At 43.5% G+C, this 57,888-nt stretch overlaps 4 protein-coding genes and 1 long non-coding RNA gene across 6 annotated transcripts in view; 2 read left to right on the top strand and 3 right to left on the bottom strand.

Annotated features, from left to right (window-relative positions):
- Positions 1 to 2,300: 2,300 nt before the first annotated feature.
- Positions 2,301 to 18,966, bottom strand: snx27a (sorting nexin 27a). The gene is made up of 13 exons (XM_083646486.1): positions 18,644 to 18,966; positions 14,370 to 14,601; positions 14,020 to 14,212; positions 12,534 to 12,598; positions 11,531 to 11,635; positions 11,088 to 11,166; positions 9,602 to 9,765; positions 8,375 to 8,464; positions 7,920 to 8,069; positions 7,076 to 7,204; positions 5,304 to 5,363; positions 5,127 to 5,175; positions 2,301 to 2,975 (listed from the first exon to the last, which is right to left on the bottom strand). The coding sequence occupies exons 1-13, from the start codon at positions 18,955 to 18,957 to the stop codon at positions 2,905 to 2,907; spliced, it is 1,701 nt and encodes a 566-aa protein (XP_083502612.1). The 5' UTR covers positions 18,958 to 18,966; the 3' UTR covers positions 2,301 to 2,904.
- Positions 18,967 to 20,775: 1,809 nt separating this feature from the next.
- On the bottom strand, positions 20,776 to 25,471 carry LOC310785440 (ictacalcin-like). Its single transcript, XM_083646510.1, has 3 exons — positions 25,421 to 25,471; positions 21,299 to 21,444; positions 20,776 to 21,051 (listed from the first exon to the last, which is right to left on the bottom strand). Exons 2-3 carry the CDS (start codon positions 21,434 to 21,436, stop codon positions 20,905 to 20,907), a joined length of 285 nt encoding a protein of 94 aa, XP_083502636.1. The 5' UTR covers positions 21,437 to 21,444; positions 25,421 to 25,471; the 3' UTR covers positions 20,776 to 20,904.
- Positions 25,472 to 36,512: 11,041 nt separating this feature from the next.
- Positions 36,513 to 39,527, bottom strand: s100a10a (S100 calcium binding protein A10a). 2 transcript variants are annotated; one of them, XM_083646509.1, is made up of 3 exons: positions 39,445 to 39,527; positions 37,449 to 37,611; positions 36,513 to 36,765 (listed from the first exon to the last, which is right to left on the bottom strand). In XM_083646509.1, the coding sequence occupies exons 2-3, from the start codon at positions 37,587 to 37,589 to the stop codon at positions 36,604 to 36,606; spliced, it is 303 nt and encodes a 100-aa protein (XP_083502635.1). In that variant the 5' UTR covers positions 37,590 to 37,611; positions 39,445 to 39,527; the 3' UTR covers positions 36,513 to 36,603. The 2 variants fall into 2 exon arrangements, with proteins under 2 accessions (XP_083502635.1, XP_083502634.1); XM_083646508.1 differs by having other exon boundaries at positions 37,449 to 37,614; positions 39,445 to 39,511.
- An 11,100-nt stretch (positions 39,528 to 50,627) lies between these two features.
- On the top strand, positions 50,628 to 52,474 carry LOC310785448. The gene is made up of 3 exons (XR_014553172.1): positions 50,628 to 50,682; positions 51,062 to 51,220; positions 52,252 to 52,474. It is a non-coding gene; the product is annotated as an uncharacterized lncRNA (long non-coding RNA).
- A 5,104-nt stretch (positions 52,475 to 57,578) lies between these two features.
- LOC310785437 (protein S100-A8-like) overlaps positions 57,579 to 57,888 on the top strand; it is a 1,265-nt gene continuing 955 nt past the window's right edge. Inside the window, exon 1 of the mRNA XM_083646505.1 lies at positions 57,579 to 57,718. Within this exon, the coding sequence (XP_083502631.1) occupies positions 57,617 to 57,718 (102 nt within the window). The 5' untranslated portion in view covers positions 57,579 to 57,616. The remainder of the gene's footprint in view (positions 57,719 to 57,888) is intronic.

Here is a 57,888-nt window from a genome sequence, read left to right as displayed (position 1 = left end):
CCCCCTCCCCGATGATGGGAGACCCAACCTGGTACGGGAGCAAGAGGATAGCCGAGCCGGCCGACACGCACACAAAACGCACCATTTCTCACTATGACATACCGAAAAAAGAAAAAAAAATCATGGTTGAGCACCTTCAATTCTCGTGTCATCCATCGACCAAATTGGCTATTACTTTGCCTGTCAGAATGACTGTCCAGCAATCCTACTCCTCACCTTGCATATACAGAGCCTATTTCACAATGCAGCCATTGGTAGAAACGGAAAGCACGTTACTATAGTATAGTATGTATTGCTATATCGTCTGGCCGAGGCCTTTCCTCAGAGGAAACAATCAATGATGAATAATAAAATATCTTGTGATCTGCTATACAGGGGGAAGAAAACAATAAATACAAAAATCATCCAAACACAGGGAAGGGAGAGGAGGGAGCGACGTGTGCTATGCTGAGAGAGCACGTGCGAGGCTGTGTGTGTTTTGTGGAGGAAAATGTCTCCCATTTGTCTCCATCTGTCCACCGTCATGCAAACACAGAGCCCCCCCCCCATCTGCTGCCTCTCACACGGACAGCTCATCACACATGTCCAATCAGAGGCCAACACCTTATCAGCAATGTCAAACGCAGACACACACACACACATATGCACCCTTCAAGGTTATTATAACTAACTCATAACACTATGACTAAACCGAGGCATGGAATTAAACCTTTTCTCTCAAACCAAAACTGTTTTTTTTTGGGGGGGGGGGGGGGGGGGGGGAGTATTCAAACAATAAAGTTGAATGTGTACATCCACAAATTGGATGTAAAAGGGAAAAAAATTAATCTATTATGTGAATTGTTCTGTTATTTCAGTTTTTTGGTCAGTGCCTGGATGAAGAAAGTAGCAGATCCATCTAGTAATGAATCAGCCAAGATCAACTAATAGCCCTTTGTGGGATATTAAGGCTCGATTGAATTAAATGGAAATCAATACATTTACATAAACTATATCCAATTAATACATTTACATAAACTATATCCACCCAGAGACTATTTTTCTTTCAGTATGTAGTAGGCCTAATGCACGTCCAATTCGCTCCACACAGGCAGGACTGATGGAGAGAGAAAAAGTTAAACCGAGGATCAAATCTAAAATTGAAGGTTTATAGAGAACTGAAACTAAATAAAATGACAGTCAAGAAAAACAAAACTATGTAAACCATAATTCTGACACACAACCGCTAATACTGTCTCCTTTTAGGCTCCAACCGCCCACCTGCATTCTGATCCATGCTGTGGCCTCGGTCACACCACTTTATACACGTCAACTCTCTAACACACACTCCCATACACATACACACACACACACACACACACACACGCGCGCTCACACGCACACCATCTGTCCTCCTGACACGCCTAATAGACAAACTGCAGAGGAGTGATACTTGGTGGTGAGTTACGGAGCCCAGGGGAGCAGTCAAGAAGCTCCCCAAAAGATCCCTCTCTTTATGCTCAATACTTACATTTTAAAGGCCTCTTACACTCTACTGCTCTCTGCTGCCTGTTCAGAGAACTGCAACTCAAAACAGAACGTACACATTTAAAAAAAACAAAACTCTCATCCTCACACCCTCGACCCGTCCCGTTAAACGCTCCATATAGAAAACGCGTGGCGTTTCAGGGACGTCAAAGCCTTGTCCCACAACTTTTTGTTCAAGACCCCCCCCCGCCTTCTCCACAATGGATGGAGTTTATAGAAGACGGCGCTTTTGGACAACTCCTCCACTCGCTCTCAACTTCAGAGCTCTGCTGAATCACCACAATAAAACACTTCAGAGGGGAATAAATAGCCATACTGTTGGCGGTCGGCTGCCAACGGGCGTCCATCTGGAGTAGTGTACGTTAAGAGCAGTAAGACAGGGTGAAAAATGGAGAGAGTACATGGAGCAGTCTGAATGCAATTCAGTTAGCGTTTCATTCCGTTAGATCAAGAAAACAATTATCTTAGCTCTTATATTAATCTCTACATTATCATAAGGAAGATTGTTAAACAATAAACGTAGACATAATTATAATGAACACGTGTTCCCCTTATCGGTTTCCAGTAAGTTACCCTTGTGTTGCCTTTGCTTTTTTTTGACAAGACAGAATACTTCGGAACCCACAGACGGAAAACAGAACCTTTGTGTTAATGTCCAGCATCAGTGTAAAAAGCATGTCTTGCTTTCCCTCGATATCACTGCCTGTGAAAGTAGTGACCCCATTCCCTCCCTCCCCTCCTTTAGGCCCCTCCCCAACCCTCTTCTTCTCCTGGACTCCAGCATCTGGTGTCAGTTCAGCAGGACCAGAGGCACACTGAAGTGTCTGGCCCGAACCCATAGTGTTGCAGAACCGGCCCGGTCACAATCGCGCCGCAGCTGTCGGCTCCCCCTCATCACCAGGTGGCTATTCGTTGGCTGGCCCGCGGTCATCAAGGTGCACCCCTCTGTGGTGCAAATGGTGTCGCAGGCAGCGCTGCCGTAAGCACGGCCAATCACACGCTGTGTCGTTGCATCTCGTCGACCGAGTAGGGTCGCAGGATTCTCTAGTGTCCTGCCCGACGTCTGAGGGCTGATGGCATGGAGGAAAACGGTAGACACGCTATGGACATCTATCAAATGACGTGAAAGTTTGGTTTTGTTTATTCTCCTTCATCGCTTTTCCTCGTGTGTGTATCCCTGGGTTTGGGGTTTTGTGTGTGTGTGTGTGTGTGTGTGTGACCTTCCCAAATTGGTCACCTCCAGCTTGGTTTCGGGGGGGCATGGGATCGCCTCAGTCTGTCACTCGGTTCTGTGCGTTTGTCGATGGGCGCTCTCTGGGGTGGCTGTGATGATGTGAGTGGACCAATTTCTAGTTAGGATGATGGACCGTGGGGGTTTTAGGAGGTTGCAATCTCGCCCCCTAGGTGGCGCCATCCCTTCTGCTGCGTCTCCAGAGGAGGCAGAAACTCTGCAACAGAGAGAGACGGTCGGGGATGAAACCGAATGGCGCGCCCTCTCGGCGCGTCATGCGACTTATGAAAGTGCAGGCACAACAACAACAACAACACAACACAGTGGAACCTCAAGATGTCTCCACAACGTCAGCAAGACACACTTCCTGTGTATTTACTCTGCTTCAGTTAGGTGGTTTTGATTGGACTGTGGGAGCCTTTGCCTTCCATCTGTATGCTCCTGCTGTCCTCATGATCTCTCTCTGCTCAACATCTGCCATGACTGACCGGTTCCTCTGACTCCCCAGGTTGCTCGTTCACTCTCCTACCTCGCAGGCATCTGTTCACATGCTTTTGTAGCTGTTCTCATGGTATCTTGTGTGGTGTGTGTGGGCCAAATAGCTCTCAACTTCTAACATGTTAAGGGCCTGTGTCCACCTAGCGTCTTTTCCTCAGGTCCAGCGTCTTTTTTCAGTCGTTTCCAATGGGGGGGGGGGGGGGGGGAGCGTATGCGGGCGCACACGGAACGTCTAGAGAAAGTGCGCTGCGCCCAGCGTCTATTTTCAGAGCGCTCCGTCGTTTTTGTGCGCCCGACTCCCAGCGCTTCCAGCTGAAAATATTTTAACTTTTCGGAAAGACGCTGGTGTCGGGTGCTGCTTTTCTGGCAACTTAATCATGGAGAAACTATCGCAACAGAGACAGAAAGGCTCAATTGTGGGAGCAGATTGGCTAGACACTTGATATTTCTGGTGAGTGTTGAGCTAAATCACTGTATGTGTGTTGTTTGCTAATGTTAGGTGTCAGCCATCAAGCTACTACCGCACTGAACTAACGTTAGTTTCAGACTGCTTCCTTGTATATTGTGCGCTGGGATCAGTGCTCCCCAGCGCACTCCCAGTGTTTAACAGTGGGAAAAAGATGCTAGGTGGACACAGGCCCTTAGTCTGCTGGAGATGGCCTGGATAGCAAGTCACATGTCTACACATGCGTCTGCTGCTGCCCCGCCCCCTTATGTACAAATATACAAGACCGTGTCTAATCACAGATATAAAGAAAAAATAAATCTTTAAAGAGGTTTTACAGGTTTTACGTTAAACCTGATGAAGCCCTTGCTGGACCAAACGTTGTTTGTGGTTGGAGGGAATTAATTAAAGCACGGGACAGCATTACACTGTGTGCGGACTTCTTTTTTCTTTCAATCTTTGTATTTTGTGATCCAGCACCTAGTTTTTTGAGGAATCCGGTGGATGTGCATATCTTTTCTTTCCTCACAGATGTACCGGTAATCAATATTGGGAGAGAATTGACTCCATCCCAGGGATACTCCACTTGCTTTGCATTAATATTCATTTTTCTGTAGCGGATTGGAGGTTTTTGGGTCGTCAGCCGGAGTTTAGTCTGACAATTGTGCGCACACAGGATAGTTAGTTAAGTTAAGTTAGTTAAGTACATACCCTGTACTGTATAAGTGCCCAGGTGGTGAGCAGGCGGGTATATTTGACAATTTAGCAGGACCTCAGTCAAACTTTATTTAACATTTGTTTCCACTGTGAATTAGAAAATGGTCAGGGGGGGGCCACTCTGCACCCTATCGCGGGCCACATCTGGCCCCCGGACCACAAGTTGAGTATCCCTGCTCTATCCTATTAGGTGATGTATTGTGAGGCTGGGGTGAAGAAATGCAGCGGTTTTCTGCCTGGTTATTTCCCCCTTGACTTTGCTCAACGGCTCATAATGCAGAAGGTCACAGAAAGGCTGCATGGGAAAAGACAATAAAGCAATCCAACTGTGAATACAACCTTTGTGCTGGACAGTTAAGTGTCCAACACAGTGTTACTTATTATGAACTAGTGAAAGCTTAATATACATGTCTGTCTGTTACACAGATGAAAGGTAGTTTACTTTGAAATGCCCCCGCACACTGGAAGCGGTGGGCTGTGAAGGGTTACGTTTGGGCTGTCGGACGGGGAATTTCCACATGATATATTGCACTTGGTGGGATGCTTTTATGCAAAGCAACCGCACAGTTGCCCCATTTCTAATCCAACCTCTAACTCCGGCAGTGCTGGAGATATGTTTTATCCATTGAGCTACACATAATACTACAGTTTATTTTATTTTACGAAGGACAAAAGAACAACAAACAAACAAACAAAGTTGCTGCTTACCATTGTTACTGCAGTTCTTGTTGTCTTTGTCAGACGCCTCTTCCTCAACCTTATTTAAGACAGAAAGAAAACATTGCGCTTCAATAGATAAACCTAGAGTGAGCAGAGCTAGGAATTTCAAACTTGGCATGGCGCTACGTGGTTGCAAGAATGGAAGAGGAAAGGTGCGGTCTGTACCTGTTTCCTCCACTTCAGCTCACAAAAGACCCGCTCAAAGCACTCGTGCATGTAGTTAAACTGAGAGAGAAAGCAAAACAAAAACTCAATACAGTCTTACAATACAGCACAACCCCCCAGTAACATGACTCAATACAGTCTTACAATACAGCACAGCCACCCAGTAACATGACTCAATACAGTCTTACAATACAGCACAACCACCCAGTAATATGAGTCAATACAGTCTTACAATACAGCACAACCCCCCAGTAACATGACTCAATACAGTCTTACAATACAGCACAACCCCCCAGTAACATGACTCAATACAGTCTTACAATACAGCACAGCCACCCAGTAACATGACTCAATACAGTCTTACAATACAGCACAACCCCCCAGTAACATGAGTCAATACAGTCTTACAATACAGCACAGCCACCCTGTAACATGACTCAATACAGTCTTACAATACAGCACAGCCACCCAGTAACATGACTCAATACAGTCTTACAATACAGCACAACCACCCAGTAACATGAGTCAATACAGTCTTACAATACAGCACAACCCCCCAGTAACATGACTCAATACAGTCTTACAATACAGCACAACCCCCCAGTAACATGACTCAATACAGTCTTACAATACAGCACAGCCACCCAGTAACATGACTCAATACAGTCTTACAATACAGCACAACCACCCAGTAACATGAGTCAATACAGTCTTACAATACAGCACAACCCCCCAGTAACATGACTCAATACAGTCTTACAATACAGCACAACCCCCCAGTAACATGACTCAATACAGTCTTACAATACAGCACAGCCACCCAGTAACATGACTCAATACAGTCTTACAATACAGCACAACCACCCAGTAACATGACTCAATACAGTCTTACAATACAGCACAACCACCCAGTAACATGACTCAATACAGTCTTACAATACAGCACAGCCACCCAGTAACATGACTCAATACAGTCTTACAATACAGCACAACCACCCTGTAACATGACTCAATACAGTCTTACAATACAGCACAGCCACCCAGTAACATGACTCAATACAGTCTTACAATACAGCACAACCACCCAGTAACATGACTCAATACAGTCTTACAATACAGCACAACCACCCAGTAACATGACTCAATACAGTCTTACAATACAGCACAGCCACCCAGTAACATGACTCAATACAGTCTTACAATACAGCACAACCACCCAGTAACATGACTCAATACAGTCTTACAATACAGCACAACCACCCAGTAACATGAGTCAATACAGTCTTACAATACAGCACAACCACCCAGTAACATGAGTCAATACAGTCTTACAATACAGCACAGCCACCCTGTAACATGAGTCAATACAGTCTTACAATACAGCACAGCCACCCAGTAACATGACTCAATACAGTCTTACAATACAGCACAACCACCCAGTAACATGAGTCAATACAGTCTTACAATACAGCACAACCACCCAGTAACATGAGTCAATACAGTCTTACAATACAGCACAGCCACCCTGTAACATGAGTCAATACAGTCTTACAATACAGCACAGCCACCCTGTAACATGAGTCAATACAGTCTTACAATACAGCACAGCCACCCTGTAACATGAGTCAATACAGTCTTACAATACAGCACAGCCACCCTGTAACATGAGTCAATACAGTCTTACAATACAGCACAGCCACCCAGTAACATGACTCAATAAACGCTGCGAAACATATCAGGTAACATTGTAGGACGTGTGTGTGCAGACTCACATATGGGGTGAAGATCTTGACCCAGCGAGGTTTCTTCTCTCCCCTGGCGTACTCGAAGCAGAAGGCCATGCCCTCCTCGTCTGTGTCCCAGCGCTGCATCTCCCCCCACTCAAACGCGATCACCTGGTTCTGAGGGAGGTACAGAGTACAAGTGATTATTTACACATCCCACATCTGCAGAAATAGAGAGGCAAAGTGACCGCCTACTTCCTGCTTCAGCACTGTACCAGAGATTTTCATCCGCCATTTATTTTCCCGTAGACATTTCGTAAAATGCTTATAAAAATTGTTTTACTTGTTCAAACCAAACGGTTCAGATATATTTAGAAACAGGAGAGACCACAGAACATTTCACTCGGACCAAAACGAAAAAAAAAAAAAAGCAGATTTAAAGAAAATATCTTTTCGTTGTCGTTTTTTTTAGTTTTGGTCCGAGTGAAATGTTCTAGGGTCTCTCCCGATTCTAAATATAGCTGAACCGTTTGGTGGAAAATAAATGGCGGATGAAAATCTCTGGTACAGTGCTGAAGCAGGAAGTAGGCGGTCACTTTACCTCTCTATACACAGATACATACCATGCATAACTCTGCACACACACATCCAAGCATGCGTGCCGTGTACTCCCCACCCCCTACCCACCCTCCCCCCTCTCTCTCCCAGACCTACAGTATGCTGTCCAGTGTCCACTAGGGATGGGCCAATAAACCTGACCCCACGATGGGATGTGATAGGCGATACGGGGTACCTCATCAACATCCATTCTCATATTTTGGTACTCTCTGTAACACAGGCGCTCGCTCGCTCGCACGCGCACACGCACACACACACACACACACACACACACCTCCAGCGTGCCGTCCTCGGTGCAGGCGTGCAGCTTGAAATGATGGATGCTGATAGCTGTGATAACATGTCCCTTCCTCCTGGAGTCGCAGGAACAGTGGGGGAACATCACCTCGTTGTAGCCCTCACATGACCGCAAGAGGCTCAGGTACTAAGAGACAGAAGAGCATGGAGGCACACACATCTGACTTCAGAACCTTATTAACTGACACTGAATTATACAGACACACACACACGCACGTCACTTTCTTTGAATATTGTTGCCGATTCAACGCAACTTCAATGGCCCATCTTATTTTATACCGTGCCTTTATTCTGAAATGTGAGAGGCTTTCTGATTATTTGGTGCGTTTTTAAATGGGTAACGTATTGGTGATGGCTCTGGTAGGGAAAGCTAGAAGTGCAGTCATCCCAATCCCCCTGCTGCCTGGACAAAGACTGGACTGTGGGACTGACCGTGGCCATCTTGCGCTGCTCTGCCAGTTTCTGCAGCTGGTAGGATTTGTCCTCCGTTTTTATGAATCCCTTCTTCACATCATCCAACGCCTGGACACACACAGAGAGAGAGAGAGAGGGTGGGGGGAGGGGAGATAGCATGTAGCGGTGAACCCATAGCAATGTGTCCACTGCGAGACAGTACAGAGCACTCTACCAAACTTGACCAAGCGCACATGTGATGAATTAAAGGATAGCGATCATCCACCCCACTTTGTATCGTTATAATCTCGCTAACATGAGCACATGGGGCCGTGTTTACCTTCTCCGTTATGTTTTCCTCTGAGAAAAATCCTCCCTTTGTCTGCCTGCAGAAACTCCGCCCCCACCAGCTGCAAGTCATTATAAGATTGATTGTGATTCTCTGTGGATGTGCGCATACTTGGAAAATAAAAAGAAAACAATAACAGGAGCCCTCGGAGGAGATTCCGCCGTCTCGAGCAGAACTTCCGCAGTTCCGTTGTGACGTAAAACGCGTCACAACGGAGCGTTTTGCCAGAGGAGGAAATGGGAGATCTCCGTGTGGAAAACATATAGCGAAGGTAAACACTGCCCATCTGCTTATATTAATGACATTATAATGATACACAGTGGGGTGATCATCTGTAAAGCCATCCTTTAATCTGAATGAACAAGAACTTGCACTTCTATTGTTTGGGGGTCATTGAACAAAAATGATTGACGTAAAAATCCGATTTGAACAGAAAGATCTCTTCCTCAGGAAATGAGATCACTCAAAGGCCGCAGTAATCTCTTACCTACATTTTTGTGTATAAATGTATTTCTGGCTAGTGGGTCTTTTCATGTTTGCCATGAGAGGAAGCATCTCTACATTATGCTGATGCTCATTAGGTCCGTGTCGAACTTTGATGCTCCACCGCGACTGCAATTAGATTCGCTAATGATGAATGAATGTGTGCATGTAGACATGTTCAAAAGCCAGCCTCAGATAAATATAGATTTATAATCGTCAATTGCGATGCAAAATTCAGAGGCAGCGCACTTCCCACGACCAAAAAACGTTATTTTTCAGGTCAGAAACGGGGAAAGAAAGATGTTAAAAAAAACAACAACAACCCACATTCATGTAGACGTCTCAATTTTCTGTTACGTCTGGAATATAAATCTGAAATGTCAACGATACTCCAGGTATTCCACTGCAAGTGGGAGTGTAAGATTTGTGCTCACCTGGTGGAAGCAGTAGTGCAGGGCCAGAGGGTTGTCTCGGAGCAACTCCTCCTCCTGGGAGCTGAAGAGCCACTTGCGGAGTGCCAGGCAGGTCCCCGGCACCGCCGAGGTGTAGTTCTGCACATACAGCTTGTGGGGGAACTCATTAGGGGCCAGCTTCCGCACTGGGAGAGGAGACAAGTGACGAGGAGGAGAGGGATGAAGAGCAGTCATCTATAGCAGTGGTTCTCAAATGGGGGTCCGCGGACCCCCAGGGGTCCGTGGCAGTTTGCCAGGGGGTCCGCGAAAAGTTCTCAGGTAAAAAAAAAATTATAAAAAAAAAAAAAAATTATATATAAAAAAAGAAAAGAAAAATTATATATATAAAAAAAGCTACATGTTACTTATTCCTTCTCAAACTACTTCCTACATGGTGCTAGTCTATCAAAATATCTTGGCTGTCATTGATTGTGTTGCATAGTGGACAAAAGCGTCTGCTAAATGACGTAATGTAAATGCAATGTAATAAAAAAAATATATATATATCTTTTGAAAAATCTTCATAGTTCAACAAAAATAGTTTATGCTTTAAATCTAAAAGGGTTCATGGAATACATTCTAATAACAAACCTATCAAATTAAAAGTCAAGCACGTTACCGTGGAAACAATTAAGCTTAGCCCAAAATCACAAATCAGAATGAGGGGGTCCCCGGTATATTTTCTATCTTGTAAGGGGTCCTTGGCTGAAAAACATTTGAGAACCTCTGATCTATAGTCATCAACTCCCAATCCTTCACTGTGTACCGATTAGCTGCCCTTGCTAGACACACCGTCAGGCTAGGGCTGGGTCGGTTTGAAAATTTTAAAACCGGTTCGATATTGCCGTCTAAACCGGATCAAACCGGTATACCGATTTTTTTTGTATTTTTTTTTTGTTTTTTTTAAGCAGGGCTCCCGAGTGTGGCCCATAACTGTCTGTAGTGCAACTTCAGTCCACCTGATAGCGATAATACACCTCTAAGCTGGTATTGTCAACCAGCAATGATACTGAATAAAAAGAAGCAGGACACCTGTGTAACAAACACACCCTGTATCTATTTCTCATAACTATTCAGCTTAACTTTTCTTCAAACATCAACATAATAAACAAAATAAGACTTTTGCATACTAGTGCAACTTGAGATGAGGCTAATACGAACAATAGTGCAATCAGAATGGACTGGCAAAAAAAAAAAAAAAAAAAAAAATTAGGTTTTTTCGGTTCGCACGTGATCAAACCGGTTTGGGCTTGTACACCGAACCGAACCGGTAAAACCGGAAATCGACCCATGCCTACGTCAGGCCCAATGCTTTAAACAACCCGTTGTGGCTCGCAGAGGTCTTTGTTTAGGCGAATACTGATCGTGTGATGATGAAGAGTCGCCCATGAGAGGTCTTTAACTTACATGCGATAGCGCACGAGAAACTCTTGGGGGGAAAAAAAGACGACAAATGCACAGTTCTTACCAAAGGAGTGGTTGATGACTTCAAAAAGGGCAAAGTAACTGGCCATAATACTGTCCATCCCCACCTTCATCACCAATGCCTGCAGGAAGAGGAGGAGCCATTAGGAGAGTGGAGTTGGCTATTAAAACACACGAGTTGAGGAAGTTCTACTGCATCGTTGGGTGAAAGTATTTCATTCTTTCAAATAACCTCTCTTTTGATTCATTTGACTGAATTCTTTCCTTTCAGTACGAATGCACTTTCTGCTCTTCTTTCATAGTATGCCTTTGCCAATACACAGAATTTGATATTGCAATCCTAGCTGCCGTAATCCTGTGTGACCGCGCTGACACAGAAGCCCAATTCATGTCAAAAAGGACTGAGGCGATATTACACTTCCATGCCAATATCGTGCCAGCAGATGGCGATAGGAAATGCAGGCCTCGAGGTCAGTCATGTGGTACCTGGTAGACTTGGTCTGTGGTGCTGTTCTTGCGGACTCGGACAGAGATGGTGGTCTTGTCTGGCAGTGATATCCGCAGTTCCACATCGGTCACGCCATTGTAGTTCTGCACAGAAGTGCAAAAATATGAGAACTGTGTTGTACACCTGTATTAATAACCCACATATGGGTTAAAATAGTGACAGCAACTCGGTGTGTGAATTAAGTACATCATTTACAATGAAGTACTTCCGGATAGTCGAAATAAACAAGTAAGGCAAACGTACTATTGCGATTTCCAAAAATGCAACCGTGAGCTGTTTTCCCTTACTAGGGGGAAAGGCATTTCAGACAATGTATTATATAAGACATGCTGGTGCTCTGCTGATTCCCTAGCTTACAAGTTACAAGCGGCAATTTAGAGAAAACATTCCCAGAATCCATTGCAATCCATACTACTACAACACCAGCATTTGCTACTTTAACAAAAGCCAATGAAACGCCGTCCTAAGAATAGCGATCACTATAGAGAGACTGAGGCAAAGTGAGCGCCTACTTCCTGCTTCAGCACTGTACCAGAGATTTTCATCCGCCATTTATTTTCCCATACACATTTCGTAAAATGTGTATAAAAATAGTTTTACTGGTTCAAACCAAACGGTACAGATATATTTAGAAACAGGAGAGATCGCGTAACATTTCACTGGGACCAAAATGTAAAGAAAATGCGGGTTTAAAGAAAATATTTTTTCGATGTTTTTTTTTGTTTTGGTCCGAGTGAAATGTTCTATGGTCTCTCCCGATTAGAGCGTTAGCTGAACCGTTTGGTTCGACGAAGACGCACAACCATTTTATAAGCATTTTACGAAATGTCTATGGGAAAATAAATGGCGGATGAAAATCTCTGGTACAGTGCTGAAGCAGGAAGTGACGTTCCACTTTGCCTCTCTGTTTGAGGACAGCGTGACATTGGCTTTTTCCTGAATATAGCACTTACATCATAGACACAATGACTAGTAGCATACCTCATCTGATTCAGAGAGGAACTCCTGCATGATGTCACTCTCCCCAATCACCCGCACAGAACACACTAGACGAGAGGGAGAGAGGGCAATGGAGAAAGCGGAGAGGTCAAAATAAAGCAGAGAAAACGGAGAGAAAACATCACGTTCCCTGTATCCTCTATGCTCACATTTAGCCATCGTTGGTTGCACTGCTAAAGTGTGACAGAGTGTGTGTGTGCAGGTATTGCAGCACACTCACTGCAGATCTTCAGAGACTCACGAGACTCACCCTTCCCCTCCTTGCCCCGGATTGTGACACACTTGCGCGCTCTCACTTCTTCAAACTGTGATTTAAGTACTTCCCTGTACAATGTCCACATGTGTTTCACAGGCACTGCAGACTACAAACACCCGGTCTGGGCCTCCTCGCCATACTCAAAAGTGCAATCAAAGTGATGGTTAACTATACATAACGACACGTTCAATGATTTCTCCTTTTGTTCGGCTACAGACTGTGGCGCTTGAGTTTTAGTGTCTTCTCAAAGATGCCTCATTCAGCCAGCCCCTCCTTCTTTATACCCGACAGATATTTCTTTCATCTCATTTTCTCATAGAAACTTGATCATCAACATTTTGGCCCCGCCTTTCTCTGAGTAGTCCTGTCTCCCCCTCACAATATCCTCCTATTCCATTTTCCTAAAGCTGTGTTCACACCGAGATATTTATTTTTCTCTCTGTCGCTCCACTCAACCCTTTGGAATCGCTCTGTCGCTCTGTTTAAATCGCTCGTCAACAGGCACAAGAATTGACGGACATCTGGGGGCTATAACGTTACGCAATGTCATGATATTTGTCCACTACGAGCCACCGTAGTTGTTTACAAGCTAAGCCTATCAGCGTGCTCCTAATGCGAGCTCTATACCGCCTAGGCTATACAGACTTCACTTCATGTCAGCTGTCAGCCTGTCAATCAGCTGTCAATGCGGTTTGTTGCCACACAATAAACCAGCGGCTTGTTCCAAGCCAGTGTGATCCTTGACTCACTCTCACACGGCAGCCAATCAGCGTTGAACAGCGAGCGACTGATGGCAGCGTAATTTCGCTCGAGTTGGGATATTTCATCTCAGGCGACGAGCGAATTTTCTCCCTATCACTCTGTCTCTGTCGCTCGGATGCCCAGCGATTTTTCTCCCGGGGGAATATATGCTCAATTGCTCGTTTGCATTGACTTTGCATGTAAACTCGATGCCAGCGAAAAACTTTAATAGGTCGGTGTGAACGCAGCTTAAGAACAAACATGCTCCTCGGCGTTATATCCTTTGCCGCTTCCTTCCCTTGTATCCTCATCCAGGCATAGAAAAGAAAGATGGACTTTGGAGCCGTATGGATACCATCTTACAAACTTATCCACTAAACTTCCCCCCCTTTTCAAATTCTGGCTTAGCACAGAGAAGTGTGTGCTTGCCCATACTGCAAAACTGCTTGTTGTGAGTGACGATCAGCTCACCTCTCTCCAGGTACTCCTCCAGGCCTCTGCGCCGAGCGTCCAGCTGCTGCTCCGAGAGGGAGAAGGGCCATTTTCCCGGCAGCTTGGGGAAGCTGTAGCTGGAGAACTCCCTCTTAAGGTTCTGCTGCAGGATGGCAAACTCCCGGTAGCGCTTTGAGCACAGCTGTCTGCCTGACATGTACACGTTGTACACCTATGTGCCGTGGACACGAAGACAGAGCGGAGTCACCAGAGCACCAGAACAGATGGAGGGAATGAGACGTTTTTGCATTTTTGTGAGGGCGGGCCAGAGAACATTTGTCTCTTTCAGGAAGAAAATAGTGGATTTTATTTGTCCGTGCAGTACTCACCACAAACCTCTCGGAGTGCTGCTCGACGTGTTTGTAGGTGGGGACGGATATGGGCACGGCCTGCTTGTCACTGTAATCATAGGTGGTTTGGATCGCGGTGTCCTCCCCCCCTTCCAGCCCATCAGCCTCCTGGGGCGGCACGGCCAGCACGGCCAGCACGAGCTCCCGCTCCCCGGCACGGATCAGGTCCACCACCTGCTTATGGGTGGCACCCTCCACGCTCACCCCATTACTGGAGGGAGAGGGAGAGCAAGAGAAGGGTGAAAGGGGGAGAGAGAGAGAGAGAGAGAAACACACTCAGCTTCATATTTTTTATTTATGTATTATTTGTTTGCTTTTAAAGACGCAGTACGTTTTCTGGGAAAACCACTGGTGGTTATTCGTTTGGGCGCCACCTACTGATAATCTGGTTAAACAGCCTCCACAACAGTTCCACAGCCGTGAATAGCTACAGCCACCGGGAGAGATTTCGAGGGTTCAAGCTGCATTTTTCAGTGTATGACCCATAGACCAGAGTGTTTGACCATCACTACTAGTTTTATAATGCAAAACCTGGGAATATGGTATGGTGATCTTGTGTTAGGACAATTCATACCGAACCATATTATAAGCTCATCAATAGCAGGTGTGTTTGCAATTAGGCATTGACCTTGCACGCCAAGCAGAACAGAGTTGGACCAGTCCTCCACCACTAGTCTGGTGTGATTAGGGTTTGGTACCGAAACAAGGTACCAATATGGTACCGGTACTTTTACAACCAATACTACCGGTACCGAATTGCAACCCAGATTTAGGTGCCTCATTTAGGAGCTGCCGAGTGAAATATCCGCCTTCCGGTGCTCCGAAACGGGCGCTGCACGCACCTTCACTAACATTCTAGTGCATAACATCAAATTATTGTTTGAAATCCTCTTTACAGCCTCTTTAAATAAAAAATAGGTTTAATAAAGTACCGTTTCATGCACCGGTATCGAAAAATATGAAACAATACCCATCCCTAGGTGTGATGGGGGTAGCCTATATGATGGATTTTCACAAAAGGCATGTATCGATATCTCTTGATTCTTAAGATTTTGGAAGATATGCTGTGCTTTAAAATGTTTGCAACTGCATCGCTGGTGGACATCAGGAGGCCATCATAAATCTGTAATGCCCCATTAATGATTCATTCTATGTTGGGTTAGTTTTTGGATGATATTATCCTGCCTCTCTACCATGATCGCGACCATGTATATAGAAGAGTCGCGACATCTCCGTTCACTCCAATGGACCAGTTTTTTTTTTACCTCACAAAAGTTCCTGGAAGTAAGGTTCTGGATTAAGCAGCGCTGTCGAGTTGCAGCAAAATGGCCCGTTTGTGATGTACTTTGAAAGGGTCCGACGTTTAAACAATCAAATTGTACATTATCAGCTTTATTTTATTTGATTTATTTTAGGATTCAAACGTAGCGCGAGACCCCTTCCTGGCTGTTCATTGGCTACATGAGTCACGCATTTTGGACCTCCGCTGACGCCACTCTCTCACTAGATCGCTCTGACCGAGACACCTGATGCTGCTGCCATCTGGCCTCAGCAAAGTGAGCTAAGGAGGGAGGCATCTCACAGCAGCAGCAAAGGAAAGACTGCTGTGGACATAGAGAGGCAGGATAATATCATCCAAAAACTAACCCAACATAAAAAGTTCTCAGCAAAGTTCTTCTATATACATGGCTCTGCTAATCTTCCTCTGAGAACCAAGGGGGCAGAGAGAGGAAAGGAGGGAGTGAGCAAGAGTGCAAGCAGGGGTCTGTCTGCCTGCCATACGCTATCTATGTTTCCATCATTGCTTAGTAATTAATGGTGACGTGATGCCTTACATGAAAACCAGAGTGAGACAAGTGGCTGAAGAGAGAAGTGGGAAGAAAGTCAAGCCAACAGAACAGTGACAGAGTGGGAGACGGCTGGAAGGGAGCTTGTGCATCATGAGGAGGACACAAGGGGACATTCCTGTGGGTTGTTGGACTGAACAGAAAGGTGGAGATAAAGGGAGATATGGACTATTGTTCTCATCACTGCTGTGATCTCTTCGTCCTCATATTCGCAAAAAAGAGGGATCTCAGAATGCCGTCTCAGTCGCTAATCAGCAACAAAGGAACAAAGGTTGGCGACTTGGCGGAATAAGAATTAGGCTGATGAAATTAAGAGATATTAACACTGAAGCCTAATAAAACGGCAGGGCATTGTCCTGTAAATTCACCAAAATAGACTCGGTTAATTTCATCCCATTTTTACAAAAGGCGATCTGTAAACAAGCAGTTCTACACAGAGACCACAATCTCAGACAGTAAACAATAGAGACAATCAATAGTGACTTTATCAGTGAGAGATAGCATAGGCGAGCTAGTTATCACCATTCAAACTAGGGTCATTCTGTTTTCTGGTTGGTATCACTTTGAGCCTAAAATGCTGACACATGTGAAATACCTAACCGGATGACTACACTTAAAGGAACACTCTGCCGATTTTCAACCAGCTTTGTATCATTAGAACATCAGTAGTATATCAGAAAACTGTAAACGGTTTTTTAATCTGTCATTTAATTTGACAGTTATTGAGTGTTAAAGTGTGGACCAGTGACATCACTGGTCCACACTAACTCTAATTAATAACTCATTAACTCAAATCAACTCTCAATAACTGTCAAACTATTCATCATTCATCTAGTTTGACAGTTATTGAGAGTTGATTTGACTTAATGAGTTATTAATTTGAGTTAGTGTACTGTGGACCAGTGATGTCACTGGTCCACACTTTAACACTCAATAACTGTCAAATTAAATGACAGACTTCAAAACAGTTTACAGTTTTCTGATATACTACTGATGTTCTAATGATACAAAGCTGGTTGAAAATGGGCAGAGTGTTCCTTTAAGTTTCTTGTTGTGAGTCTTGATATTTTGAGAAATGCTGGTTAATAAGTCACATGGTCGAGTCATATGACCGGAGTGGTTTAGCACATGAAATAGGGAAAACACTACACACTAAAACCTTTTCTGATGCCTCAGCAAGTTGGCTTTACCAGCCAAGAGCTGCGTTCCGTGTTTTTCTTTCTCTTCTCCCTTACTCTAAGTTTCATCTATGGTCACTTTCCCAGTAACAACTTGGACCATTTTCACTGCTCAATCTTCATCTTGACTTTAAAGCTTAGGCTTAATAGGCTAGGTCCCGGAATACTTATTAGAGAAATGTATAATGACTTAATTCGTAGTGATATCATATACGGTACTATAGTAATATAATGTGTACACGTTAATATTTCGCTCTTTACTGCTCTAAAGGTCGGACTTTAGATGGTGGAAGAATGTTTGACAAGTACACACACTGAGACTGAGACTGCAGTGTTAATCAGAGTTTACCTATATGGAAATATGAACTGAAAGAGGCTTTGTTGTGGACATACTTCCTTTTACAGTTAATTATTATACGTACTAAGGGTTCAAGACTTGAAAGCTATCAAAAGTTCAGTCTCTGCCCCGAGGGGTTTGATTAAAATAGGCTTTTCCTGACATGAGCTATTGGCCTTGCCAAAACACAAAGCACTTTTACAACATGTCTCCAGGGTCCAGACGTGCCTATAAAGTCCACCCAAACATACCGATAGGAAAAAGGGCATAAACAATGGACAACGCACACAAAAACTGCTCAATGTAAACAAATCAAAGTCAGGCAGACTTTGAAGGCAACTGTCAAGCTGTCTGTCGCCAAGGAAAGAAGCAGACACAAAGTGATGATAAACTTGGTGACAGCACTGACATCTAGTCTTTAGGAAAGGCCAATACTCATGTTAGCTATATTATGCACCAGATATTTTAATGCTAACAAGGCTGTTATTTTAAGGTACGTCCTCGCGTTCATGCTTGGGGCAGTCACTGCGCAAATAGGGCTAGCTAAGCAACACATTAGCTAGGTACCTAGCTAGCTAAAGCTAATCAACATGCACAGGCTGTTGTGAGTGTTGTCCAACTTATGCAAGCTGATTAGCGTTAGCTTGCTATTTACAATAATGCCATTAGCTAGGTAGCTAACGTTTCAAAGCGTTAACTTGTTGAACAAATATATAGCTAGCGTTAACTGGGTAGTAGCTAGCTAAGTGGCAATTTTGTTGTCATAGGTTAACATACAAGTGACGTTTGTATTAAGATGGCAGAGGTTTGACACGGAGCTAAACTAGCTAACGTTACTAGCTAGCTAACGATATCTGCTGGCTAACATGAAGTGATGAAAGCTTAACGTACACCTCCAGGATCCTGTCACCCTTTGAGATGCCCGCTCGGTCTGCCGCTCCTGCGGGCAACACAGCGCTGACATGCTGAAGAGGAGCGTACAATTCCCCATTGATGCTTCGCAGTTGTCCTCCTTCGCTAACTTGACCGCGAACATTGAATCCATACCCCGACTCCGACTTAACAATCCTGACCACCCTTGGACCTGAAGTCACCGTGGTTGCCTGCTGGCCTCCGGTACCGACTACCGAACCGACGACGACAGGTCCATTACGGGATGCCGAAGGGAGAGCCGACCGAGTTTCATCGCCTTCTACATCCGCCATCTTACACACAGGCCCTACCCCCCTCCAGTCGGTGTCTTCTAGCAAATTCAAAACAACACTGTCCCCTCTCAGTAGCTCATATACACCGACTCCCCGTTGTTGTTAACCCGCCCCTTGGCCGCGTCACGAGACACGGCTGCTCACACAACGTGGATTACCGGTTACCGAGGCATCGCGGGAAGTGGGAACACACCGGGGAACACAGCTAGGCTGTCTGTGAAATGATGATGTCCATCATAATTCTGTACCAGCAAGCCATAACAAATTGGGCTCCTTAATTGGCTAAGTCTTAATACCAAAGGGTGGTCCAGCAATGGTCGACATGACAAATTGAGGAAACCAATTCAGAAACAATTATTTATTTCAAATCTTACACATAGGCTAAATGAGCATCTTACACATAAATGAGCAAACCATATATCTGTATGTATATGTCTCTGTTTCATTTTCCTCGGACACCTCCCGTCAGCATTCATATTTGGCACATTTGTCCCGGCTTGGGCAAAAATGGCTAGTGGCCAAAATTAGTGAACACAGGTTCAGCACCATGGAGAGCTCCATCAGTTAGCTAGGCTACTGATGGAGCACACCTGAGCGAAGTTGGAATCAGGGAACCAGGGAAATGCACTATGAAAGCCCTCTGGGGAGAGCGAGGAGAGGCTGCATGCCAACTCTGTGAGTGAGGCCTGACTTATGGCCAGTGTGTGCTCCAACCAGAGATGGGGACTTGGACTTGGGACTCTACAGTTGGACTTAAGTCTCACACACACACACACACACACACACACACACACACACACACACACACACACACACACACACACACACACACACACACACACACACACACACACACACACACACACACCAAAACTTAGATTATGTTCAAATTAAAAATATGTTCACTCCAGAACCCTATGTTACTTTACCCCTGGATAGATCCAGAAGATCTTTATGTGCCCAGTTGAGAACGGGTACCCTCCCTTTGGCTATTGAGGTTGGCAGGTTCAATTCTATTGCTGAGGAGGAGAGACTTTGTACTGTATGTGAATTAGGTGTTGTGGAAGATGAATTTAATTTTTTGTTTCATTGTACGCTATATGAGGAACCAAGATTATCTCTATTTCAGTTAATGCAAAATAAGAAACCGGAACTATTTTGGTCAGGAGATGATGCGAAGTTGGAATGGTTGTTCAGAGATGAAGTCTTCAGTTTGGCCAGGTTTATTGGGAGGGCTTGGAAACTCAGAATGGAGAAGCTGTTCATCTGAATATACTATAACTCTGTCTTGTTTATGTTTGAGCGTTTTGTAGCTTGTTTGCTGATTTGTTTGTATTGTTGAACTTGAATGATTTGTGTCTTGTAAGCCCAGACGGGCTGGGCACCTTGAATATGGTGCATGACACAGAAATAAAAATTTATCTATCTATCTATCTCACACAATGACTTGAGACTTGTCCTCAAAGACTTGAGACTTGACTTGGACTTGAGGTTTGGGACTTGTGCACAATCTTTATTATTACTTTGTACACACACACACACACACACACACACACACACACACACACACACACACACGCACAATAATAATAGGCTACCTTGTGTGACAGCTAATGGGGATCCAATTAAACAATAAAGCTAACCTGCTAAATGTGTTGATGTCAAATCTGATCAGTGTTTCAAGAGGCAACACACCAGCAGCATGGATGCAGCTACACTAAAGAAAAAAGTTGTGTAAAATCCCCCCAATAATGCAGTGACACACAAAGTCCACCAGTGTAACGATTTAAACAACATTTATTGCATTTATTTTGCCTTACAATATATTGAGTCGTGCGTTCATTTTAAAGTTTTTGTGTTAAGTGTGCTTTTCAACAATTGAAAACATTTTCCTCCCTGGGATCAACTGCAGCCAAGGAAGGGGGACGCCTTGTGCTCTTTCAGCCCCTATTTCTTGCTGATGAAGAAGTCATGGCACATCACAGTGAGGCAGGAGACCATGGTGACAAACTCCTTGAAGTCCACGGTGTTGTCCTGGTTTGAGTCCAGGTCCTGGAACAACCTGTCTACTGACGCCTTGTCACCGGCTTTATTCTGCATGAGTGAGGAGAGCAGGTCAAATGCCTTCACAAAAATGTCGACTTGCTTTGCAGAAATGACAGACAAACACTAGACATTATAATAACTCTGATGCCCTCCAGAAAGTAGAACAACCTGTGGTGATGCACAAATATCCAGGCCAGAATCACTTCTCTACTGGTGATGTTGGACAGGTGAAAACACTCTAAAAAACACTGCAGGTAGCTATTAGGTCAATGATGTGTGTCAGAGAGTCACTCACCCCCAGCATCTGTCCCAGTTCTTTCTCAAGCAGTTCCTTCAGCTCCGCTTTAGTCAGGGTGTACTTGTCCCCCTCCTTGCCAGAGTATTTGTGGAAGGCGGAGATGAGGAGAGCCATAGCCTGCTGGACCTCAGACATGATGAAGCCTGAGAGGGGACAGAAAGAGAGGGAGGGTGGGAGAGAGAGAGAGAGAGAGAGAGAGAGAGACAGGGGATACCAACAGGTGGGTCAATGTGTGGAATTCTTTGCTCATACACCTCTAATCTTACTACAAATTGGAGATCTGTCCGTTTGTCTGTCTATGTACAATGCCCAGGGACCATCTTCAAACGTCAAACTTTCAATCGTCACTGGTCAGATGACGATCTTCCGCATGTTTTTTAGTGGGGGTAACATACCGATGTGGTATGGAGGAACCCCAGGGGAGCATGGGGAGAACATGCAAACTCCGCACAGAAAGACCCTTTTGATGAGAAGCCCACCTGGGCCGTAGGCACTGAAGACACTGGGGGGGGACACACCCACAGCGTCCCAGGCGGGAATCGAACCCAGGACCTTCTAGAGCCGACAGTGCTACCAGTGTGCCACCATGCCCCCGAGCTGCTTAGGAAGCTACAAGCAGGTCCTGACCGTACTCTCAGGAACCCGGATGGTGGTGTTGCAGATGATGGACAAGGTGGTTGAATGTGAGACTTCTGTAGGGACAAAGAAGGTGAAAGGATCTTCCTGCCAAGAATTCCTCACCATGACAGAAATGATGAGCTGGTCACCTTTGTCAGACGGGGGTTCCCAATCAGATTGGCTTTCTCAGTTACCATCAACAAAGGTCAAGGGCAAGTGAATGACTGAGTTGGCATCTAACCTACCTCAGCCAGTGTTTTGCTCATGGCCAGCTCAGCCTTCTCCAGGGGAAAGCAAGCCAGCAGCATGAAAGTACTTATTGAAGGTGATGAGGAGGGAATAACAGTCAACAATGTCTATAAGGAGATGCTGTAATCCTGCACTCATAAACATTTCCATAACTGCGCCCATGGCGCATCATCTCATCTCCACCCAAGAAATTGAGTGCGCACAGTCATGCAGTCATGGGTGACCTATCTCTCTCTCTCTCTCTCTCTCTCTCTCTCTCTCTCTCTCTCTCTCTCTCTCTCTCTCTCTCTCTTTCTCTCTCTCTCTCTCTCCCCCTCTCTCTTTCTCTGTGTGTGTCTCTCTCCCTCACATTAAATGTTCTGTCTATGTATCTGTCCCTATTCAAATAAACACTGAATGAATGAATGAATGAACTAGATACCTTGTTACAGTATAATACTCAAGGAGCATGCTCTTATTTTGTGTTGATCTAACTCCACCTAGTGGCAGAATCTCTAGGTCTCTTCAACTCTCACTGGTGAAAGTAGAGCACAATAACTGCTGCTGTGGTGTTTTGAAACTTGGCATATGGACAAAGAACATAATTTACTTCCCTGGCTTGAGTAAGTAGTTGCAGGGGAAGGAAGGGGAACAAACATACTCTCACATCTACAGTAGCTGGGCAACCACAGTGTGGTCAAATTGGTGACTGAACAGCTCCTCTTTAGTCAAGTTTAGGACTTGTGTTGTTGTAGCATTGTGTTGGGGTCATTATTATTGGGTGCACCTGGGCCCAGTAGCCTACACTCATTGGGCTTAACAACATTCAGTCTCTCTCCCTCCTCAGATGCACATTTTGTTCTGTTCATTTGTTTAATGTAAATTAGTTTATGTTGTCGTTATTCTTCATTAGTTTGAGCTAATAAATTATTGTTTTAACTTATACTTTTCTATAACTTTACTTTAGTAGTTTAGGGGTACGGTGGTGCAGTGGTAAGCACTGTCGCCTCACAGCTCGAAGGTCCTGGGTTCGATTCCCACCTGGGACGCTGTGGGCGCTGGAGTTGTGACCCCCCCATATCTTCAGTGCCTACTGCCCAGGTGGGCTATCTCGTCGAAAGGGCCTTTCTGTGTGGAGTTTGCATGTTCTCCCCGTACCCCCCCAGGGGGTTCCTCCGTACATAACCCCCCAATAAAAACATGCAGAAGATCGTCATCCGACCAGTGACGACAACATCTGAAGTTGGTCCAATGATGGTCCAATGAAGGTCCCTGGGCGCTGGAAAGAAATAGCGACCACTGCTCCTGGCCTGCCCCCTGGAGGAGAGGACAAGCCTGGATGGGTCAAATGCAGAGGACATATTTCACCGGCCACCGTCAGCATGAGTGTGTGTAGTGGCCGCATGCATGTGTTGTAGTGTGTTCGTGTGACAATAAAGACGGGCTGCCGTCTGAAATCGTGTTTTTTTTTAGTCAGTGGATGACACGCCTCCTTTGTTACTTCCTGGTTGTAAAATATGAGGCGTCATAGGCCTACACCAAACTAAAAGTTAAAAACAATAAAACCGGAGTGAGGACTGAGGAGGGAGAGAGACTGAATTCTATCTAATTCTGTCTATTGTCTTCTTAAGCCCATGATCGCACAGAGCCCAGGTGCACCCAATCAGCTTAACGACCGTCGACCCCAACACCAGAAGGCTCCTGCAAGACAGGGCCAGGAGAATGGGAGGGTCATCACGCTTTTAGATGTCTTATTACAGAAAGTGTATGAAATGCATGACCAAAATAGTTGTACATTCTGTCAATGTGTTACTTATGGTTGGAATCCTAGTGAAAATAAATGATTACCCTTTTTGCTGGGGGACCCCCTGGAACTTCCTCAAGGACAACTGGGGGTCCCCGGACGCCACTTTGAGAACCACTGATTGAGAGTACTTCAACAAACACATGCTGACGTAATTGTTTTTGTCTTTGCCAGTGTTTTTCTCTGGATTTTCCATGGAGCTGGATAAAAATAAACCCTGGGTTTCCACCAGGGCCCAGCTACTCTCAGCCCTCCTCCCCTGTTACCAGTCTATACAGGCTCTCTGCTGAATGACACAAGAAGCCATTGCTATAGCAACGGCGTTGTCTCTCCTGGTAATTGTCCCCACCAAAGGGGGGACTTTAGGGCTGCTCGATTATGGCAAAAATCATAATCACAATTATTTTTGACTGATATTGAGATCACGATTATTTAACACGATTACTCATCGACTTTGGCAAAATCACATTATATTTATTGAACTTGAAAAAAACGGTCTTTTTAATACTGAAATTATTTTAAATTGAAATACAATTTAACTGAAAAACGGATGAAAAATAAAAATAAAAATACCCTAACTAAAATAAATAATATGCAAAAAATATGTTTTAAATCTCGATTATCTTGTCAATTGAGATTAATGTTGAATTTGTGCCACTAGGGGGCAACATTGACATTGAATGGGACTGACCCGAGGGGGCAACTATCACTGGTGGGGGGCATGTTTACTATTTGCTTGTTCAGTCTGAACCAAAGAAACAGGATGAAACCCCACGTGATTCTGTATCTATATGCCTTGACACGTATTGCTATTGCATCATGCACCCATGAGAGTCATCTGTGTTTACAGGAGATTTTGACTTTCAGTATATAGGCTTCCTCTCTAAGGTGGTATAAGGAAAATAAACGATTTGTAAGCAAATGAGTCTAAAGTACAAAGACCATGTTATTTCTGTTCTTGGTTCATATTAAAACAATAATTGGCATCACAGCAAAATGATCAACACCTGCTGCAACATGAAGTCTCACAACAAGCAATGAAGAGAAGTCCTAGAGGAAACAAATCTTCAAAACAAGCTGTTTGAAAACACTATTGCTTATATTGCATATTTATTAAATTATTGCATGTATTTGATATGCAGTAGCCTATACTCCATTCAATATTTCATTGAAGTATACTACTGGAAATAGTTGTACAAATATTGATATTATCTTAATTAACCATCATTAATCAATGTGAAGAAGAGACCAATTTAATGTGCCCTTTGGTGTTTATATTTGTTGAATTTACATTTCGGTGTGTTGTTTGAATTTGTGCTCTATATGTGCATCATGTCATGCCGATCTGAAATTAAATTGAACACTGTATGAGCATTTAAAATATTATAACCTTAGAAAAGGTTTTGGTGCTAGTCGCTGCATGCGTAAATGAAACCAAAAATAATAACAGATCATAGAGTTATACTCACAAAGGCTGATTTGTTGGGAATGAATGAGGAATGAGAGTGAGGAATCAGAGGAACTGTAGACAGTGATGGATGAAAGGATGTAATGCATGTTTTATACATAACCCCCCCCCCTCTCCCCCCCCTCCCCTCTATCATGCTCCTTCCATCCTCAGCCTGCACTCCTCCCTCTTTCCTCCCTGTTCCGTTACTTCTGTCGCTTCTATTTTGGTATTGTCACAAGACAATATAACACTGTAAATAATCAGCAAACAAAGGCTTCCTTCTCCTCTGGATTCCTTTCAACACCAACAGACTGCCTTCTGTGCAGACAAGGAGTGCTCAGCTGATCAGCTGATCACATGAAAATGAAAATGTAACGGAAAAATCCTCCTATTATGAGGGGGTTCAAAGTCTCCAGGTGCATAATTTACCAGGAGGGGGGCAGCAGTAATAAGAATAAGAATAAGAATAAGAATAAGAATAAGAATAAGAATAAGAATAAGAATAAGAATAAGAATAAGAATACGAATAAGAATAAGAATAAGAATAAGAATAAGAACAAGCACAATAATAAGAAAACAATAAAACAAAAAACAATAAAAGAAATATAGCCGCAAGCGGCGATGGGCGGGGTTCAAGCCTTGCGCAGATGACAAAGCTTCTGATTCTGACTAGGACATCCTCCTTGATATATCTGACAAGTTTCGCGATCATTGGACAAACAGGTGTGGAGTTACAGCCTTTTTTATGTTAAGCCACGCCCATTTCTGGCGTTTATGGCGCCCCCTTTTGGTGGAATTGCACAAAATTTGACACGCATGGTCTGGGATGGTCTCCGAAGACCTCCTGCAAGTTTCGTGAAGATTCCTTAATCGGTCATGAAGTTATGACAATTTAGCTGTGAGGCCACGCCCCTCTCAACTTTAACGATCAATATCTCCGAAACTAAAGTAGATTTTCAAAAATGCAAAAAGCACGGTTGTAGAGCTTGCTCCAAAGATGCTTCCTGGAGATTCTAGTGCAAATCGGTCAAACGGTCTAGGAGGAGATGCAAAAAATGTGTTTTCCAAACTTTTTCAAATATCTCAAAAACTTTCCAGGCGGACATTGAGGGTCCTTATGGCAAATTTGTAGAGCAGGTCCACCTGAACATCTGGAAAAAAAAAGTTTGAAAATCGGACCAACGGCGTGGAAGTTAAGGCCTTTAACGTAAAACCTTCGATTATAGCGCCACCTTCAGGCCGATTCGAAAAATCTTTTTTGAGCACCTACCAGCCAACAATATCTGTCATTGGGCCAAATGTGAGGTCTCTACCATTTACCAACTCACGGGAATTTGCGTTGGGGCAGATGAAAAACAACAAGAATAATAAACCGGCACAAAAACAATAGGGTTTCAGCCCCTTCAGGGCTTGAACCCCTAACAAGCAGATGACCAAGAAGAAGATAGAGGATGTCATGTCATGTCTTTTTTATTTTTTCTAAATATAATGGTTATGATTTTGAAGTGCAATATACTATTCTTCACTGATAGCTTGCCAGCTAATTGATAGGTAAATTGATATGGATGGGCTTATGGCACCCAGCTGAAACATCTCTTAAAACCTAAAACAAACACTAGCAGTTTTTAGTTTCACCAAGGTTGAAGGAAAATGGATATATGTCGGAGTAATTTTATAGTAATTGTTTGCCCTGTTTGGAACTCAAATGAACCAGACACCACTAACTTCCTGCCATTTAGACACAAAATGGCTGCTGGTGAAAAAGGTCAATTGTGATTGGGTTGAGGTTGAGGAATGAAGTCACTGAGGTTAAGGTTAGAGCAAGCTTAGGCTAAGGCTGTTGTCACCCTTATTGTGTTACTGGTTAAGTATTAATTTAATTCATGAAAAAGACATGCTTCTTTGAAAGGCATTGCTACCTTACTTTGATCCACTACCATCCTTTTTGCAAACACACATGAACTTTTCATTTCAATTCTGCCTCAATATGGGTTTTCACACTGCACTTACAGTAGCCCCAGGCTGTGGATTCTGTTAGAATCCTCAGAATTCTAGTGAGCTGTTAACCATACACACCTATGGCTTTCTCTTTCTCTCTGCAGTGTGACTTTTGTAAGTTGCACTGTAGTATTGAATGTAGTAATTCTTTGTCAGTTTCTAATGTTTGTATTTGCAATGTAAAGGGATATGAACTGATCTCTTCCAAATGCAAAAATGAGCCGATAATCCTGATGATGTCTCTTGATTTTCTTTAATTAAATTTTTGTATTTTTTTTACCAGCCATGTATTTTTATCAACCTTTTCCCCCCCAATATATAAAAAAGGGAGCAAGTGGGTTCAGTTTCAGTGGACAATGTTTACATTTTTGTCCCACTGATGATGTCACAATGTCTATGACATCATCAGTGATGTCATTATTGACCAAAATCATCTTATGACATCACTGATGATGTCATAGGCACTGATGATGTCATAGGCATTGTGGCATCATCAGTGACAGTGATGTCATCAGTGATGCGAAGTTGGGCAAATGTGCATGCCAGTAGAGCAGGCGATTGTGCACTGCGCATGCCAATAGAGCAGGCGAGGCCACGCAGCAGCGGCCGAGCTGCGTGCAGCGACGCCCCACAGCGGGCGAGCCCGAAGGGGCCGATACCCTATAGTAACCATACATTTTGCCAAAGGGTACAACACAAAAAAGGTTGACACCCACTGTGTTGACATATTTACATAGCCTATGTGATCCACATTCATATACATATCATTACTGGGTTTGTTAAAATCCCTCAATTGATAAGATTGTCATGTTTGCCTCGGTGGCAACCAAGCCCAAAATGTTGATCCTCCTCTTGGACAATCTGAGGTTTTGAAAAGCGCTGTTTTAAAGCATGTTTATTGTCATGGCGATGAAATGAAAGGATGGTCCAGTGACTCAGTTGAGTATTATGTGGATCAGAGTTTTTATGATGGAGGTTGTGACTCACAGTCATGTCCCTGAGCGAGTGACTCAGATCTAGCAGGAGCCTTATACACAGATGAAAATCTTCACCATGGCGACTGTGTGTGTGTGTGTGTGTGTGTGTGTGTGTGTGTGTGTGTGTGTGTGTGTGTGTGTGTGTGTGTGTGTGTGCTGCTTGCTTGGCTACAGTGTTTTCCTACCTCTCCTCTTTGGTATAGGGACACACCACTGGTTTGTCTCTTATAGCCATATTACATCTTCCATCCCAAACAGCCAGAATTCAAATAAACATTTACTGCCCACCATGTTTGCTATATGGTTTAATGTATAATGCAAAGACAATCTAAGATTTTCAGTACATTTTAGATTGGGGCCTACCTCCTCTCCCAGTCACTAAAATGTTTATTGACCTCTTCTTTCCCCATTTTATTACATTTACTCACATGGTGATCTAGCAACAAATAAGCAACAAAGTATCCTTGGAAACTGTATTCTGTCTGTATCCAACTGATTCATATACAGTAATAGTATTGAAGCAGGAATAACTCTTATTTCATTATGCTGATGGTAACATTATGAATACTGTTATACTCTTATGCCATCTAGTGGTCAAGCAGAAGAACACTGGAAACAAAGTAGACCTTGAAGATATGTAAGAAATGTGCTATTTTCTAATAGAAAGAATAGTGTGTGATTGAATATGACATCATTAAGAGAGAGTGCTTCACTTACACATTCTTTACTTAAGTAGAAGTACTACTAACAAGTTGTTAGGAAGTTTGTGTGAAGTTTACAGGATCTTAGGTAAGAGCTCGCGAGGGGTGATCGGTTAGAACCACAGAGATGTCTTTCAGGCAGTTTATTTGAGATATCAGGCAGAAATATCAGGCAGAAGCAACATACATAGCTAGCAGATAGATAGCTTACAGATTGCAGAGACAGAGAACGACTCGTGTATCATGTGCAAACAAAAAACACCGAAACACCTTACGACCCCAGATAACATCACTGATGACGCGTCCCAGCGCATGCGGCAGTAGTGTATTTGAGAATATAGAATCCTGGCTTGCCTCTGGCCAGTGACACTTAGGAAAGACTAGGTGACAACCAAGTATAGTTTGGTGACGAGCTGGAGAGACAGTTGACGGCCGGAGAGACGGCAACCGGTACGGGATGGGATTAGCACCCCATCTTGGCTCTCTCGTGAGGGAGAAATCCACAAACGCTACGGATTAGCCTCCTGAAAATCTGCGCAAAGATCGGCGCGGCCTGGGGTCCTCCAGGCTAGAGCGAGGTGCTCGACGCAGGTAAATGACGTGCAGCGCACAGGCCCTCTTGAGGCGTCCTTGAGGCACCTCTCAGCCTCTGGATTGCCTTTGCCACGGGAGGGTCTGGTGAGACGAAGGAGGAGCACGGCCGGGAGTAACCCACAGAGCCTAGATCCTCCATGCACCGAAGGGCCAATACTGCGGCGTAGCACTAGCTCTATTGCAGCGGATTGGGCGTTCTCGCTTACCCCTCCCGCGGGCAACGTTGCAGACAGAGTAGTAAGGCTGATCCGTGAGCGGCTTCTGGGACGCGAGTCGGGGTCTTAATTGGCCTCGGCTGGGTCTACTGGGCGAGGGTGTATGATGTTGACAGACCCGAAACACCTTACGACCCCAGATAACATCACTGATGACGCGTCCCAGCGCATGCGGCAGTAGTGTATTTGAGAATATAGAATCCTGGCTTGCCTCTGGCCAGTGACACTTAGGAAAGACTAGGTGACAACCAAGTATAGTTTGGTGACGAGCTGGAGAGACAGTTGACGGCCGGAGAGACGGCAACCGGTACGGGATGGGATTAGCACCCCATCTTGGCTCTCTCGTGAGGGAGAAATCCACAAACGCTACGGATTAGCCTCCTGAAAATCTGCGCAAAGATCGGCGCGGCCTGGGGTCCTCCAGGCTAGAGCGAGGTGCTCGACGCAGGTAAATGACGTGCAGCGCACAGGCCCTCTTGAGGCGTCCTTGAGGCACCTCTCAGCCTCTGGATTGCCTTTGCCACGGGAGGGTCTGGTGAGACGAAGGAGGAGCACGGCCGGGAGTAACCCACAGAGCCTAGATCCTCCATGCACCGAAGGGCCAATACTGCGGCGTAGCACTAGCTCTATTGCAGCGGATTGGGCGTTCTCGCTTACCCCTCCCGCGGGCAACGTTGCAGACAGAGTAGTAAGGCTGATCCGTGAGCGGCTTCTGGGAACGCGAGTCGGGGTCTTAATTGGCCTCGGCTGGGTCTACTGGGCGAGGGTGTATGATGTTGACAGACCCGAAACACCTTACGACCCCAGATCACTGATGACGCGTCCCAGCGCATGCGGCAGTAGTGTATTTGAGAATATAGAATAAAAAAAAACAGAGAGAGAACAACATAGCATAACAGAACATCACTTTTATACCTCCCACATTCGAGGTAGGTGATGTCACAACGTCCCGGGAGGTATGACATCATCGATGACCTCACAAAGTCACGTCTGACATCACACAGTCTGGAGACAGCCTAGACCATCTAACATCACCGATGACCTCACAGGGGAAACTCTGACATCACTGATGACCTCACAAGGTGAACTCTGACATCATCACCGGTGACATCATCATTGCGTTGTGGGCTCCTCCGGCCCCACGAACAGGCCTGATGGTGGGCCATTACGGAGCCTTTTCTACACAAGTATAAACGTAAAAAGTAGCATATTTCTTTTTCAGATTTCCCCCTAATTTTCTCCCCAATTGTACTTGGCCAATTTCCCCCCTGCTGCCCCGGTCAATCTCTGCCAATCTGGGGAGAGCCGTAGACTAGCACCATGCTTCCTCCAAGACATGCGCAGTTGCCAGCCGCTTCTTTTCACCTGACAGCGGGGAGCTTCACCGGCAGGAAGTAGCACGTGGGAGGATCACGCTATTCTCACCAGTTCCCTTCTGCCCCGGACAGGCGCCCCGACCGACCAGAGGACGACACAGCCAATCGTGCCTGTATGGACGCCCGACCAAGCCGGAGATAACATGGGGGCGCGAACCTGCGACCCTCGTGTTGGTAGGCAAGGAATCTACGGTTACACTATCCGGACGCCCAAAAGTAGCTTATATTTCTACCGGCTGTTTCTGTGTAAAGCTAAATGAACTTCACGTCATATAAGATAATTTTTGCACGCTCAGTTCTAGGGTGGGGACCGGAGACAATGAACCGAGCACACACGGAGACACAGCTCTCCTAGTAGTAGGATTGGCTACAGGTGGTGTATGCTGATGGCATTTAATCTCTGGTCCTTGATTTGTTTGAAACACAGTCACTGAAGAACTAAATCTAGGAAATTAAAGTAAATAAATGGCAGTCCTTCAAGTCAGCTTTGGTGTAGCACGAAGTCCTTCATCACTTGTGTTAGTGGTAGGGAGTGGACTTGGTTCAGGCGATGTGTGCCCAGCGCTTGGCGGATCCGGAGCCGACACACGTGGGCCAGACTGCGAGGACCTATCTTGGCCTCCAGAAAGACCCTGAGAGCCTCTGGATCCGCCCACCCCTCCAGCTGTGCCTGCCCCCAGGTCACCAGGGCCGGGTCGGCGCCATGGTCCAGGAGCAGCTGGACGAAGGCTGCGTCGCACCTGAAACGCAGTACCTTATGCAGCAGGAAAGAAGTCACGTCACGGGTCAGAACGCCAGCGGCCTGGAGAAGCAGGCGCAAACAGTCCAGGTGGTGGTAGTCTGCGCTGATGTAGAGAGACCTCGTGAGGTCATCGCTGGTCATGTCCACAGCAGCACGGAACCTGATGAGTTCCTGTAGTATCTCCAGCCTTTCATGCCGGGCAGCATAGTGGACCGGGCATCGAGACCCTATTCTTGTTCTGTTGGGGTCGGCCCCGGCTTCCAGGAGGATCCGGACACAGTCCCGGTGACCGTGGTGCACGGCCTCGTAAAGAGGCGTGTACTCATGCTTATCAGCTAGGTTTACCTGGGCTCCCTGGGTGATCAAGTAGGCCACACAGGCAGCGTGACCCTGACTGGCTGCGTGCCCCAGAGGAAATGGGTAGTCGCAAACAGTGGACCTCTCATTGATCCGTCTTCTGAAGCGCTCTCTCTGCAGCATGGTCCTCAGTTTGTCCAGGTCTCCTGCCTCTGCGGCATCGTGGAGCTGCCTGTCAATGCTCATCATGCTTCCTGCTCAGCTCGAGGGTCCCAAACAGAAGGCTTTATAAAGGAAGGGACAAATTGTGTGAGTGACATCACTGATGACATCACTCACCTAATAACATCACAATTGCTTGAGTGACATCACTGATGACATCACTCACTGATGATGACATCGCAATTGCTCAAGTGACATCACTGATGACATCATCTGTGACATCATCAGTGATTTATGACATCACTATGGTAGTGAACAGCCAAGATTGACGAGAAACACTGGAAACTTGAAAGAAGGAGAACCTGCAGGTCTAGAGTGAGACCATCCAACTGTGAGAGGCAGCAATGTGCCGCAAGGCATCCATCCTGCCGGAAAGCCATTAGAAGAAGAACAACAACAACAAAAAACATGCATTATGTATAAAAACTATAATTGATTAATAATTTGTGTAATATGGTTTTTCCACAAAAAAGGTGCACATAATACGTGAAAGCTGGCAGAGAGCGCGAGATGAGAGAGACAGACAGTGTTACATCGTTTTTGTCTGTCGTGCATTAAAAGTAGCCTATTTTGAAAATATAAGGAGTAGAAAGTAAAGATATTTCTGTTAAAATGTAGGGAGTAAAAGTAAAAACACAATACTCAGTACAGATACCTGAAAATCCTACTTAAGTACAGTAAAGAAGTATTTGTACTTAGTTACTTCCCATCTCTGCATTTAACCCAGAAACTCATAGTGTATGGGTATTGCCTACCGCTGGATTTCAAATGTGGAATATTTTACTCCTGTGCCCTATAGGAACATTTGGTTTTTAGTGAACCCTCTTTCCCTGTCCCTACAGTCAGAGAGAGGGGGGAATACAGAATAGCTAGTCTCACTATTGTCACACTAATTCACACCTCCAGATATGAAGACTTAAAGGGCAAAATCAACATGAAATCACATAAGGCAGATATGCTATTTGCTTTGACATAAGGCAGGTTAGACTATTTGCTTTGACATCACTGATTGGGGCGTGGCCAGAAGTGCAACATGCTTGAGAGAGTTTCAACCCATAGAGTGCAGTGCAACTACACTTTTCTGTCCCATGTTACTTACTGTTGATTTTAAAAGTGACCTGTGGCTGGATCCACTATTTTACAGGTGAGTGTTTATTTCTGGTTTGAAGGTAAGATTGCATTGACATGATAATATGAAGATCACTTGGCTGAAACAGTTGAGACAAATGCCAGCCCATATAAACTCACTGAGCAGCTGTCTCTTGTTTCCTGCTTTGGGAGAGTTACAAATATTGGATGGCCTTCAATCTTATGCCACTTGAAAGACATGCAAATACCTATGAATTATTTACATTGAGTGATAATTCCCTTTCAACAGTACTGTGCTGGTACTGAGAAAACAGACATCGCAGGGGGAGTTCCTTGCTTTGACTGTCTGTTATGGTTCACATGGGCGTTGTCTTGTAGAAACCCAGAGTTAAATCAAACTCTCTCTCTCTCTCTCTCTCTCTCTCTCTCCACCACACACACCCTGTAACCTAGCAACCCTCATGTTTTCATGTTTGCCCTGTAACCAGTAACATCGGTAGGCCACAAAGACGGGCCTTAGCGAAAGAACTGTGGCAGAGAGAGAGAGAGAGAGAGAGAGAGAGAGAGAGAGAGAGATTTAAAAAAAAATATATATTCTAAACTATTAACAAGTTAACAGACAAGGGATCATTCTCAACTACATTTTTTCCCTTTTTTTCCCCTTTTTTATTTTATTTTTTATAACACCAGTTTAAAAAGAGAAGACCAAGTCTCTGTCGTCCCCCACTGTGCACAGAGAGAGAGAGAGAGAGAGAGAGAGAGAGAGAGAGAGAGAGAGAGAGAGAGAGATGTGTGTGTGTGTGTGTGGGAGGGGGGGGTCCTATCCTGTCCCTCCCTCTGTTGTTATCCAACACCCACCAGAACATGAACCACAGTGAAAATGGCCGTGTGGAAAAACAGTGACATGAAAATGACCAATCTGCTGACTCCTGTGACTCATGGATGAGTTGCCTGTTATTCCATCGAAATGACCAGAACTCCACAAATGATACTTACAGTAGTAATAACAAAGGCAAGGCAACCCATTCATATAGCAAGCAAATCATAATCATAACATCTTATTTTCTTTTTTACTTTCCCCCCTTTTTCACCTGGCTAATCTCGTTTCAGCCTGGGCTCCACTTCTCATGTCTTTGTGGGTGTGGGAGCGGGGACCGGGGTGAGGGGTGCCAGGGTGAGGGGTGCTGTGGCTCTCCTTCAATGGCTGATGGATGCCAGCGGGTCAGACTAGCAGACTAGGCTGTAGATTAGTTAGATTATTTGTGTGCTAGTTAGTTCTGCTAAGATTAGAGCAGTCTCTGCTCTCTCTCCTCTCCCCCCTCCTCCCTCCCCCTGCTCACTCCCTTCTCTTGCTCCCCCCTCTCTCCCTTCTCCCCCCATTCTCTCCCCCTCTCCACTCCCCTCCCTCTGTCTCTCTCTAATATGAGATACATCAATCATGTTTAATTGTTATTATCATCATCATCATCATCATCATCATCATCATCATTAGTGCTCAGCTAGGTTTAGCTAGACATATTCTCTGTAAAGCCCTCTGAGACATGCTTGTGAATTAGGGCTATACAAATAAACTTGACTTACAAATAAACTTGATTTGACTATTAGGGCTGCAGAGTTGCAACATCAGCTGGATGGAGGCGTGTCCCGCACTGGCAGAACATTCAGAGGATTCCTCAGCTCGGTGATAAGCAGGTCTTTATCAGTCATGAGAGGGAGCGGCTCTGCCCTCTCATGACCCACTGGAGTATAAAATACAAACATATCTAGGATCAGTGATCAGTCATGAGAGGGAGCGGCTCTGCCCTCTCAGACCCACTGGAGTATAAAATACAAACACATCTAGGATCAGTGATCAGTCATGAGAGGGAGCGGCTCTGCCCTCTCAGACCCACTGGAGTATAAAACACAAACACATCTAGGATCAGTGGTACAGGTGCCACTGATGTGATCTCTGACACACAGGCCCAATGGCTGAAAATCCACCAGCAACATTGTATGCTAGATTATAGGCTGCACTTTGATGATGGTGGCTGGTAAATTTGTCTATCTGCCGTTTAGAATAACAAACTATCATTTTGAGTCAGATTTTTGCTGTCATTGTGGAAACAAGCGCAAATTCGTAATAGCTGCGACCACATATTATGCAAATGTCCAAAATGCAGGATGGCAGGGGCAGCCATGGATGTATTAAAAGAACTGGATAGGGGACGAGCCACGCCCACCCATGCATTCGGACGGAGGCTGCTCACTGGCGCATGAAGCCATCATGGGGGGTTTTTCTTCCTGGTTTTACTTCCTGACCATATGCGGCCCAAGGCGAAGTGCGCATGTGTGCCATGACGTATTCCATGACGTCTCCCACCCCTCCCACCCATGGATGTAGATGTAGATGAAGAAAATACACCCGTATACGGCTCTTAGTGGCTTCTGAAGAAAAAATGCCCCATAAACAATTATTTGATCATTAGAAGAGTCGTTTTATACTTTGAGTAACACCCGGAAAAAAATCCCCTAGGTTTAACAGCTGCCGGGGTTCCCATGCAAGTGGATGGGAATTTTCCTTTCTGGGCTGCATGGCGTCACGTGACTTGCAATACACAGCTTCGCCACCATGTTCAAATGGCTTCACAGCCCAGCACTATTGCTCGGGGCTTGGGGGCAGCCCACACCCTACTCTGCCTCTACCACCCTGCATTTTGAAATCCCCCCCACCCCCCACCCCCCCTTTTGAGACAATTTGCATGAACACAATACACACCTTCACACACTTGACCTGCATGCCAAATTTCAGGCCTCTGCCCCTGCCAATCTGCATTTTGAAATCCCCCCCACACCGCTCCCCCCCTTTTAGCCAATAAACATGAACACAAACACACACCTTTACACACAGACATTTCAGTTTGGGATTCATCAGCATATTTAATGGACAGTACAATGTTTACAAAATGGAAATGCTTTTCTCTTTCCCCTCCTCTCTTCCCCTGTTGTCTTTTACTTCTTTCCCGTCTTCTTCAGGTGCATTTTATAGCACTGCTCACAGGCAATGGAAAGTCCAACAACCAGAGAAACAAACTCCTCAAAGTCCACCTGGCCGTCACCATTGGCATCCAGGTTCTTCATGATCTTGTCTACTGCAGCAGGGTCCTTCTGAGACTGTATTGGGATTGGAGGGGGGGGGGGGGGGCAACAAGAAAATATTCAATGATACTGAAATCTTTGATGATTAATTAGTTCATGTATGCTCATGTGATTTGTATGCTGTCATACTGTGTAAGTTAAATTATGTTACAAATGTTACAAATCAGTCATATTATCCGAAAGTAAACAATAACTTTAAATGTTGGTGAGCCATCCATTTTCTTGAACAATCTACTATTGAGCATCTTCTAAATCAGTGGGTCCCAACGTGGGTTCCGGGGACCACCAGGGGTTCTTGAGGGGGTTCCAGGGAGTCCCAAGCAAATCATGATTTCATTCACAAGAAATGAACACAATTTGGAGAATGTAGAAGGATGACTGTTTTGATTTGTTTGTTGTCTCTCTATAGCTACAATCCAGATAGTCATGGGATTCTGGACAAAATCGTATCTGACAATGAAGATATTCATCAGATTTGGGTCAGAGAGATTAGAGATAACATCTCATCAAATGAGAGGGGGGGGGGGGGTCCTGATGTGGACTAAATTAGGGGTCCTTGATATGAAAAATGTTGAGAATCAGTGTTAAACTGATGTGGACTAAATTAGGGGTCCTTGATATGAAAAATGTTGAGAATCAGTGTTAAACTGCGTAAAAGGTCAAAGTCAAAAAGCATGGAGGCAACTGTCCCCGCTCACCTTAAGGAAGCCAGACAGCTCGTTCTCCAGCAGCTCTCTGAGCTCTCTCCGGCTCAGCGTGCCGGTCTGTGCGTCCTTAGAGGCGTAGCGGTGGAACACCGTGATCATCGACTCCATGGCGGTCTCCAGTTCTGAAGGCATGGCTGCTGACTGTGGATGTTGGCTGCTGAGAGACAGAAATATACTTCAAATACCACAGACATGACTGACATGATCATCGACAAGAGAGCTTAACACGAGAGTACAAACACTGCAAGAAATCTCCATCTTAACAAGTATAGTCTATTACTCACTGAGGTCATTCCACTTAATCATAGTTTCAAGAATTTGTGCAGAATCAAGTGTCATTTTTCATAGATAGTGCACAGTGCAGTGAGCTGCCTTGACTTGCTTCAAGATAATTCCTCGTTCCTTTCTGGAAAACGTTTCTCTTGGTTTGAAAATAAAAAATAAAAGAAAAAGATTTGAATATTGAAACTAAATAATGATTAGTTAAGATGGATTTTTTTTGCAGTGGGAAAGAAATGCTGCTGATGTCTTTTGAGGTGGTGGTTACAGAGTTGATTCATCATCTGGGAATACAAAGGAGGGTGGGGTGGGGGAGCTATAGCAATCTGTCAATCTGTCCCGCCCCATGCACTGTGACCTAGCCCCATCAGTGAGAGGACTCATGTAACTATTTGTCTGTCTTCACTCTGGCAGGAACTATGTCCTGGCTGAAATCAAGACATTCTGAAGACACTGCGTTGGGAAATCGCTTCTTTCCCAACACAGTGTCTTCAGAATAACGACACAGTTGTGTTGGGAAAGTGGATATTTCCACTGGGTTGTTGTGGCAGCTGCCTGCCTGGGCGATGGCTTGCTCTGGGGCCCTGCCCAGTGATGAGTAATACGGCCCACTCATGTAATTATAGGTAGACAAGGTCTGCTTAAAAAGTCAGTAAAAGACGTCTGAAAATATTTATAACACTGAAGGAGACAATAAAAAGAACAAAAACAAAACGTAAATCTGAAAGCATCCTTGGCGTATAGACTTGCTGCTGTAGAGCTGCCATATAAGTGAAAAGAGAAGTGAAGTTGAAAGAGGAAGAATGTGTCATTTGTGCGAGAGGGAATGGAAAACTTCGACTTAACGAGGAAAAAATGTGCTGTGGGCCAAGATGGCTAGAATGTGAAGCCACAAATAAGAGGTTATTCACACTAGCAGCAGAGAGTCGCCTACAGCAGAGGTTCTCAAATGTTTTTCACCCAAGGACCCCCTTATACCGGGGACCCCCTCATTCTGATTTGTGATTTTGGGCTAAGCTTAATTGTTTCCACGGTAACGTGCTTGACTTTTAAATTGATAGGTTTGTTAGATTAGAATGTAATCCATGAACCTTTTTAGATTTAAAGCATAAAATATTTTCGTTGAACTATGAAGCTTTTGCAAAAAAAAAAGAAAACGTTTTTTTTTTTTAAATTCTCCTGAAAACTTTTCGCGGACCCCCTGGCAAAGTGCCACGGACGCATGGGGGTCCCCGGACCCCCATTTGAGAACCACTGGCCTACAGCACATGTGTGTACATGTCCACAGTCAGCAGCCACACCCTCTGTAGGCTACTGTTCCTGTCTGGACTCTGTTAATAATCCATCTAAGAGTCGATGTACTGATCAGAGTAAACTGACCCGTGGAAATCAACTGGCAGAAATTACTCACTGTATTAGTGTTTATAGACCTTCTTAGCAGTTAGAAATTCAGTGACAAATCATGTTTAAGATACAATGAAAAGTATAATTTCAAGACGTCACCGCAAAATGACTAGTGTAAAAGAGACTGCATTCAAACTAAAAAAAAAGAGTTTCCTATTAGAAAAGCTTCAGGCTATGATTGCCAGACACAACAGATGGTAATTATTCTATAAACAAATCCAGCCTTGAACTTGGCAGACTGTATATACCTGCAGGTGAACCCACACCCGTTAGACAAGAACTGTACAGACTAGTTAATCCTTACCTTATAGGACCGAGGAGAGGAATGTTGAGAAGTTGGGACAAACTGCCTTGGGGATTTTATAGTCAGGCACCGCCCCTGCTGCTGTGTGGTGGTGTGAGTCAAGCTGTGAATGTGAAGATAAGTCTATGACAAGGCTGCTGCACAGTGTTGGCTGGTAACACGTGACACTAATAAGCCTAATTATATTAAACTACAGGCTAATTTGTAGGCCTATTTCCATTTCAGTAATAACGTGTTAGAGTCACCAGTGGGAAAATCTCGAACTTGTTAAAAGCCATGTCCCTCGACGAAGGGAGTAAAAAGTATCAGTTTCAATATTAACTTGTAAACTTAATTCTGAGGAGAGTAGGCATCATACATAATGGTCAATCTGTCCTTTCATTGTCTCATACAAAAATGCTTATACAATTTCACACAGATTTCATGTAGCTACTCGGTGACCAAGGGTGAAACTACATCTGGTGTGGGACAAGGGCTTTTCACACTATGTAGCCCCCATGCTAAGGGATTCCTTTAGCCTGGAGCTAACAGAATTCGAATGAGCGGTTAGCCATACACACTCAGGCCATGTTCTTAGCCCGGGCTAATAAAGCCCTGGCTATGAACATGCACTGTGAAAAGGGCTGTATTTTTCGTATCATAGCGCAATTGTGTCACAAAGGTGTTTAGCGCCGACTTTAGCTCAATTGACGAAACCTCTTTTAGGGGCCTTGTCATTTCAGCACCACGGACAGCGTGATGGTGAGTGTGTGTGTGTGTGTGTGTGTGTGTGTGTGTGTGTGTGTGTGTGTGTGTGTGTGTGTGTGTGTGTGTGTGTGTGTGTGTGTGTGTGTGTGTATGTGCGCTCCTGTGTGTGTTTGTGAGTGTGTGTTGTGAGTGAGAGAGAGAGAGAAAGAGAAAGAGGGGGGGGGGGGGGGGGGAGAGAGGGAGTGAGATGGCTTATTGTTTTCTTTCTTTCTTTCTTCTTTCTTTCTTTCTTTCTTTCTTTCTTTCTTTCTTTCTTTCTTTCTTGTTGTGATGTGTCTACACATGATTGATTGGTCCCTCGCATTGCGTAAAGGTTGTGTGCTTGCTGTCCTACAAGCACGTCTAAGATAACAGCGCCGGCCCGGATTGCGCTAAAACCACCTTCTCAACGGGTCTTCTTGCCGCAATGGTTTCCAGTCCACAATGAGTCCATCATGAGATAGGTTAACACCAGAGTTTTTTCTGGTGACCCCCCCCCCCCCCCCCCCCCCGTTTCTGACCGGCGCACCCATGGGTGCATGAGGCGAACTCCGAACTCGACCAGGAGCCACGCTTTGTCAAGTGCCTTTAGTGGCATCCTTACCACTTTGGGAAGCCTATCGCGTTTGATAGAAAGCGCTCCGGAGAGCAGCATGCAGCTGTGGGTTCAGGCAACGGTCAAGCATGCCCTGGGGCGCGTCCTCCAGAACGACTTGGGAAATATGGTAGTACTGTCCAGGGGACGGTAGTACCACCCTGGTTTTGAGGTAGGGTCTCCAGGGGAGACCGCCGCTAAAGGCGCTTGACAAAGCGACAAACTGCCCCTACTAAACTATTTTATTTTCCCCTTCAGAAGAAGTAAATCAAATGCCATCATAGCGGCAGAATGAAGAGGAGAAAAGCCACCTCGGCCTTTCAGCTTTCGAGAAATTGACTAGGCAAAGGTTATCGGAGGCTTTAACCACTTTTGTAATACCTGCTATTTCCGACAGTACTTGAAGGCAGCACAAGTAAAAACTCATTGTTATGACTCCTTGCTGTCGGGGATACATGATGTAGGCTAAATCAAAATATTTCTGGTCATCATTTAGTCGTCTGACAGAGAGTCTGTTTTGATAATGAAACTCAAATCATTTAACTCACTGATATCGGACTGATGTCAATGTTATCACTGGGTAAAGTTGAGATTTTGTGTCATGTTTTGATCAATGCATGGGGGGGGGGGGTAAACAAAAATGACAGGACTTCACGGTCTATTTCTATATTTTTGTTTTGATTATTGTATGAGTTCTTAATTTTTTATTGTACATGTTATTTATATTGTGTAAAGGTCTTTGTATATCTCTATTTTGTTAAGCGCTCTATAGATAAAGGTTATATTATTATCTTTAGAATACTGTGTAGACTGAGTGAGGACTTTATCCTAGGGGGCCCTCATCTGGCCGGTATATGGCATTGCAACTCTGAAACTGAACTGCTCCTGTGTGCTGAAAGAGGTCACCAATAACCAAAAATACGTCCACTTCACTTGAAATGTCCGTTAGGCCTACCTGTTAGTTTGAACTGACAGTGAATGAACTGACAGTTTGAATGATCAGAATCCAGTGTTCACTAAACAGGTTTACAGCTCTGAATGTGTAAGAGTTTTACAATTTTACCCTGCTGCTTTAGTCATACTGTCGACCAGTGGTACTCAACCTTTTCCCTACTCAAGAGCCACATTGACCACAAAAGAAAAAAAAAATCTTTGCAAGAGCCACAATCCAAAAAAAAGTCCCTTTCCTCCCATTATTTATTCTTAGATTTTTATTTATTTGTTTATTTTAAGTAGAAGTTAAAAGAGCCACAACTACCCATAAAGGAGCCACATTTGGCTCTAGAGCCTCGGGTTGAGTATCACTGCTCTAGACCTTTGTTTTACCAGGTAGGTCACTTAAGATCAAATTCGTATTTACAAGGACGGCAATGCTCCTCCCATAGGCTAAGACGTGTGTGTGTGTGTGTGTGTGTGTGTGTGTGTGTGTGTGTGTGTGTGTGTGTGTGTGTGTGTGTGTGTCCTAGGTGCCCTTTTCAAATTAAAACACTGTGACAGAGTTTCTAAAAGGGCACCTGAGGAGCGATGAGATAAAAGTGACATAAGTCTGAAGAAGGCACTATTTCCATTACATGTAGGCTGCTCAAACCTGGCATGCATTAGCTCTCTCCAATAGCTATTGCCTTTAGCAGTGAGCAGTTGAAGCTACATACATGTTGTCATCCTCTGCATAAAGTCACCAGACACTTTTCTCTAATCTAATTTGTACAGAAAAAAATATGGTATTCCTTCTGATTAAAAAAAAAGTCACATTTCTGAGACACCAGACTCCATTGAGAAGCAATCCCTGGGCCCAGATCTGTTTAACTCATCTAAATTTGTCAAGTCAAGTGATCAAGTCAAGTGATTCCCCAAACGCCTCTTCATTTTGAACAACTTAGTGCAGTTTCACCTGGAATTATTAATAAAAAAATATATAATTATTAACTTTCTATGCCATTAGATTACTCTTGTTAACTATAACGCACACCGCTTGGACTGTAAATTCCTATTTAATGCCTATTGAACTTGGACTGTAAATTCATATTTAATGCCTACTTAACACTCCTCCTATTTGTGTATATGTATATATTGTATATATTGGATATATAATTGGACTGCATTTGCAATGTTGTGATTTTGTCTTTTAGATATTTTCCTTTTATCTCTGAATATCGATATGACCGCTACGCTGCATACGACATATTCCTCGTATGTAATCTTGCATATTGTGGCAATAAAAGTGATTCAGATTCTGATATACAAATGAACTTTGTTGGTAGGGCCAATTTTGAGATGTCAAAGTTGTTCAATTTCATATTGCATTTAATTTAATACAGCAAAAAAAAAGTTTTTAGATTGGATTACATATGAAGGTAGTGTATGTAAGTGTATGTGCATGCCACTGTCCAAAACTCACATGAGAAAATGTTCCAAACATCCATCTCAGGATAATAACCTTTGTGTTCCAAAGCTGTGTTTGTTTACTGATTACTTGCTTGACTATACGACCAAACAAGTTCAACTACAGTTGATAGAGCAGTGCATTCTTTCAAATGAGTACGCCCATCATACTGTTTATTCTGGGTTGCTTCTGAGTGACATTTTCATACTATCGAGGGAGTGTGTGATGTATGCCTAGAGCCCCAGAGTGACAAAGACTCTACTGTAGCTATGTCATTTCTAGTAGATGGCGCACCCAACTCCTTGCCACATCTTTAAGAAACAGCCAAGCAATGCCGCATGCTGTGTAGTAGTGCCTTGGAGATTACAACTGATGTCATGTAATATTGGAATTAATGCTGTGTTCGTAACGCCAGTTGTTATGGAATGGAATTGGTGCCAATTATCATCATTCCTCATCCCACAATAAACAACAACATTTCCAGCCAATATGAAACGAATATTGAAGGAAGGCAGGAATCAGGAAATTGTCTTATAAGAATGTATTCAGGCAAACATGATATAACCCTGTAAACTGCATTACAGGGGGACTGCGATCTTCTCAGTATACATGATGTATAGAATACAGAGGGTCATAGATGCAGTGAAGATTCAACAGTTGTCATGGATTCTTATACAGTGGGCAGAGAGGAGAGAGAGAGGGGGGAGGGAATCTGACTTGGAGCACACATGTTTTATCTTTGAGCTGCAACAGAAGCTGGCGCCAAGCAAGGTCAACCACGTGTGACATGACATGCTACTGTGGGCAGAGGGTGACATCTGCTTTTACCTACAGTATGTGTGTGCAGTTTATGATTATAACTAACACCAATAACTATTTGTATGCAATTATAGCTGATTGAATATGAAATACAAATGAATGTAACTTACATTTTCTCCGACATTACCTCTCCAACTGTCCAGAGGAAGAACAACATGTAAAACTCCAGACTCTTTTTTGTGGCAGTGCTGGGAAAGAAAGCACTGTGTGAATACAGTGAAACACTGATAGCTCATCAGTGCCTATTATCTTGCATCAAAATGTTGTGTGAAATAGTCTCCTATTTAACAATGTATTTCTTGCATTGAAACATGGGCTGAATGTAATTGTACACTAAACTGAAATGCAGCAAATCTGTGTCAGATGCACATTCAAAAGGAAGGACGATTCTGGAATATATAATTTCCTGCATGTAAAACGGTTGGTTACATTGTAACCCAGGTTCTCTGAGTGGAGACTCTCTCCAAATATGAATTCTATTTGTATGGGATTATATCCTGATTCAGCACAGCTGTTATGGATTAGCTTCTATAAGACATAATCACATCACCTGTGTGATTGTGGCTGCGCGTTGATTGGCCCAAGGCCATAAAAGCTACTACGCATGCTGCCTTGGTTAATCTGATTGGAAGCATGTTTCGGAGGGGCTCTTGGTTGGAGAGTCTCCACTCAGCGAACCTGGGTTACAATGTAACCAACCGGTCCCTATCATGTAGACTCTCTCCAAATACAAATTCTATTGATATGGGGTGACCTCTGTAAGACAGGGAAACCAAGCAGACCCAGCTGCTCCTGTGGGAGCCAGACATGGCAGTTGAGTTTTGAATGAGTGGCAATCTATCAAAAATGTACAGTAGGCCTCACCTCACTAGTGATTAAGTTTAAGTACAGTGTTGACTCATTCTAGGTGTGACTGACAACCCAAAATGTTGTTTGACCGTTGACATTTATTTTTTCATCTGGGCCCTAAAGCCCCCGTTGCTTTTCAACACAAAGAGAGGCGTGTACTATGCTGTACATTCACATTGTGTATTAAGAGATGGCAAGACAAGGGAAGAATAGACTGTGTCAACAAGACCTATAGATGTGTAGGTGTAGAACAGAGGTTTCACGGTGGGTCTCCTCTATTTAAACCTTCACAGCCTCTCTCCTCCTCACTCCACGGATTCACCTTCTGCAGACACACAGGAACAGGTAGGAACATCGTTGGAATAAAGGCATTTAATTGCCTATTTTCTTGTCTTTGGGGTAGGTCTTTTTCTGATAGCTTTACACCTGTTTTGCAGAAATAAAACTGTACTCACAGTATATCTCTAGAATTAAAGTCAATCAATTGTATTTGTATTATTGTATATAGGCAAACCTATGTCAAACTGCTTCTAGCAAGTTTGTGTCAAACACCTAGAATTTCACGATTTCTGATGTTAGTTGCTTTTGTATGGGTGTCTTAACTTTTCCCAAGTGTGTGACATTTTGAAAACCGAAAACTTTACGAATATTTAAATGTATTAGTTCTTTATGATGAATTCAGCAAACCTAGATAGAATAGCAATTCATTTGATTTCTCTCCAGCTCATCCTCACTCTGAGAGACATGGATAGATGCCGTGCTAAACGACAAGCAACAGGATTGGAACTGGGTCTGTTCTGCATGATCGGAACTTTCAAGAAACACGCCGGACCCGATGGAAAACTGAGCAAGGAAGAGCTTTGCAAGCTCATCAAGGAGCAAGTTCCTGCACTTGCTGTGAGTTTAAAACCTCTTGCATTGCACCGTAACACGGGCGTTACGTTTCAGATTTTTTGCTGTTCATCTGTCATTAACATGATGAATTAGGTGGTTAATTCTGAACAATGCTGTTCATGCTACATACTAAATTAATCGTCTGAATCTTGCGCATCAAACCATGTCTTCCTTTTTCGGATCAGATCAACCCAGCGGAAGTTATAGCCGTCTTTGTACAAAGACAAAGACAACATTTCAGATTATTTGGCTTTTTCAAATGGCTTTTTGGAAATCCGCCTAGGTATCTCCCTACAAAAACCACTGCCAAATACTCATGTTTTGGTATTTTTTCATCTTCTTTGAGTTGGGATGTGGTAAGGCCTGTGGCTATGTCTCCATTGGGTTTCTAGCCATAAATACAACCATGGGTTTACACTGTAAAAGTGTTTTTTATTCTAGGCGAGAATCAACCACTGTGTTTGAGCTGGTGTTACTCAGGGTCAGTAACACATAGAGTCATTCTGACACTTGGAACAGGAACTTCAAAGTCTTACCTTTCAGAAAAGGTCAGGCAGTTGTCTGTAACCCTAGCGGTTCAGCCACAGTAAGCATTTTAGTTTGGGTATCTTCAGAAATAGGTGGCTTTAGGTTGAATCAGAATCAACTTACATAATACTTTAAACCACTTACAATGCAAAGAGCAAGACATCCTATCCTATGATAAGAATGCAAAGTGTCTGTCTGTGAGTGTGTGTGTGTGTGTGTGTGTGTGTGTGTGTGTGTGTGTGTGTGTGTGTGTGTGTGTGTGTGTGTGTGTGTGTGTGTGTGTGTGTGTGTGTGTGTGTGTGTGTGTGTGTGTGTGTGTGTGTGTGTCAGTGTGTGTGTGTGTGTGCGCAGAATTGTGTTCGGCCACAGCTATCCATTTTACGTGTGCTCGCCCATCTGACCAACGGTGCCAGATTTGTTTAATTAGGTGATTAGGACCGACTAAATGGGCAAAAACAGCTAATTAGTGGCCAAAATGCCAAGACAGGTTCAGCACCATGGAGGGCTGCAGAGGGGAGGAGCCCACAGGTGCTCAAGAGTGGAGCAACAAAGAGTTATAATCAGCCAATTGAAGTGGACTATGAAAACCCCTCTTGGGAGAGAGAGGAGAGGCTGCATGCCAACTCTGTGAGCGAGGCCTAAACGAATGACCAGTCACACAGGGACGGCTATTCTGCTAGTGTCATAGAGAAAAGGCTTTCTTACAATTAGATTGATTTTACGTCTTTCTCATCAAGAGTTTTGGCAAATACTTGTTTGTCAAGCTGTAATTATGACACTGGGCAAATATTAAAAAAATCTATTTTCCCATTAAGAATGCAATAAATAAATAAATAAATAAATAAATAAATAAATAAATAAATAAATAAACAAACAAACAAACACCGGCACTTGTTTTTGTCATCCATGCAGGAAGCTCGTGCTGCATCTGATAAGGACGTATTCAAAGAGCTGGATGCAGACCAAAGTGGGTCACTGGACTTCGCCGAGTACTGCTGCTTGGTCTGCAAGATGGCCGAGAAGGCCTTTGAGAAGCTCCAAGAGGTGGCGGAATCCAAATGAATGTGCCATAAATGATGAAAGAATAAAATAAAACATCTTTCAGTTTTGTATGGTATCATGCTGTAATAAAAGTTCATATTAGAGCAATCTTGCTTGCTTGTTGTTTGTCTTAGAGAGGCTTTGAATTTAGAATGGGGCTAATAAAACGGATACAATTTTATTTTAGACACCAGTCTGACTGCATTGAGAAGCAAACCAGGCCTGGATACACAGTTTTGAACCTGGGTGGGCCCAGATCTGTTTAAATGACTGAAGGTGAACACTCTCACCGTGATTACATACAACCTGGCAAGAGAACGATTCGGCGTAATAGAGAGAAAGGTTAACACCAAGGCAGTGAAACAACCAAACAGGAGAGAGAGGCGGACATCCATAACTTAAGGAAAGAAATCAAAAGCCTGAACTGTACAACAGTGGCAGTGCTGAGGAAAGGGAAGGCATAAAAGAGCTGACATGCTGCCTTTGGGAGCACCTATGCAGACTAAGAAGGACATAAAGGTAGAGGAAACAGAGCAAGGCAAAGGAGAAGAGGAGGACCCAGTTCATAAAGGATCCTTACAATTTCACCAGGTCCTTACTGGGAGAAGCCAAATCCGGGAGACTGAGTAGCCCTAAAGAGGAAGTGGAGGCATTCCTCAAGGAGATGCATAGTGACCTCTCCAACTTTCTACCCCTGGGTGCCAACGCAGAAATTGGCAGGGCAGAACCCCCCACCATCACGCTCAATAGCAAGGAACCGTCGTGGAAGGAGGTCCAGGAAGTGGTAAAAAAAAAGGCAAGAGCTGCCTCAGTCCCGGGTCCCAGCGGTAGGCTACACCCTACAAGGTGTACAAGAAGTGCCCCAAGCTTTTCCGGGGAGGTAATGGAAGCTGTTTCGGAGAAGGCACGACACCACCAAGCTGGAAAAGTTCAGAAGGATGCTTTGCCCCCAAGGAAAAAGACTCAGCAGACATAAGCCAGTTCAGAACATCTCCCTACTCAGTGTAGAATGCAAGATCTTCTTCTTGGTGATGGCAAAAAGGATTACCTTTATATATGACAGAAGTGGGGTTTTGCTAGGTGTCAAAATGGCGTAAGTGCAGTTACACAATTTTGACAGTCAACAAACCCTATGTAGAAAAGGCCCTCTCATACCGACTGATGAGACCATGATGGGAACACCCACGGGCCGGATTCAAACCAGCGACCTAACGAGCCCGATGTCACAGACTTGGCCACTGTAATCGTTGTCACTCCACTGTGAGGTCATCGATGATGTCACTGCAACTATGAGGTCATCGATGATGTCACTACAACTAGGAGGTCATCCATGATGTCATAAGTGCAGCTGTGATGTTATCGGTGATGTCATACATGCCAAGATATAAGTAAGCGATGTTTCAGGTTTTCAGTTACTCTCTTTCTATTGTTCAACTGCCACATATTTGATCTGCTGCCTTACTCCTGCTTGTTTTTCTCCAAAGAAGCTTGAAAGGCATCTCCGTGGTTCTCATCAGTCACCTGTGGCGAGTTCCGATTTAAATAATCCAGCACAATCAAGCGGAAGCTACAACTTCCCTGGGATTTGTAGGGAAGTTGTAAATACGTTTTTTTATTACACACGATTTTTAGGAGTAGGTCCAATTCTACAGGTGCAATAGAGAAGTTGTAAATAAAGCACATGATAGGGTACCATTAAAGTTCTGAGTCATAAGAGATTTGCTTACAAAAGATCTTTGTGTGTGCATAATAGATAGAATAAAAGCATGTGTTTTTTAAATATTGTCTAATGAATATCACATCAAAACGTTTTCCCCCTTTGGATAATGTATCTTTTTAAATAATGCTTGTATTCAGTCAAGGGAGAAAAAATACATGCATAGCAGAACAAATATTGAAGCGATGAGCTGCCATCTGTTGAAACCACTCCTACCATAATGACCAATAATGCTTCTGGAGACAAAATATGCTGCAAATGTATCAAGCTGACATCTATCTATGTATTTCCCTTTTTTAGGTCGTGTGGTTTTGTAACTGTATAATAATAATTTCTGTCTTTTTTGGGTTGTGTGGTTTCGCAACTGTATAATAATCATTTCTGTCTTGGTAGTTGGAGGTGTTAAACAAAGCTAGGCTGAAAAGGAGAACTCAATGTGTGTTTTTTAGGAGAAGTACTTTTTCACAAGTGCAAATAAAGAGAGGTTGCCGCGACTAAACCTAAAATATCTTGTTGTGTGATTACTAAGTCTTTAACTTTTTAAACGGCAAATGTATATTGTTTATAAAATATATTAAATAAAACAGATTGCAGTCAGACCTGAGACCATTCAGTTACACAATAACTCAGTTATGAGAAATTCATTGAGTGCATGTAGATATTTGCAGCATAAAATAGTAGACAGTTCCTAATCATTCTAAACATAATTATATAGGTTTGCTTTTGCTACTCTGCTCACCAGCTGTATATGTTTCTCAAATTTTAGATGAGGCCAAGATATTTAACCTCAGATCTGGTCAGTAGATTGACCATTGATTTTTAGATTTAACTTATTTACTTGATCTGGTGAGGACTGTCTCCTGGACGAGAAGCATATTGACACAGTTGTCTTAATGTTGCAATCAGATTGCTATATAGCTGGTTAGCGATGGAGCAAAAACAGTTTGCACACACAGTTAACGTTAGTTATTAGCTAATTGAAAATGAACATGTCATGCTGCCTACAGCATTGTCATAATAATGTGTAGAATACATTCACATTGTGCATTGAGAGATAGCAAGACAAGGCAGAATATAGACTGCATCAAGAACAGTGTTGGGGGTAACTCATTACAAAAGTAACATATTACATGTAATATATTACTTTTAGCAGTAACTCAGTAATATAACTTATTACTTATAGGATTTCAGTAATATTATACCAGTTACTTTGTCAAGTAACTCAAGTTACAAATTGAGTTACATTTTTATTAAATCAAAGCCCATATTTAAAAAAGATGCAATCATTTCCTAATCAAACTGTGTTTTTATGCAAATAACCACTATAGATGACAATAACAAAGGAAAAGAATAATATTTAGAATTTTTGGCGGTTTACACTGACTTCAAGGCGGTTAAAATTATTAATTCTGCTGCTGCTGTTATTTTGGTGAAAGTAATGCAAAAGTAGTGTAATAAGTAACAAGTTACTCTACACAGAAAGTAATATTGTAATGTAACTTATTACTTTCAAAAGAAAGTAATTAGTAATATGTAGTATATTACATTTTGAAAGTAACTTGCCCAACACTGATCAAGAATAGAGATGTGGTGTAGGCGTAGAACACAGGGTGTGTCTATTTAAACCGTCGCAGCCTCTCTGCTCCTCACATAACGGATTCACCTTCTGCAGACACATAGGAACAGGTAGGAGCTCAGTTGGAATAAAGGCATTTAATTGCTTATTTTCTTGTCTTTGCGGTAATACCCCCCCCCCAGATAACTTTACAGCTATTTTGCAGAATAGTTAATAGAATATTTAGAATATTTAATAGAATTTAAGTAAATCAATTGGATTTGAAAAGCTGTATATAGGCAAATCTCTGTCAAGCTGCTGCAAGTTTGTGTTAATGATTGTGTTAATTCAGATGTAGATGAATTGCTTTTGTATGGGTGTCTTAACTTCCCCCAGGGTGTGTGAAATTGTGAAAACAGAAAACTTTAAGAATCTTTAAGTATATGAATTATTTATTGTGAATTCAGCACGATTAGATAGAATAACAATTCACTTTTTATTTCTCTCCAGCTCATCCTCACTCTGAGAGACATGGAGAGACAACTAACTGAAATGGAACTGGGTCTGTTCTTCATCGTCAGAACTTTCATGAGCCATGCCGGTGCTGACCAAAAACTGAACAAGGGAGAGTTTCAAAAGCTCATTAAGGAGCAATGTCCTGCACTTGCTGTGAGTCTATACAAATATACATATACATACATATACATATACGTATACATATACATATACATATACATATACATATACATATACATATACATATACATATACATATATATATATACAGCGGAGGAGTGAGGTCATCCAGGAAACAACACAGGAGCAGGAAGGAGAAGAAGCTATTGGCTATTGCATTATGTTAAAATATAATCAGTTAGTTATCCGTTATAATCAGGTGTTTTGTTGTAATCAATGTTTTTCGACGTATCTGGTGGATAAATACACACACACATACACACACACACACACACACACACACACACACACACACACCTAGGAGTTGTGTAACCGTACAGTTAAAATGTGGCGGGTTTTACACACACACACACACACACACACACACACACACACACACACACACACACACACCACACACACACACACACACACACACACAGAGTGAAATAGAGCAATGAGGGTGTGTGGGGCAACATGCATCCTGTATCCGGAGCATTGGCTAATGAACACCCACATGCACGTACAATTAGGATGAAACATTCACGTGCGTGTATCTGGAGTCATAGTGGGGTAATCACTTACAATCATGTGGAGCACATCATCTCATTGATTATACACTGGCTGTTATACATTCTCTAATTATTGTATCTGACTACTGCCTATTGGTTACTGCTTATTAATCATTAACACCTTGCATAGCCTACAGTTTTACACATGGTTATAAGTGATTACCCCACAACTGTGTGACATCACTCACACAGTTGTGATGTAATCAGTGATGCCACTCGAGCAACTGTGTAGTATGTAGTATGAGCTGATGGCACACAGTTGCATGATGGCGCCTAGGTGGGTGGGTGTCATGATTTTGGAGTGGGTGATTTCCATAACTGCAGCCATGGTGCATCATCTCCAGAGTCTCCACCCTAGGAAGCGAGCGGGCGCAAGATTCCTAGTTATCACAAAAAAGAACGCAAGAAAATAAATTAAAAAATAAATAAACACATGCATTGTTTTTGTCACAGGAAGCTGCAGGTGATGAGGACATATTCAAAGAGCTGGATCTGGACCAAAGTGGGTTCGTTGAGTTCAACGAGTACAGCATCTTGGTCTGTGCGATGGCCCAGGCGGGCTTTGACGTGCTCAAAACGCTGGCAGCATCCAAATGAGTATCCCACAAATGATGGAGAAAAAACTTCTTTCAGTTTTGTGTGGTATCATATCCCATTACTGTAATAAAAGTTAATATTACACCAATCTTGCTTGTGTGTTGTTTGTGTTACAAAGGCTTTACAAAATAGAAAGGGCTGATGAAGGTATCTTATTTGTTATTGACACAGTTTGCTTGATGTTCAATGTTATTAGACAAGAATGTTAGAGTCATTCTGCTACCGATTCTAGATGTTCTGTCAATTGTGTCGAAACTGAAGTAGTGGTCCGGCGAGACACATATAGTCATCTGCATACATCTGGAGACCTGCTCCTGGCCATGATTCTGCAAGATTGTTTATATATCAACTGAAAAGAATTGATAGTGTGAGAAATGGAGCCCCGTTTTGCACTCAGGTAAAGCTGATTGCTCATGATTACTAACCATCACTGATGAGATCGTCGAGTGCTCGAGGGACATCACCGATGATGTCCTAGACATTGTGACATCATCAGTGACATCGTTACTGATCAAAATCGTCACAAATTTCACAATGTGGGACAAAAATCGCAGACAGAGACACAGAGAAACAGACACAACCCACATACTCCCTTTTAGGCTATATAAGAAGATGATTGTAAAGTTTTCTCTGAAAAGTTATATTTGGAAAGTTTAGAAATAAGGATGTCATTATTAACGGTGTAAAATGCATTAATCTGCAGACTCTAAGCTTTTCAGATGATGTGTACCACTTCTATATGACATATACTGTTGATCCGCTCTCTCACCTTAACATCCCCTGTCCCCCTAAAAAAAAGACATTTAGTCCATGGGCCAGAGCTCAAAATTCCACTTGTCGGTACCACTCAAGGTGGCAAAACTTGCTTATGATTTTTGATAACATACATGTCTGTAGATGATATTTTAGTATGATAGCCATTCCTGAGTGGTAGCTGTGACAAAGCTACCAGCTCGTGAAGTGAACCACCCCTAAAGTAAATTGCATTTTAGATGCTGGTGCATATCCTGGGTTAGGCACATGGGTCTGATCACACACACCTAAAATTAGGTAAAAACACTCATTTCAATTGCGTTGTTTGGTTGGACTCTCGCCTTATTCCGCACACGTTCATGCATTTGATGCAAGTCATGTCAATTACGTCAAAAGTGTGGAATGAATTGTGTGGCCCATCCACTTTTATTCAGGTCCACCTGCAATTTCATTTCTTGCTACGCCACTACTATGCAGTTTTAGTACGACATAAGATTATTTTAATAATTTGATTAAATTAAAATGTCATCCCAAGGTAAGAATATCTTCAGTCAAACACTGCTGAGAGCAGAAAGAAAAAGTAGGCAAAATATTGGGCTGTACTCATACAAGGCGAGGTCATCCCATCAATAGACCCTTTTCACAGGGGCCATTTTGTGTCGAAAAGGCAGGGTAAACACAGATGCAAGCAAAACACTAATGAAGGTTTCCAACTTCCATGATTGGAATTTGGAACCCCTCATTAGTGTGTCGCATGCACCTGTGTTTACCCTGCCTTTTTGGCACAAAATGCCCCCCGTGAAAGGGGTCTATCAAGGACAACCCCATCAAGTACCTTAGGAAATGGTATGACGAGTCTCCTGGGGACAGAAACAACGCTCACAGCACTGAGAAGCAAGAGGAGGACTGGCTGATGAACATAGAGAAATCTGGACTCCCAGAGAAGTTTAAAGCATGGCTTTATCAACACGGCCTGCTGCCCAGACCGATGTGGCTGATGACGGTGGACGAGGTCCCATCAACAGCTGTGGAATTCAGGAGATCCAACAAGATCCAACAAGTGCCTTCAAAGGTGGCTGGGAATCCCTCCAAGCTTTACATCAGATCTGGACAACTGCAACTCTCATGCCTGGTTGAAGACAAGAGTATAGAGTGGCAAAGTGCAGGGTTGCCCTGCACAGGAAGGCAAGGAGTGGGAATTAATTACTACCAACAGGGGGGCGGAAGCCAACCCAAGGGAGAGGGGAAACATGGTGCAGGCAGCAATGAGGAGCCGAACACTTTACTTTACTTTACTTTTACTTGATTTGTTTATTTGGTCAGGACAGTACACATTAATGAACAGTTATACAGAGTCATCTATATGATAACAGTAAATATGTCGGATTTAGCTAAAAGCTCATTTGTATCCGTAGTCCTCAGGACACAGAAACATACAAGATAAAAGACAACATCAAAACAGAAAACAGTAGAAAAAATGCCAATAGAAACAACAACAATGTGGCCAAATGGACATAATAATGGTGCGTTAAAAACTAAAGTGCGCGGGATAAAAGTGCGAAATGACAAAAGAATAAAGTGCAAGGGTAGAGACACACAAGGGGGCTAAATAGTTATGGTTGGTTATGGTGGCAGTGTTGATTTATTTTGAGCCATTCCGAAGGTTGGATATGTGGGGCATTCCCTTCTTGCAACTGGGATACTCTTCCAGATTTTCCCACCAGTGACAGATAGGACATTGTTACCGAAGGCGGTGCGCCTGCGGGGAATCTCGCAGTCTCCTCTCTGGCAAGCCCTGGTGATCACGCCTTCTACGGTTCTCTGTTTGAGAAACTCACCCCAGAGGAGGTGGTGCGAGACCATGAAGACATTTTAAACACAAAACAGGCGTATCTAAAAGTTATAAAATGATCAAAAAAAAAAAAAAAAAAGCTTTTTCAGGACATTACAAATGTGAAAGGAGAGTGAGTGGCTTTTTATCATAGATTTTTAGAGCTTTTTTGAAGAGAGATTCAATAGGCTTAAGTGCTGTTTTACAGGCCAGTGACCAGCTCGTTAAGCAGTAGTGAAAATGGGGGAAAAACCATGGAATGCAAAAACCATAGAATGCAGAAACACCAACTGCTTCACCAAACAAGTACAACTACAATTTATAGAGTGCTACATTCTTCCAAATGATTACGCCCATCAAACCTGTTCTCTCTGGATTTCCTTTTCATACTATTGCGGGAGTGTGTGATGTATGCCTAGAGCGACAGAGTGACACATTATATTGTAGCGATCTCTTTTCCAATTGGAAATGACATGACATGACATAACACCTATTAGTAAGGTGTCATGTCATTTGGAATAGGCCTATTAGAAAGGACATGACATGATCCTATTCATAATAGGTGGCACACCCAACACGTTGCCACATCTTTAAGAAGAGACGCCGCATGCTGTGTAGTGCCTCGCAGATTACGGCTGAGAATATCATGTCATATTGGAATTCATGTTAGCTGACTGTCTGAAAAAAACCAAAAATAAAAACATATGCTGCTCCTGCACACAAGACCAAGAATGAACACCGAGGAAAGCCACAGGCTGAAACGCATCTGTTCCTTTTTGAAACTTTACCTGTGAGTGCTGCCAGTTCCATTGGATTGTTCATGCTCTTGCACGCACACCCATCGCTACAAACTTTAATTAGTTGGATGACTTTTTAAGACATTCCTCTCCATCTGCCTGCCACAGCTTGAGAGGAGGCATGTCCTTTAATGAATACAGCAGTAAATCAGTTGTTTCAGTGATGAGCTGTGCCTATTATCTTGCATCAAAATGTATGGTTATTCTGGAAAATACAATTTCCCGCATGTAAAACTGGTCAGTTTAGGTCAGGCATCCTGAACACGTATTGCTCATGTATTCTGTCCTGTGCCTATATGGGAAAATGCCTATACTGAGATCCACGTTACCTCTGGAGGTAATGATTGAAAATGTAATATATCTGAAATTGTAACAAATGCATTCACACTTATAGCTTGATAGTATACAATTTAGTTTTGCACAATAACCCTAACACAATAACCCTAACCCTAACCCTAACCCTTTGATGATTTTATCCCTTCATTTGAGAACACTTTCAGGTCCGTCTCTCCATATCTTAATTCTTTATTTAAGTAACCTAATGTCAAATAGGTGAATGTTAAAATGTGGGTGTTGACATACACCCTTGAGCTGTTACTGTAACCCTTGAAAAAACCAAACTGGAACCAGATCGCTATCAACATCAGTGGCCATTCTGTTCTGAGAGGGTGCCTGCAGCCTATAGAGAGGCAGTCTTGTGACATGAAGGTTGCCGGTTCAAATCCCCACACACATCCTGGGGAAATGTGTGTGGGGGAAGTATGTATAACAAAGCTGATCTTTCCTACACACCCTGAAGAAGGCCCAGCGAGGCTGAAACCGGTCGGCGGTGATCTTTTTAACTTTATTATGCCATAGAAAATAAAGGCTTTTCAACCTTTACACCTTTGTCTCAGTGTGAGATCAGTGCCATGAAGCAAGCTGATGTTTTACCTTTGGATATGTATAGCACTCTGCTGAAGTGCTGCTGAAGAAGGCATCTCAACTCTCAACCGCAGTGTTGATCAGAAGAGGAAGGCTGCATGGATTGGCTGCTGGGTTTCAAACATGTTCACTGGGGGTTCTCATTGGACATGTGTGAAGCCCATACTGTAAACCTTGAAAGAACCAGACTGGAACCAGATCGCTATCAACCTCCGTTGCCATTCTGTTCTGAGAGGGTGCCTAAATGCAAAAAAGAGGAGAAAAAAATCAAATGGCCTTACCTCAATTTTTCTTTTTTTATTAACTTTGACTATTTCATGTTAAAAATGTAAGAAAACGTGCCACCAACACATTGCGGCCCCACCCCAACTGCTCCAGATGAGCTATACCCAGCAGTACAAAGAAGAGTTCTGGCAGCTCTACAGTGTGGATGGGTGTAACTTGTAGGCTATGAATGTTTCCAGAAATACTGGTTAGGCTGGAACTGAAGTGCTTGAGGAAAAAAACAGGCAAGATTAGGTAGGATATGACTTATTTCTGCCGGAACTATTGAAAGGGGGCGTGTTGAAAATGATATGAAGAGACATGTCCTAAATGTCATCTTTACTCTGTTCATCTTTGTCCTATAATCTCTCTGCTAAAATATAACAAAAGTAGTAATGGGTACAATTTACCTCAATTACATTTATTTCAAAATATCTTAACAAGTCGTACCTTTCGCATTGTTGATTGCTATGTAGCTGGCTAGCGATGCAGCAAAAATATTTTGCACAACACAGTTAATGTTAGTTATTAGCTAATTGAAAATGAACATGCCGCCTACAGCATTAGCCTATACATAATGTGTACTATACATTCACATTGTGCATTGAGAGATAGCAAGACAAAGCATGAATAGGCTGTATCAACAAGACAGATGTGGTGTAGGCGGGGAATACACAAGGTGTGTCTCGTCTATTTAAACCTTCACAGCCTCTCTCCTCCTCACTCCACGGATTCACCTTCTGCACACATCCAGGTAGGAACTCAGTTAGAATAAAGGCATTTTAATTGCTTATTTTCTTGTCTTTTTGCGGTAGTTTTTCCCGCCTGATAGCTTTACACCTGTTTTGCAGAAACAAAAACTAACTGTATCTCTAATATAATTAAAGTAAATCAATTGCATTTGAAAAGCTGTATATAGGCAAA

Source organism: Poromitra crassiceps, assembly GCF_964638095.1.
Source record: "Poromitra crassiceps genome assembly, chromosome: 11".
Classification (NCBI taxonomy): Eukaryota; Metazoa; Chordata; class Actinopteri; order Beryciformes; family Melamphaidae; genus Poromitra; species Poromitra crassiceps.
The sequence above is the reverse complement of the archived record's forward strand: the minus strand, read 5'-3'. Positions and strand labels throughout refer to the sequence as shown.

Excerpts from the sequence above, each read along its gene's own strand:
- snx27a (XM_083646486.1), bottom strand. The coding sequence starts at position 18,957 with ATGGCGGATGTAGAAGGCGATGAAACTCGGTCGGCTCTCCCTTCGGCA. Across the intron at positions 12,599-14,019 it reads GGAGGAGTACCTGGAGAGAG|TGTGTTCTGTGCGGGTGATT; the intron begins GTGAGCTGATCG and ends CCTCTCGTCTAG. Across the intron at positions 8,465-9,601 it reads TGCACTACTGCTTCCACCAG|GCGTTGGATGATGTGAAGAA; the intron begins GTGAGCACAAAT and ends GTGTGTGTCCAG.
- LOC310785440 (XM_083646510.1), bottom strand. The coding sequence starts at position 21,436 with ATGTCTGAGGTCCAGCAGGCTATGGCTCTCCTCATCTCCGCCTTCCAC. Across the intron at positions 21,052-21,298 it reads AACTGGGACAGATGCTGGGG|AATAAAGCCGGTGACAAGGC; the intron begins GTGAGTGACTCT and ends TCACTCATGCAG.
- s100a10a (XM_083646509.1), bottom strand. The coding sequence starts at position 37,589 with ATGCCTTCAGAACTGGAGACCGCCATGGAGTCGATGATCACGGTGTTC. Across the intron at positions 36,766-37,448 it reads AGCTGTCTGGCTTCCTTAAG|TCTCAGAAGGACCCTGCTGC; the intron begins GTGAGCGGGGAC and ends ATCCCAATACAG.